Source organism: Cricetulus griseus, chromosome 7, assembly GCF_003668045.3.
Source record: "Cricetulus griseus strain 17A/GY chromosome 7, alternate assembly CriGri-PICRH-1.0, whole genome shotgun sequence".
NCBI lineage: Eukaryota > Metazoa > Chordata > Mammalia > Rodentia > Cricetidae > Cricetulus > Cricetulus griseus.
In genome coordinates this window covers 38,084,396-38,154,256 of record NC_048600.1, presented here as the reverse complement: position 1 = coordinate 38,154,256, position 69,861 = coordinate 38,084,396, and the positions used below count along the sequence as shown (strand labels likewise).

Sequence of the window (69,861 nt, the reverse complement as noted above, 5' to 3'; positions counted from 1 at the left end):
CCAAGATCCACTCAGCCCTGTGCCCCTGGTGACCCCCCTGGCCTGTGACTTCTGCCCTTGACTGACCTGTGCTCCTAGAGGATCTCTGAGTGATATTAGTAGGCAACATTCTCCACCCTGTGTCAGTCTTGACCCAAGGGAAGGAAACTACATCTTGAGCATCCAGGGGACACAAGGGAGCTGAAGTTGCCTTTGGAGCGTAAGCTGAGGAACACGGGCAACAGAGCCCCTTCATCTCATACCAGGGCCTCTGAAATGTGACTCCTCATCCTGGGAACTTCATAGTCCAGTTTTCACCCATCCACCTTCCCTCCTCTCCTGAGCAGGGCTGTTCCATTGCAGGGGACCACAGTTAGACTTCTTGTTAAAGGCAATGTGTTCATTATAAAGGCATAAGAAAAGAAGAGCAGCTTTCTGGGTCATGATGGTGTTCTTGGACTTCCCTACCCCACCCCCACCCCCACCCCCCAGAGCCTGGGCCTTTCTGTAGGGCTTACCTCAGCCAGCAACCAATGTTTATGCAGGCTCCAGCATCTCAGCTGGAGGCATGATGATCTTAGAATTGACTTGACCTGAGAGGCCCCTGAGCAGAGCCCCTCATTCTTCAGAGAGGTGGTGTTTAACAGGGAGACTGCAGCGGGGGGGGGGGGCGGGGGGGGGGGGGGGGGGGCTGGTTTGTCTTCTTCCAAGAGCCTCTGCATCCTGGTGCCCTTGTTGACTGTCTGGAGAGATGGGTACACCAGGGTTCCCAGTTCAGCCCTTTGCTCTTGAATCATCCAAAGACCTAACTTCCATGCTCCTTTAGGCATGTTCATCAATTTCCTTGCCTTGAAAATGAAAAGCACTGACATGCTTAATGGAAACAGCAGGCCCATGAATCCCAGTTCACCTCACAGCCCCGTGTGCGATCTGAGACTCGGCCACCCCTTTTCATAGCCATGTTTAAGATCATTTCCACAACCATATATTCGGTGGGGTCTGCCTCCCTCCTTTACGGTTTCAGTCACCAGTATGTTTATTTCTGCATCAATAATTTATACACTCATCCAACTTTCATGAAATATTTGTGCCATTCCAGGCCCTGTGCTGAGAGCCCGGGGAAGACAAACATGAAATGAGATTAAGTACCTGCTCCCAGGGGACTCCCACTCTCTTGGGAACCACAGACCTAATGTTGAAGTCAGAGTGTGGCAAGTGCTCTAGCAAGGGTTTCTGAATATTAGTAAGTCCAAGAAGCCTTTAAGGGAAAAAGGGGTGTTTGAGCAGAATTCTCCAGAATGAAGAGAAGTTAGTCAAGCAAAAAAAAACCAAGGAAGAGTGAAGAAAGGTTAAAGCATATGCAGAGACACATTTGTTCATAGCCTCAGGCCTTTCCCTAGGGAACCAGACCCCACCCAGAATATCCCAAGGTTCAAGGTTTTATTTGACAAACAAGGAAAGTGCAGGCCAAACCCTAATCCATCTAAGCATGCTTCTTCCTGAGAAACATAGCATCACATGCAGACACTGGTCAGGTCCTTGGCAAGTGTTCAAAGGGTTTTAAGTTAGGACACAAGTAGAAATCACTCTTTAGCAGAGGGAGTGGCTGATCTTTCATTTTCTTGCCACAGGGCTTTTTGACAGAAGAATGAAACCATTTCCAGAAAGTCATCTCCAGATGTATTGTTCACCCCTTGCTTGGAGTTGGTTCTTCTCATTTTAAACAAACAAACAAAATTTAAGCCATTTACCCACAAGTTTTTGACTCAGGCACAGTGTGTTCCTGAGACATCATCTTTGGAGGTTAGCTGGAAGAATTCCAAGGAAAAGGATTTTCCACAAAACTCAAGATGGTAGAAATCAGAAAAGGTTGCTGAAAACCCAGAAACCTGGTGGGCAGACTTCTGCCTAAGGCAGAACCCACAAAGAGGCGCTTCTGTGCAGGTCTGGTCATCATGCATTAGTATAGTAGAGTTTAGTAGATGTCTCTAGCCTGTCGTGTAAATTTTGCAGAAAACAAGGCCCAGTACTAGCAAATCTTAGCACATCTTCCCTTTTTATTATAAATGGGTTTTTTTTTATAATTTTTACTGATGCTCAGTAACCATGCAAAATTGTGCACATTAATGTACTAATTACTAGATCTGTACCTATCTATCTATATGCTCCCTGTAGAAAACTTTACCTAGCAAGCATAGCAAACTCACGAAGACCAAGTGATCTTGTTTACAGTGATTGTCAACAGTGCCAATAAGTGATGAGGAAACTAACATATCACGGTGTAACTGGTGACCATGTGCACAATTCCATGAATTAAATCTATTTCCTGTGTTAATCAGTATTCTTAAATTAAAAGAAAATGTTTATAATGGAAACATCAGAGTCAATGTGGGCTTTTTCTGGGGGTTTGCCCCACATGGGGCAATGGCAAATTAAGTAATGATTCCATCCATGTCCAGCCTGGTAAAGAAGTTAACTTACTGGTTACTGGTTACTTGTATAGCATGGGGGACTACCACAGCTGTGGCACACAAAAGCCTATAGATGACAACTCAGAAAGGCTGTGCCATCGAAGCCCGTCTCAAGAGTCTCCTCTCTTTGAGCAAGGGTTTATGTAGTCTCGGGGTACTGTGAGTCTTGCTGGTTTCTGTATTCCTTACTTTCCTTCTGTGCTCCAGGAAACTTAAGGAGAAAAGTCTATTTCAGTTTGAAGTTTAAGAAACGACACAGTCCATCCCAGTGTAGAAGGCATGGTCACTGGAGGACCGGGCACTGCTTCCTCAGTCAGGAAGCCAGGAGCAGACAGAAATGGAATGAAGTCAGAAAACCTTAGGCCACCCCAAAGACCCACTTCCTCCTGAAGATTCCACAGCTCTCCAAAATAGTGCCACCAGCTGGGAACCAAATGTTCAAACACCAAGCATGGGGGGAGGACTCACATTCATACAACTCTGACATAAGCTTCTGTGCGAGTTTCCTGGGCACCCAAGCTTCCCTGGGATCAGGCAGATGAGACGTCGAGCCTGAGTTTGATCTTTAGGACCCCACAGGGGATGCTGCAGTAACTGCAGTAGCTGAACAGATGACAGGAGAGAGCAGGGTGATGTCTCTGAGGTCAGTATTGCTGGGTCTCAGGGAGATGAGGTGAGATGACATGGGAAATCAGTCAAAGAGGCAGCCCACCTTGCATCCTTGAAGGCCCTCTGCATCACACTGAGGGGCACGTTTCCTATGAGGGTGAGGGAGCTGTTGAGAGTTTGGGACAGTAGAATCATCCAAGATGCTTTTAGAAAAACTCCTTAGTGAGTTGGGATTGGAGAAATGACTCAGAGGTTAAAAGTGTTTGCTGCTTTTGCAGAGGACCCAAATTCAGTTCCTAGCACCCATGTTGGGCAGCTCATAACCACCTGTAACTCCAACGGCAAGGGATCTGGTGCTCTTTTCTGGTCTCCATGGCTATCTCCATTCACATGCATGCACTCACATTCAGATGCACAAGTATACACATGATTTGAAATCAAATGACTCTTTAGAGAGAATTCCTGGGACTGGAGCAATGGTTCAGAGGTTAACAGCACTTGGTGCTCTTGCAGAAGACCCAGGTTTAGTTCCCAGCATTCACATGGCAGCTCACAGCCAGTAAGTCCTCAGCTGGCCTCTAAGGACACCAGGCATGCACACAATGCACAGACACACATCAGCAAAACACACACATTAAAAAAATACATTTTTTTATAAAATTCCTGGGTGCCTGAAGAATAGAGGTACAGGGATAGTCGTTAGTGACCAATGGTGTCACAATAGCCTGTGACCTACACATAGCATCCAGCATATCAGAGAAGCAACAAGGTCAGAAGGCAGCAATTTACTCATTTATTTTTGAGACAGTGACTCACAGTGTAGTCCCGGCTGGCCTATAATTGATTAAGTAGACCAGGCTGCCCTCAAACTCATATCCACCTGCCTCTGCCTCCCAAATGCTAGGACTAAAGGCACATGCCACCATGCCAGGCCCAGAAGGCACTTTTTACCTTAAAATTTACTTTTTCATTTTTATTTTTTATGTATATGGGTGTTTAACCTACATATTAGTCTTTGGGGTACTTTCATACAGTGCCCGAGAAGGCCAGAAGAGGGGGCCCAATCCCTGGAACTGGGGTTACAGACCATTGAGAGTTACCATGTGGGTGGTGGAAATTGAACCTGGGTCCTCTGGATGAGCGGCCAGTGCTCTTAAATGCTGAACTATTTCTCCAGTCCGTTTACCTTTATTATTAAATGTGTTTTTCAAACAATTATAACTAACTAATGACAATAATAGCAATAATATTCTAGTGATCATTTTGAATATCCACTATGTCAAGAATATTCTAGGTGTTTTGAAATTTCCCTAAAAAACGTATGAGGTATGTATTTTTGTGTGCCTATCTTTAGACACATGAGAGAGTCGAGGCAGGGTATCATTGTATAGAACTGCCTGGCCTACTCTAGCAATGTATCCCAGACTGGCCTTGACCTGGAGATGGATGGTTCTGCCTCCACCTCTCAAGCACTGGGATTACGGGTATATACACCATGCCTAGCATCAGGCAGCTTAGGAGCCTGGATTTGATATATAACGTATATAAAAGACAGTGTGGGAAGAAAAAACAACCACATGTGGATAAATGCATGCAGTCAACTCAGTATTGGTTGAGGGTGGACTCTCTGGCAGCCAACCTTGGAAAGTTACTGTGAGTACACAGCCTGGGCAGCTGGTCAGGTACCTTAAAAAAAATTCATGAATCCCATGGTCTCAAACATGCTGCAGAGCTGAAGACAAACTTGAACTTTAACCTTCCCCTACACCTCAAGTGCCGAGATTACAGGTGAGTACCACCATGATGATTGACTTTATATTGTGCTAGCCTAAGAGTCTGTGCTTTAGAGACAAGACTCTACCTGCTCAGGCCCAGCCCCAGGCCCAGCCCCAGCCCCAGATTCTCTCTAAAAACTCACTGTCCCTTATTCTATCCATGGTCCCTACTGGTAAGACAAAACAAGTCAGGAGAATGACCCAGCTCAACTGCTGCCCAGCTGGGTGACCCGGAGCCACCTCAGGGCTCTAAGCCTTGTTGTAAACACTACTATAAACACTTACGTTTTCCAAAGGGCTTTCCTGGGCTAAGAGTCACTATCCTAAGATTTGTCCCTGTAAGCTGGTCATTAACTGTCCCAACAAAAGATATGGCTGTTATCTTCACAAGTGAAGAAACCCAGGCTCAAGTTTGTACAAATGACCCAAACTTCCTGGTACAAAGTAACAGGGAATAGAGTGGAACTTCACTCCATGTTCTCTGAAGTGCCCCACCATGGACCGTGGCTGGTTGTGATGGTTAGCTTAGTTTTTAAAATATTTTTTTATTTTCTGTGTATGGGTGCTTTATTTATATGTATGTCTGTGCACCATGTGTGTACAGTGCCCACAGAGGCCAGAAGAGGGTGTTGTATCCCTGGGGCTGGTGTTACAGATGGTTGTGAGATGCTATGTGAATGCCAGGAACTGAACCCAGGTCCTCTGGAAGAGCAATCAATGCTCCTAACTCCTGGACCATCTCTCCAGTCCTTAGTACCTTTGTCAGTTTGACACAACCTAGAATCACCTGAGAAGAGTCTCAGTGAGGAACTGTCTACAGTGAATCAGCCTGTGGGCATGTCTGTAGGAGAGTATGTTAAATTAATCGATATGGAACAACCCAGCACACTGTTGGCAGCACCATTCCCTAGGCAGACTATCCTGGACTGTATAAAAGTAGAGACACTGAGCTGAGCAAAAGCAAACAACTGAGCATGCATCCATTCACTTTTCTCTGCTCTTAACTGTGGCTGTGATGTCATCACCTGCTTCAAGTCCCTGCCACTTTGACTTCCCACCCGCAATGATTTATATCCTGGAATGGCAAGTGAAAACAAACTCCTTCTCCCCTAAATTGCTTTTGTCAGGGCTATTTTGTCACAACAACAGAAATGAAGGTGGAACACTGACTAAAGCTTTTTTTAAAACATCATGTAAGTTGGATATGGTGTCTCACATGTGAAATCTCAACAACTCAGGAGGCTGAGACCAGAGGATTGAGAGTTTGAAGATAGCCTGAGCTACATAGCAAGATCTCATCTTAAAAACCAAGATTAGGCCGGGCGTTGGTGGCTCACACTTTTAATCCCAGCACTTGGGAGGCAGAGGCAAGAGGCTCACCTCATGTTTGAGGGCACCTTGGTCTACAGCACAAGCTCCAGGACAGCCATGGCTATAGAGGGAGACTCTGTCTCTAGAGACTCAAAACAGCAATAAAGAAACAAAACAACAAAACATTTCATCTATGTCACCAGCCAAGTGTCTCATAAGCCCAACACCACCACTGTATTTCCACAAAAGCCATGTTCCCACAAATAAATATTGTCAGTTTCCCAATGCAGGGCTGGGCCTGGCTGATGCTGGAGTATTTCAACCATTAATCAGTGAAACCCATGTTTTGTCCCTGGTGCAGGCACAAACAAGGCCAGATGGTATCAGGCCTGCCTGATGAAGTCTAATCAGGCAAGATTTTATAGTTGAATGCTGCAGGACCAAAACATGGCCACAAAACATGGCATCTGCCTGAAGCTCAGAGGGACCCTGTTGCTTTCCATTAAAGAACTTGAGAGTCCTGAAGTCATAGGATAACAATGAAATGAAAGTTCCAGACAGATTGTTGGGGTGACTTATCCCAGGCTGTCCTCCCAAAGCAGCTAAGCCCATGAACTACATTCTGGGAAGTGCATCAGATACAGCCGTCTGATGATGGTCTGGATGGGGCATAGATACCTGGCTGAAAGACAAGGTAAAGCTTGCTTTGGGAAAACAGAAAGGACAACAGCTAGCAAGGGGCTGTGCCATGCAGGTGCTACTCATTAGCAAAGAAGACACCTTGTCAGTCAGAGCAGACCTCCCCGTGGTTACAGTGTCAGCTGGACAGAATGGGACACGCCACAGACCACCCTGTCCCCAAGCATAGATGATGTAGAGTCATAGTGTGTGGAAGGGTGCCATGCCCAGATGGCTCTTAGCTGATGGGAAGGAAAGCCATGCTATGAGAAACAAACAGGATTCCATCCCAAATGCTTTTCAACAACTGTGAGCCTCTGACTGATGTGCACCCGGTGTGGGTCCAGATGGAAGCACATACTGAAATTCAGGCAGAGGGAAGCTGGGGAAATGGTTCAGCTAGTAACATGCTTGCTGAGCAAACATGAGGATCTATCTGAGTTCGATCCCCAACACACGCCTACATAAAAGCTAGGTGGGGTGACATACACCTGTAATCCCATCACAGGGGAGCGGGTGGGGGGATGGGAGGATCCCAGGGGCTCCATGGCCAGCTAACCTAGCTTAATTGGGGAACAATCTCTCTAACTCAAAGGTTGAGGTAATCACAGGTGGAAGGTGGCACCACATGCCTGCAATTCCAGCACTTGGAAGGCAGAAGCATCATTAGTTCAGGTCATTCTTGACTACATAAGAAATTTGAGGCCTGCCTGGGCTATACGAAACTCTATCTCAAAAAAATCATCATCAACATAAAAAAGATGGGGTAGCCATCCTGCAAGATGGTGACCCTCGATACCCTAATGGGAACACAAGGGGAACCTGAGCCATCACTCAGGAACTGTGCTCACACACCTGACAATTCAGCAACATGTCCTCAGTCCTCCAAAATCAGCCTGTGTCAGATCCTGAGAAAAGTTCTATTTTCGGTATTTTATTATTTTATTGTGGAATATTCTTTTACACCGTGTGACCATATGTCACTGTGATTAGTAAAAAAGCTAAACAGCCAGCAACTAGGCAGGATTTTCAGGGCAGAGAGAATGCTGGGAAGAAGGGTAGAGTCTCAGGAGTCAGGATCAAGATGCAGAGGTAGCAGGAGATAGACATGCCATACTGAGATAAGGTATCAAGCCACATGGTAGAACATAGATAGAAATATGGGTTCATTTAAGTTATAAGAGCTAGCTAAAAACAAGCCTCAGCTATTGGTCGAACATTTATAATTAATACTAATTAAGTCTTTGTGTGGTTATTTGGGAAACAGATGGCAGGACAGAAAAGTCTGCCTACATTTTATCTTACTTTGAGGCAGGGTCTCATGTAGCCCAGGCTATCCTCAAATGAAGTCTTCCTGCCTTGGTCCCAGGAGTGCCAAGATTACAGAGTGCACTACCATACTCAACCTCACCGAAACATTTTTACTTAATCTTTTAACTACAATTTTGCATATTTAATTCAGTGTGTGTCTATGGGTGTGAGTGTTTGTGTGTCACATTTAGTGCGTGGAGGTCAGAGGACAACTCGTGGGAATCAATTCTATTATCCAGGCCTCCGGGATTGAATTCTGGCCATCAGACTTGGCATCAAGCACCTTTACCTGCAGAGCCCTCTCCACAGCCCTTTACTTAATCTTTTAAATCTTTCGTTAGTTGACAGAAGCTCAGGTGCAACCAACATCTCATACAGCTATTGTTAAGACTCTTAAAGTGGGCAGTGGTGGCACATGCTTTTAATCCCAGCACCCAGGAGGGGGAAGGCAGGCAGATCTCGTGAGTGTGAGGCCAGCCTGGTCTACAGAGTGAGTTCCAGGACAGCCAGGTCTACATAGAGAAACCCTGTTGCCAAAAAACAAAACAAAACAAAACAAAACAAAACAAAAAGACACTTAAATGCCTGCCTCCATCGAAGCCTGATCCCACTCTAAGGCATGTACAATTGTCAGTTTGATTCTATTGCTGTGATAAATACCATGATCAAAAGTAACTTGAGGACAGTGTTTATTTGGCTTACATGTCCCAATCACAGTCTATCATTGAGGGAAGTCAAGGCAGGAACCTGGAGTCAGGAGCTGAAGCAGAGGCCACAGACAAACTCTGTATACTGGCTTGCTCTTCAGACTCACATCCAGCTTTCTCAGTTGAGGAGTTTCCTCTTCCAAATAACATGGTTTGTGTCAAGTTGACAAAGGAACTGCCAATACAACCCCTCCCTCTGTTTCTCTCTCCTTCCTTCATCCTTTCAAGACAAGCCCTGCTGTGTAAATCAGGCTGGCCTTGACTTTGCAGCCTCTTTAATATTTGGGTTACAGGTATGTGCCACACCTGGCTCTCCCCCCCCCCTTTTTTTGTTGTTGTAGTTGTTGTTTTTCAAAACAGAGTTTCTCTGTGTATCCAGCCTACTTCTGCCTCCTGAGCACTGGTATTAAAGGTATGGGACACCACCGCCTGGCTTCCTCTTTCATTGCCCATACATATAAATCTATATAAAGACATCCTAGGCAGGAGGATCTCTGTGAGTGACCTTGCTAGTTTTGCATTTCTGTGTGAACCCTTGTTCAATTCTTTGGATAAGATGTCAGGAACCTGGAAACACTAGACCCAGAGCCCAATCATTGACAAAAGGCTTTCTTCTTGGGCTTTCCAACTCCAGAATGCTTAAGAAACAAACGTTGAGTCACCCAGTCTTTGGCATTTGGTGTGGTAGGGTGGGGTGGCTCATTTTTGGTTCATATTTTGAGACAGGGTCTCTGGTAGCCCAGGTTGGCCTAGAACTTTGTAGCTGAGGATAGCCTTGAACTCCTGATCATACTGCTTCCCAAGGCAGGATGAGTCTCATTCTATAGCCCAGGATGGCCTTTCACTTACAACACTCCTCCTGCCTGAGCTTTCCTGGTGTTAGGATTTTAGGATTTTAGCATGTCTGGCTCTTATTTTTATTATAACCCAAAGGGGTTAGGGATCTGGCTAAGTAGTAGAGTACAAGGCCCTGGATTGGATCCCTGGCAGCACACACACACACACACACACACACACACACACACACACACACACACACACACACACTCCCCAAAAGAACTAAAACAATTATATTTTGGAATTGCTTTTCAAAGGGAGAAATCGCCAATACAGTCACGGTCTAAATCCAAAAGCCTTTTCCTCCTGTGGCCTGGAACTCATTAGACTATTTTGGTCTCAAATTCAAGAGCAACCCATCTGCCTCTGCCTCCTGGCATTAAAGGCCTACAACACCAGCCTGGTTCTTATTTTGTTTTCTAAACAACTCAAACTACTGCCCTGCTGGGGTTACATACCCCTAACCCACATCCTGTTATTAGTGGAGAGAGCTCTGATTTTAGCTGGGGTGTAAAGGGGGAGTAATACACTTGCTCCTTGTATGCCCTCTGCTGGTACCTTGTGAGTAGACCACAGAAGGGACTTAGCAGCCTTGTAGTTACATGAGCTGACTCCCCACTGCAGTCACCTGGGGAACCTGGCAATAGTAGTTAACAGGAAAGGGGATAGGTGGTTTTGAAAGTATTACCGTCATAAAACTGAGCCAACAGCAAAGTCAAGGAAAGATACTTCTTAATGGTTTGTTTGTTGTTTTGAAATACAGTCTAATTTAGACCAGACTGAACACAAACTCATTAAAAAGCCAAGGAGTCCTAATCCTCCTACCTCTCTCTACCTTCCAAGGGCTGGGATTACAGATATCTGCCAATATAATCAATTTATGTGGTGCTGGACATATTCTGCTAACAGAGCTACATCCCTACCCCCTTAAGCAGGCACTTCTAAACTGGCTTGAGGCTCTCTGGGTGCAAGCAGGCCATACCTATAGCATCCCAAGAGAATCAAATTCAATTCCCGGCTACACAGCAAATTTGAGGCTATCCTGGGCTACAAAATACAGAAGACTCTGTCTCAAACAAAACAAGATCATAGCCTTTTCAGTTTTTGTTTATTATGCAGGGAGAAAGGTGTGTGCATGGTTGTCAGAGGACAACTCAAAACAGTCAGGTCTCTCTTTACTATACAGGTCCCCCAATTCAAGCTCAGGCTGTCAGGGTTGATGGTGAGCAACTGTATCCTCTAATTCCTCTTGCCCCCCCCCACACACCCCACATTTATTATTCACATTTTGGACTCTAAAGTCAGAGGTTCTCTGGTTGGTAAAGTAGCTCCAAAATATCGAGGCTCCTACTGTCTTTCTGACATCCTGCACACATGGCTGTGTTCCCATGGCTCAGTGAGTCCACTAAGTTCCCTGGAACAGCCATCACAGTGGAAAGCATGGTGGCCAGAACTTAAAGCTATGACAGCAGCTTGCTCACATCTAGGTGGATGGGACACTGCTTGAGAAGACAATGCCAGTGCCCCAGTTGTGAGCGGGGCTGGAGGGTTTTTGTTTTTGTTTTGTTTTTTTTTTTTTTTAAAGACAGATTCTATGTAGCCCTGGTACTATGCAGACAAGACCTCAAATTTGCAGTGATCCTCCTGCCCCTGCAGGCTTCCCAAATCCTAGAATTACTGTGTAAATGTCTCAAAAAAAAAAAAAAAAGCAAACAAACAAAAAAAGAACCCTGAAACAAAAACAGGCCTAATATGGTGTTGTATGCACTTGGCAGAAACAAGTGGATGTCGGGAGGCCAGCTTGGTCTACATAGTGAGATCCTGTTTCAAAAATAAAGACAAATCTAAACAAGTCTGGCATGGTGGTACACACCTTTTTTTAATCCCAACACTCAGGAGGCAAAGGCAAGAGGATCTCCGAGAATTTGAGGCCAGCCTGGTCTACATACAGCAAGCTACAGAACAAAAATCCAGTCTAAAAAATATACTTAAAAAACTAGGTGCTGGAGATAGCTGAGCAGTTAAGAGCACTGACTGCTCTTCCCCAGGTCTGAGTTCAATTCTCAGCACACACAAGATGGCTTACAACTGTCTATACTGTGATCGGATGCTTTCTTCTGGTGTTTAGACTCTCAAGTAGCAAAGAAAAAAAAAAACCACCCATAAACATAAATACATTAATATTTTTTAAAAAGTACTTTAGATAAGAAAAAAACCACAAAACAGTAGGTGGGACATACTGGAAGTTAGGTCACTGGGAGCATGTTTTCCTGTGTCATGTCTTTACTTCCTTCCCAGTATTTTCCCAAAAGAAGCCACAGCAGGAAAACCAACAGGTGCTTGCATATTGTTTACATCAGTGTTTTTCACAATAGTCCAGGGGTGAAGACAACCCAAACACCCACTGACCTACTGAGTTGGTAAAATCCCCCCTCTCATCTGAGAGTCAAGTCCTGAATAAACTCATTTTCACTGACATGTGTAAGCAATAAGCTCTAATAGACTCAACACTGTGAAAACATTACACCAAGTAAAAGCTGCCAAACACAGGAGGACACACACAAGATGTCAGAATTACAAATTCAGAGACAGATTAGTCAGTGCCTAAAAACAAGTGAAGACAGAGAGGATGAAGGCAGGTGATGACTATGGCCCAAGTACTGAGATCCTATTTGGGACAGTCAAGCATTAATTTTGTTTATATTTTGCAACAGGGTTTCTCTGTGTAACAGCTCTGGCTGTCCTGGAGCTTGCTCTGTAGACCAGGCTGGCCCCAAGCCTGCCTCTACCTCTCCAATGGAAGCATCAGAATTAGACAACAGCGATGGCTGTACAATACTGAGGATGAGCTTTATGCCCCTGACCAATAAAAATTGTTACAATTTAAAAAAAAAAAAAAAAAGGCCCAGTGGTGGTGGCACACGCCTTTAATCCTAGCACTCGGGAGGCAGAGGCAAGAGGATCTCTGAGTTCCAGGCCAGCCTGGTCTACAGAGAAAATTCCAAAGCTACACAATGAAACCCTGTCTCCAAAAACAAACAAACAAAAATCATCACAATTTGATATGCACATTTTTAAGTTTTATTTTTTTGAGATTACAACACAATTACATCATTTTCCTCATCCCTTTCCTCTCTCCCATATGCATATGCTTCTAAATACAACCTGCTCAGTCTGTACTTGCATGTGTGTGTCTTCAGGGCCGACCATTTCTTATTGGTAACTAACTGATGTGTTCTTCCCTGAGGAGGGCTATTTCTCCTGCTTTCAGAAGTCTTGAGTTGCCTGTAGTTCTTTGTGTGGCTTGAGGCCTTCTGTTGTGTCTATCCCTGCTCCTCATACACACACTTTGGTATGTTTATTGTTATCTTTGTTCATGCTCCGTTTTAAAGCAATGAAGAATGACTAGAGGAACAGCAAGATGGTTCTGTGGCTAAAGGTGCTTGCTGCCAAGCTTGACAACCCGAACTTAATTCCCAAGGAAAAGGACTCTGAAAAGTTGTCCTCCAACCTCCACATATGCACAGCGGGCACACACAAATAAATACATGTGATTTTAAAAGAACAATTCTTCAAGAAAGGAAACTACTGGCCAGGTAGTATGTCGTACAAGGCCAGCCTGGTCTACAGAGCAAGTTCAAGGACAGCCAGGACTACACAGAGACACCCTGTCTTGGTGGGGGGGAGGGGGGAATTACTAACAACGCTTCTTCGGTGGTCAAATTACAAAAATGATGGCTGCTTTCTGCTTTCCTCTTTATACAGGCACAATTCACCTAATAAGCATGTGTGTTACCCATTATGAAAAGCAGCATACACAGTCTCCTTCAGCTGATAAGTTGCTTGGTGTCCCTCTGTCCTGATGACACTGCAAAGCTCCCCAGTTTAAGCGGCCCTGGATCTCCTGGTGGTCAGCATTCTCAGCCGGGTGCTGTCCCTACCTCAGTTGGAGTGGGCTTCAGTGCTGGCCATCTAGCTGGTGAGCACAAGGGGTGCAGGGCAGGCTAGAAGCCTTTATCGATGCTGTAAGCCTGTAATTCCACAGTCTGTGTTCCTCTGCCAACCCTCCTGCCTCTGGTTTCATAGCAGTGGGCTGCCTCTGTGACCTTGGCATAGCATTCCTCCAAGAAGTGCCTCTTCATAAAAACTTCTAGTCACTATCTGTTGGAATGTCCTATTCAGTACAATGTTCCACTAAGGGCTTTTTCCTAAAGTTGGTTAATATCTTCTTTTTTGCCCCAACACAACTTTGAACTTCTCCACCTGCCTCCATCTACATGGAGAAGTACAAACACGCACAACCATGCCTGGTTATATGCAGTTCTAGGGATTCAACCCAGGGTTTCCCTTCCTGCATGCTAGACAAGCAGTCTACCAATTGAGCTTCAGCCCCAGGCCCTGGTTATTAGCTTCTGCCTCATTAATGTTTTTGGCCTTCCTGTCTAAAATCCAAGTGTAACCAGGGCTACCAAAGGCCTAGTTGGTTTTTTTTGTTTGTTTGTTTGTTTGTTTGTTTTTTGGTTTTTCGAGACAGGGTTTCTCTGTGTAGCTTTGGAGACTATCCTGGCACTCGATCTGGAGACTAAGCTGGTCTCGAACTCACAGAGATCCACCTGCCTCTGCCTCCCGAGTGCTGGGATTAAAGGCATGCGCCACCAATGCCCAGCTTAGTTGTTTTTCTTAAGTGTGGTTGGGTTTCCAAACACTTGTGAGAAACGTTCTCTGTCCAGGATTCGGCCATAGCGCAGGGTGACATAGAAGGTCTTCTTGCTACCATATTGCTGGATTCGTACCAACAGATCCTGGGCATGTTCCTTGGATTCTGACAGGGGTATTATGTCTGACACAGCACAATACGTATCTTGTCGCCACCCAAAGAAGGACAGGTGGGCCACTCGAAGCACAGTACCTGACTCATTCACATACATGAAGCCCACCAGCCTCTGGAAGAAGTAGCTCATCCAACACAGCATGGCCAGGGTGAAGCAAGAGACTCCACTCATAAGGTAGAGTGACTTGACACTCAGGAGGCCCTGTGAGTACCAGTACAAGCCTGGGGGTAGGGCTGTCACAGTCAGAAATGTCTGGGCCAACTTCAGTCGAGATAGAAACCCAAATCTTTTGATGGCTCTGAATCGGTAGATTGTATGGAATTTCTCCGTCTCTGTGCCTGGTGGCTTCTCCTGCAAGGTGGGAGCCTTGCTAGCCACCCACCTGTTGGAATCCCCCTGCCCAGTGCAGCACCACAGCCGATGAAGAGGTCTCCCCCATGTGGCTGGCCCCTGAAATCTTGGCACAGCTCGAAGGAAGACAGACTGGAAAAGAGAGTTTCTTTCAGAATTCAACCATAATAATCACACAAGGAACAAGGCAAAGCTTCCTCCAGAAAGGCTCCAACCAACCCTAGAAAGCCATTGGGGCTTCACTTTTTGTGGAATTCTGCTCTGGATAAGTGCATACTCCTGTTTTTACAAGTAAACAAACAAACAAAGAAACCCTAATCCCAGCCAGTGAGATATCCCATAAGTAAAGGTGCTTGCCACCAAGCCAGATGACTTGAATTGCACTTCTGGAGCCAACACAGTATCGGAAGAAAAATTACTCATGCAGGGATGTCCTTGAGCCTCCACATGCCACGGCACAAGCATATGCACATTGAACACACCAGGATTTTTTTTTTTTAAATTAAAAACTAAGTCCCCTCCCCCGCAAGGGCACGGAAACTCAACAGAATGAATGGGGCCAGGTCTCTCAGGCCGGTCCTTTCCCTTAGGCAGGTCCAAGTAAACACAGGAAAGGTTTACTTTCAGACATTCAGTAAAGACCTACTGACGAGCCAGCAGTGGACTCGAACTTAGGTCCACAAGTCTGTGGGACACTTCCTCAAGGAGTAAACCAATCGGTGTCACAGTGGGAAACCCAAGCATCAAAACTTTGGGGTACTTATCACAGTACCTTTGCATTTCTCCCGACTTCTTTATACGGTAGAACTACTATCTATTAGCCTGGTTGGGAAAGGGGGAACAGCGGAGAAATGCGACACGGAGGCCTTCAAAACACTGCACAACATTTTTCTGGATGAGTAGCAAGTGAGCAAATTCTGAGCTTCAGAGTCAGAGGCGGGCTCTCACGGACACTAGCTGTGCATCCTTGTGCACCTTTCCAAAGAAAGCCTCAGAATATGCTGAGCGAGACATGGTAATCTTAGGCCCTGGACTTGATGCGCGCCCGAGGAGTCGTAGCGACTCTGACCGCCCACGTGACCCAAGGGGAACGGAGGAGGCTGGGAAATAACAGATCATAATACACTTCCCGAATCGGCGGCCCAGGCATCCTTCCTGCCAGTCCTAGGCTCGACCAGGGTCCCCTAACTGCGTACCCTCTTTCACCGCCCACTACCGGCCCTCCGTACCATGATACGGTCTCCTGCTGTGAAAAGTAAACCGACTTGTCCCCGGAAACTCGAAGAGCGCATGAGCGGAAAGTTAAAAAAAAATCCGCATGCGCAAACCAAAAACAAAGTGTTAGATCTCGGGGATTGTAGTTTAAATCTTGTGTCTATGTGAGTGTTCGGTGAGTCACTAGGGAATCATCGTTTTCCCGTCGTGCCTTGGGCTACGGGGCTCGGAATGAACCCGGAAGTTCCGGGTGGAGTTCCGGGTGCCAACAAATCTTCCGAGTGGAATCATGGCCGCGCTCTGTCTCTTCGACGTGGATGGGACCCTGACTGCCCCGCGGCAGGTAGGCGGCGCCCGGGAGGCTCGCGGCTGTGGAGCGGAGCCCGTGCAGAACCCAGACCGCGGTGACCACCGCCCGGGGACCAGGAGACGTGGGTCCTGAGCGGGGTGCGCAGGAAGACGGGGCAAAAAACGACCTCTTCCGAACAGGAAAGAGTTCGGAGTCTTAAAGTTCGGGTCTGAATTTCTTTGGGGGTCCTGGGGACTGGTGGCCCGGATTGTAACTCCAGTTTAGCCCCCCCGACCTGCTGTACCACTTTCCCAGCCCTGTCACCTTTGGCTGTGTCGTCTAGTATATCAAAGGCAGGTTTTCAGATGTCTGACCTTGAGCAAATCACTTCCTCGGAGTCCCCAGTCCACTTTAAACGGGTGTATTGCCTGTTGCATGGGGTGTGTGTGAGGATAACAGAAATTCGTGACAGTGCCGCGCCCACATCAAGCCTCAAAGAGGAGACGCTTGCACCACCCCAACCCCTTCTCTACCACAATCAGCCTTTCTGAGCCACAGTTTGAATTATCTAGTGATGGCATTCAACCACAAGTTCTCCAGAACCCTTACTCAGCTTCATTGCTCAATGCACACTTATGAGTTAAGTCGATAGTAAGGTGGGCAGGTGGCATAGGGTTTAATCCCTGCAGGAGGATTTGAGGGTTCAGAGCCTGGGCCATATAGTGAGTTTGAGGCAAACCTGGGGAACTTGCCTCAAAACAAGAGCCAATAGTAGTCTAGAGCTGGAAGCGGAAATCATATATTGTAAAGGGCTTTTGTCTTTGTAGAACATATGACCTGTAGTAACTACTCAACTTTAGTGCAAAAACAGCCATAGACCAAATGTAAACTGAGTAGCTATGTTCTAATAAATTTATTAAGAGGCCGCTTAGATGGCCCAGTGGGTAGAGTCATTAAACCCTAAGCCTTGGGACCTGAGTTCAATTCCTGGAACCCACATGGTAGAATGACAGAACCAACTCCCACAAGTTGTCTTCTTACCTCTCCTTGTACATTGTGGCACATGTACATGCGTATACATACATAATAAAAATAAAATTATTATAGAAACAAACTTGTTCAGTTGGCCCAGGAGACATAGTGGCCAGGAGTCTACATTTCTAAGCCTTTGTACAGTGTTGAACTTGCAGTTTTGCTAAGATTAAAGGTGCATGCCCCCACCACCCAGCTTCTACCATTCAAATGTAAGGAAACCGAAACCAGTGAAGCCCTGACTGCCTCTCTCTCATAGCAGCTGTAGTTAAAGATCCTGGTCCTCAGGGCACTGTTAGTTGTCCAATTTCCTTTCACTCTGCTAGGGTGGAGGCCACTCTGGGTACTAGATATGCTACTGAGAAAGTGCTTCTGTTTCCCAAGTAAATGAAGATAGATAAACATGAAATACAGAATAGCAAAAAAGCCAGGTGACCCAGAGTGTATTTCCTTGCAGACATTTGAAACAATATGCTTGCAGTGATCATAAGCAATTGTGACAATAAAAGAAAATGTAATTTGAAAGAGAATTTTTTTTATATGCTTGGTACTATAGTTCAAATATTTTGGCAGCAGATCTGTTTATCATCAGCCCTTCCCGCCTCCATCCATGTGTATTCTTAGACGTTACTAATCACAGTGCGGTCTGGAAGAGGAAGAACAGGCTATCTTTTATTGCAGTTGTTGTTATATGATGTGACCTGCATGGATCCAGTCTGGTTAGCATGAACTTCAAAGGTCTGCACATTTCCTGTTTGTGTAGAAATTTGTTGGCCTGGGTGCTTTCTTCCAAATCAAATGTCATTCCGTCCCTAAAGAGTAAGACTTAAGAAAAGTTTTCAAAAAATAAATTAATAAATAAATAAGGACACAGGCCTCCATGAATCATATTCCAACTCTGGCATCCTGAAAAAAAAAAATCTCACATAGAAAGATCATTGACAAATACAGTGAACAGAGAACCCATATCCCTGTCACTTAGGTTAAAAGCAGCTGATATTTAATCAAAATGACTTTGTGTTTCCTCTTAGTAACTTTCTAAATCACAGTCATGCTCCTTCACCATTTTGTATTTTGTTTTTGTTTGTCTGTTAAAAGACAGTCTTAGGAAATCCAACTATGTAGCCAAACCTGACCCTCAATTTCTGATCCTCCTGCCTCCATTTCCCAAGTGTTGGTATTATAGCTCTTGACACTATACCCACTTCTGACATATTAAATCATATGTATATAACATGAAACACCTTTAAACAACAAAAGATTGGGCTGGAGGGATGGTGTCATGGTTAAGAGCACTGGCTGCTCTTCCAGAGGACCCAGCATCCACATAGTGACTCACAACCATCTGTAACACCAGTTCCAAGTGATCTCTGCCCTCAGGCACTGTATGCTTGTGGCATACAAACATATATATTCAAACAAAAACAAACAAAAAAGAAAAACTAGATGTATGTATTATCATAAAAGGTTACCACAACATAAAATAGAAAAAGCAAGTCATTGCACAGGACAGAGAACACCATAAACATTCATAAGTGAGTAGACAAATGTGAATAAATATAACTAAATAGTAATTTTTCTACACACTTAGTAAAAGCACTGGGCTTGTGTAAAAACAGGAACTAAATTAGTTTGCAGTTTCAATCTGGTTATTGTCACTCAAATCATCCTATTTTCCTTCCTGACATACAGAAAATTACAAAAGAAATGGATGACTTTCTACAAAAATTGAGGCAGAAGACCAAAATTGGAGTGGTAGGTGGGTCAGATTTTGAGAAAGTGCAAGAGCAACTGGGAAATGATGGTAAGTGCTAATTACACTCTAGTACAAGATTAACTTCTCATGAGGGTACTGAGACTTGCCGCCAAGTGTCCCCTGCAGTCCCAAACCACCATCACTCACATAGCATGCTTTCTGCTTTCTCTGGGAAAACATCTTCTCTGCCCTTATTTGGCCTTTGTTTTAATCCTTTGACAGAACCCTACACTCAGGTGTAGACAGACTCACCTTGAAGTACATGTCTGTCTTCACTTGTGGAACCTTTTCTCTCCCTACTATTTTACATGTCCCTTACTTCTCTCTCACTTCAGCCCAAACCCCACCTCCTGGCTATGCTGTCCACTCAGATTTGTATATACTTATGGTCTCAGTACCTTGTCCCTGTAGCCCTGATGGAGTGTGTTCCAGGGTTTCCTAATCATGAGAGTCACTAGGATCCACATCACCAGGGTCTCCAGCACAGGACTAGGAAGCTAGAGAGCCTTTGTGATAGGGTCTCACTCTGTAGCCCAAGCTACATCTTCTCCTCCTAAGTGCTAGAGTGACAGCGTCAACCACCACACCTCGCTGGAGCATCTTCTGGTTTCTTTCCTGGAGATGATGGAACAGCAGGTCTCTAAGACCTGAACATATATATTAGCAAGTATCCCAACCCTGCTGATGGAGCACACTCTGGTATAAAGTCTTTGTTGTCTTACAGACTATGTGTTATTCCTCTCTGTTTTCCCAGGGTTTCTGGGGTAGCTGGCCCGTGAGAAATAGTGTGGAGTGCTCTTCTGTGAGCCAGATACTTGGGAGGCTGAGACACGGGAGTCACAAGTTTGATGTCAGGTGGGGTTGGAGAGATGGCTTAGCAGTTAACAGCACTTGCTGCTTTTATGAAAGTTCCCAGGACACACATGACAGATCACAACTGTCTTTAATTCCAGTCCCATAAGGTGCACATACATTCATACAGGTAAAATACTCATACATATCAAATAATTTTTTTGGTTTGTTTATTGAGACAGGGTTTTTCTGTGCCATCTTGGCTGTCCTGAAACTCACAGAGATTCACCTGCCTCTGCTTCCTGAGTGTTGGGATTATAGGCGTGCACCACCATTGACTGGCTTTTTTTTTTTTTTTTAATAAACATAAGTTTAAAATAGACAAAACTGCCCTGTTGTCCCAGAGTCATGTTAGTACTAAGGTCATGCTGGACAGGATAGTTCACTGTAAGATGTCTAGTGCCATCTCTGGCCTCTCCCCACTAGATGCCAGTAGAGTGCGTACACACAGGCACCTGCACACAGTTTTGACATCCAGGCTGTCTCTAGACATTGCCTGGTGTGTCCTGGGGGTCAAGTTCCCATGGTTGGGAACTCAGCATGTCTTATCTGAAAGTGCAAGTCTTTGGTCAGATCAGATACTGGGAATAGTCAGTCAGCTCTGCAGTCTGTAGGACATGTTCCACTTCATCATCCTCAGAGGTGTTTTCTTCAGAAATCTGTCAGCAACATTCATCTCAGGAAATCCTGCCACAGGGATGATCGACATTCCTGCCTCCAAAGTGTACTTACAGCATGCTCTGAGAGGTTTTGTATCACTGTGGCAGAGCTGGGTGTTTCATACAAGACGTATGTAATGAGTCAAAACACTCATACTAGTAGGCAGCTAAGAGCTCACCTTGTGTCAGCATACCTGTAATCTAAGCACTCAGGAGACTTGCTGAGAATTTGAGGTCATGCTGGACTATAGTGAATTCAAGGCCAGCCTGGGCTATATGCGGTCCTGTCTCAAAAACAAACAGGTGGACATAGTAACACATACTTTCAGTCCCAGCACTTTGGGAGCAAAGGCAGGCAGACCTTTTGTGGGTTATATGCTACTCTTCAAGTCTAAATGAGTATAAGAATCATCTTTTCAAGACAGCTTTTTTTTTTTTTTTGCTTTTTCAAGACAGGGTTTCTCTGTGGCTTTGGAGGCTGTCCTGGAACTAGCTCTTGTAGACTAGGATAGTCTCGAACTCACAGAGATCGCCTACCTCTGCCTCCCAAGTGCTGGGATTAAAGGCGTGCGCCACCAATGCCCAGCAAGACAGCTTTTTTAAACCTTTATAAAAAAATCATTTTGGGGTTGGGGAGATTGATTGTTCACTGGAGGTACTTGTCAACCCAAGTCCAGTACTAAACCCACATAGAAGGTGAGAAGCAATCTCACAAATTGTCTTCTGACGTACATACACACACCATGGCATGTACATACACAAATGCATACATACACACAAATTCAGCCTGGCAAACCTGATGTGGAAAGCCTGAGAGCAGAGTGTGACCATCTTTGTCCCTTTTTGCTTGCTGGTTCAGTACAGGGTTGGGAGCAGGGATGGGCCAGCATCTTACTCCCACACTGGCAGGCCGGAGTCAGGGTCTGTCTGCAGCTCATTTGTCATCCCTTAGACTTAGCATTAAAGCTGCCATCTAAATCCCCAGCCTCTTGATTGGGCTGGCACAGCCCTCGGGTGCTTAGTGAGGTCTTTGGGGGTGGGTGCTGAGGAAGAAAGAAAAAGGCTAGTTTCTATTCAATGCATCATCAGTTTTATCTTGTTTTGGTTGTAGTGGTTGAGAAATACGATTATGTATTTCCAGAGAATGGCTTGGTGGCATACAAAGATGGGAAGCTTTTGTGTAAGCAGGTAAGTTCTTAAGTATACAGCCCGTTCTGTATTACTACTGATGTGCCATATGTAAGCCAGCACGGCTGGGGCAGGAAGGTCAAAAGTTCAGGGGTTGCCTGGACTACAAAGTGAATTCAAGAACAACCTGGGCAGCTTAATGAGACACTGTCTCAAAATGTATAAAAACAATAAAGAAAAGGGGGGCACAGAACAAAACATTACATGTGATAATGATTGAATGCCTCCGGGAACACTGGGGAGCTGGGGGAGGGAGGGAGTGAATCTTCACACTGTATTCTTTGTTAAGTTTGAATGTTGCTCCACACAGCTGTTGCTTGTTCCAGATAGTGATTACATCTTTATAATGGCCTTTTAAAGCTGCTTGAGTCCAGTGTTTCTATTACAATAGCCAAAGCTAGAGCAGGTCATTCACCCAGGGGCTGTGGAAGAGAAGCTGCACTTAATACTAAGAGCAATTGCGGTAAGCTCTCTGGCCATTCTGGGAAGTGTGTAAAAGAAAATGAACCTGAATCCCTGAGTAATGAAGCTTCTGACTGAGGTGTCTGTGTTTTGCCAATTGTTTTCCACCAACAGAAAAGAGAAAAAGGTGAAAGGACAGCAAAATATGTCACTGTCCCGGCTGAGTCAGCCTCCGGCTTCTGGCAGTATTGTCGGAAGATCTGGGTTTGCAATGAAGCTGTTTTGACAGTACTTTCTATTATATCAAATAACTCATGCTTTGTTTACATAGAGTATTCAAGGTCATCTGGGGGAGGCAGTGATCCAAGACCTGATCAACTACTGTCTGAGCTACATTGCAAAAATTAAACTCCCTAAGAAAAGGTGGGTTCACTCTGAACAAAGGAGGCGCTTCTAAAATATGAAGCAGTGGGCTCTTGGGGTGGATTCATGCTTATAGCCAGAACCCAGCACTTAGTACAACTACTTAGAAGAAGTCTGTATAGCCAACCACATGAAAATGGTTGTAAAAAAGATGGCTACCCCTATGAGGGAGTGCTATCCAAACACTGAAACCTTTGCAGGCTCAGTGGTGTCATGAGAGAGAATCCTGTGAAATAGCATCTGTCTATAATCCCAGTGCTAGAGAGGCTGAGGCAGAAGGGTCACAAGTTCAGGGCCAACCTGAGAGTATAACTAGACTGTTTTCAAAAAAGGGTCGGGGAGACAGGCCAGGTATTGTGGCGCACACTTTTAATCCCAGCACTTGGGGGCAGAGGCAGGTGATCTCTGAGTTGGAGGCCAGAATGGTCTACAGAGTGAATTCTAGGACAACTAGAACTACACAGTAAGACCCTGTTTTAAACAAAATGGTGTAGGAGCAGGTATGATGAGTCACTGCTGTGTATTTTAGACTTCATAGTGAGGTTCCTGGTCCACCTGGGCTACAGAGTGAGACCTTATCTTAAAAAAAAAAAAAAAAAAAAAAAAAAAAAAAAAAAAAGGTCTCAGGAAATTGCTATAGCTAAAGTACCTGTCACACCAGCATGGGGGCCAAAGTTCAGATCCCTAGCACTCATAAAAACTGAGTATGGTCATAGCATCTGAAACTCTAGCCATGAGGGAATGGAGACAAAGTATCCTGGGAGTCTAGTCAGGCAGTGAGGTCTGGCTTCAAGGAAAGACTGTTTCAGAAGATAAGCCGGAGAACAGTGCTGACTGACAACAGTGTCAAGCGAGAACAGTATACAACTTGCACGCATAATTATATATACATATGCCTCACGGGGCACATATATCACACACACACACACACAGACACACACACACACGTACACATAATCTTATAAAAGCATCAGAAGCCCACAATCTGAAAGTGTAAGGAGGCCTCCAAGGTAAATGTCACATAAAATCAAATAGGTTTGGCCTGCAGTGCTTAAAAATCCACACTACAGGGGTTAGAGGGTTGTAGGCTCAGTGAGGAAGAGTGCTTGCTATGCAAACATGAAGGGCCAAGTTCACATCCTCAGACCTCACATTAGAATTCAACTGTGATCACATGTACACCTATAATCTGAGCTCTGTAGAGGACAGACAGGACCATTGGGACTGCTGCCCCATCATCTGGCCAGGCTCATGGGGAGAGACTGTCTCTAGAAACTAAAGCAGAGTGATAGAGCAGGGTACCTCATGACCTGGACCCATATGGTGGAAAGAAAGAAAAGACCTGACTCCCACAAGTTGTCCTCTGACCTACACACGTGCCTATCCAACCTATCCCTCACAAAATAAATTAAAAAAAAAAAAAAAACTTTTTTAGGTTGGGCATGGTGGTGCCAATCTTTAATCCCAGCACTTGGGAGGCAGAGGCAGGTGGATCTCTGCAAGTTCAAGGCCAGACTGGTCTACAAAGTGAGTTCCAGGACAGCCAGGATGCTGTTACACAGAGAAACCCTATCTCGAAAAACAAAACAAATGTATGTATTCTGAGTCTAAAACAAAAACATGATTTAAAGTTTTTAGCCATCTTCACTGGAATCACTGAAACAACCTTTGGTCTGCTTCATTTTCTGTGATCACATTAATTTAAGCCTGAGTGAGCAGTCTGCCTCTGAATAAATAGTTTTCTGAGTCATTAGTGAGTCCCCATGAACTACACAGTCTCAGAACCTGTGTCCTCCCTTAATCAGACATCAGCTGTTCAAGAGCTGACTAGCCAAACAGATGCCTCAGAAACAGATGTGAGACTCCTGCAGGAGCAAGTGCCCTTATGCTGGAATCCGTTCCCAGCTCTTTATTGCTATGAGATGCTCCTAATCAGTTGCAATAGAAACAGTGAGCCACAGGGTAATTGTTTTAATAACATGCCCTGTTTAAAGCAGTATATCAAAAACATTTTATCAAATAGTCAATGTAAAATATTATGACTAGTGAGATATGGCGCCTCAAGCCTGTAATCCCAAAACTTGTGAGATGGAGGCTGGAGGACCAGACGCTCTAGGTCATGTATCATCAGCTACATGGTGAATTCAAGGACAGCCGGACTACATAAGACCCTGTCTCAAAAAGTGGGGTGTGGGGTATTCCTCCCTTGGGATTCTTCCCCCTCTTGGGAGTTTTTAGTTTTGTTTACTTACTACATCTCTGTTTGCTTTTTTCAAAAAAGAAATAGGGCTGGGAAGGTAGGTCAGCCAGTAGAGTTCTCTCTGCTCAAGCCTGAGTACCTGAGTTTGCTCCCCAGCATGCTCAAAACAGCTGCCTCTGGTAGTGCTTGCTTACAGTCCCAGTGCTGAGGAGGTAGAACAGGGTAGATCCCTGCGGCCTGCTGATGAGGCATTGTGGTTGAATTGGTAAGCGCCAGACTCAGTGAGAGACCCTATCTCAAAACTACAAGGTGGAATCAATGAAGACCCCCACTGTGGCCCTCTGGCCACCACTTGTGCATTCACACACATTCACATGCACACCTACATACACACACATAAAGAAAAAAATTGTGAATGATGATTCCATTCCTTTTCTATGCTAAGTCTATCCAGCTTCATCTGGATTTGCCCCATTTTGAGTCTATCGTAAAGTGTGTGGTTCAAAGCTTCCATGAGAAACCTGGGTCACATACTCCTGCTGTCTAGAATGTAATGTTGCCCAAGTAAATAAGGTATTTTTTAATTTGTGGCTTTTCCTCCCCAGGGGAACTTTCATTGAATTCCGAAATGGCATGTTGAATGTGTCCCCTATTGGAAGAAGCTGCAGCCAAGAAGAACGAATTGAGTTCTATGAACTTGATAAAGTGAGTTCTCAGACATACTTGAGCAACAGCCAGTTCTTCAACACTGTGATGCAATGCACAATTAGTATCTTTTTGATTCTCTCAGAAAGAAAATATACGACAAAAATTCGTGGCAGACCTGAAGAAGGAGTTTGCAGGGAAAGGCCTCACATTCTCCATAGGTATGGTGTGTATCGGAGCTTTGGTCCCTCTGTACCTAGAGCATGTGGTGGGCCGCTGAATTATTCAGTGCTGGATAGGACGGTTGTTATTGGGGAAACCAAGTTTCCCTTATAGAGTTCTTACTCTCAGTAAGAAAATAACTTAGAGCCAGGCAGTGGTGGCGCACGCCTTTAATCCCAGCACTAGGGAGAGGCAGAGGCACGCGGATCTCTGTGAGTTTGAGGCCAGCCCGGTCTACAGAACAGGACAGGCTCCAAAGCTACACGGAGTAACCCTGTATCAAAAACAAACGAACAAAACTTAGAAACAGACTCAGGAGGGATCCTAAAGATAACAGTATTAGTTTAAGAGAAAAAGAGTATAAATTATGTAAAATACCAGTGGCCACCAGGAGAAATGATGGAGGGAAAGTTGCGCTTTAGAAGTTAGATATATGCTGGGCAGTGGTGGCGCACGCCTTTAATCCCAGCACTCGGGAGGCAGAGGCAAGCAGATCTCTGTGAGTTCGAGTCCAGGCTGGTCTACAAGAGCTAGTTCCAGGACAGCCTCCAAAGCCACAGGGAAACCTGGTCTCGATAAAACCAAAAAAAAAAAAAAAAAAAGAAGTTAGATGTAGTAGAAATGGAGAGGCTATGAAGAAAGGGCAAAGTACCCTCCAAGAGTGGACGTGACTGGTGAGCTGAGGAGCTCCAAAAGCATCCAGCCAGAGAGTGGATGGTCTTTTATAGTCCCCCCCTCCCTCTTTTTGTATACTGTGGGCTTTATTTTGATTGTGCTCTGTTTATAAGGTGATGCAAGTTAAGAAAGCTTCCAGTCTTCCTCTGCAAACTGGCTTCTTTTACTTGTTAATTAACTCTCTCTTCTCTCTCTCTCTCTTTCTCTGTCTCTCTTTTCTCTCTCTCTTTCCTTTTCTCTCTCCTCTCTCTTCTTCCCTCCCCCCTCAAGATTTTATTTATATGTGTGAGTGTTTTGCCTGTATGTATGTGTGAGCAGTGTCCAAGGAAGCCAGAAGAAGATGTGGGATCCCCTGGAACTGGAGCTACAGACAGTGTGAACCATGTGGGTGATGAGACCCAAACCTCTACAAGAGTAGCCAATGCTTTTAACTCCTGAGCCATCTCTCCAGCCACAACATGCCCCACCCCACCCCAGACAGGGTTTCTCTGTGTAAGTTTGTCTGTCTTGAACTTGCGCTATAAACCAGGCTGGCCTCAAACTCAGAGATCCACCTGCCTCTGCCTCCCAAGTACTGGGGTTAAAGGTGTATGCCACCATTGCCCAATTAAGCAACATGTTAATCCTGACATAGATTTTCAACATTCTGCTCTTCTTCCACAGTTACACACAAAGCCTATAGACTGCAGATAAGCAGCCACAGCAGGATACCCCCAAACCAGGAAGTGGTTCCATGCTGTTGGGTCTGGTTCTACCTCTGTACCCAGCAGGACTTTCTCTGCCTACTCTTCTCTCTTACACAGACTTGCTGTGTGAACAGTAAAAGCTTCACATCTTTAAATGGAAGAGAAGACTTGTTGAGCTCTAGGAGAGGTGAACTGTGAGCCTCTCAGATGAAGGAGACTAAGATTTCTTGAAATCCTGCAGTGTGTCACCATCAAGGAACCACAGAAATTAGTAGATGGTTTTTACAGAGCAAGAATCAGGCTCAGAAAGCAACAAAGAGTTGAGGCATACAAAGCCTGTGCTGACTGCCATTGAGTCAGTAGTGTCTCGTAGAGTTCTGCCTGCAGCCTGACTCCTGCCTCATCACTTGGTGGCATGTACTTATTAAGTTTTATTATATGTTTGGTTTATCAGGGCACACAGGCCACAGCACATGTGTACAGGTCAGAGGACAGTTGTGAGGAGTTGGTTCTCTCCTACCACATAAGTCCCAGGGGATTGAACTCAGGTCATCAGACATGGCAGCAATCACCTTTACCCACTGAGCCGACTCATGTATCCTTACCCATTAAATGCTCCAAACATGTTCATTTCTCCTGGCAACACTACCAGTCTTGACTTAAAGTCCTCCAGCTTTGCTAGCTTTAACACATTTGCAGGTTGTAGGGAAATTGGCCTTGCAAAGGAACCATGTGTCAGACACAATCAGGCAGATTTTAAATTATTTCTGAACTGTTAAGTGAATGCCTTTCTAATAGCTTTGAAAATGTTTTGGAGTTTTTGTTTGGTTGGTTGGTTTTTCGCTGCTATGAAAACTAGAGAGCCAACTCAGCAGTTAAGAACAGTGGCTGCTTTTCTAGAAAACACGTGTTCAATTCATAGCATCAATGTGACCGCTCAAAATGATCTGTAACTCTAGTCCTGGGATTTCTGACAGAACTTCCTCAGGAACCAGGCATGCATATGGTACCCAGACATACATGCAGGCAAAACACCCATATGAATGAATGAAGGAAGGAAGGAATAGTAAGCTGTCTTTCCTATAATGAACCTACTGCCAGTAGGATGAGCTCATACAGCCTGCTTCTGGCATTTTCCGATAGTGGTTTGGCTTAGCTAGGTTTTTTTGAAAGGTTTCATTCTGTAGCCCAGGCTTGCCTGGAATTCACATGAAGCCCAGATTGACCTCTGAACTCACCATAATCATCCTGTCTCAGCTTCCTGAATGCTAGGATAACAAGAATGCACTTACATGCCTAACTCAGGGTATGTTAAATTGCCAGACAGGCCCACTGTGATAAGGAAAGCCTTACTTTGTTTTTATATAAGCCTGCTGCATTTAAACTTTGTTTCTTCCTTGAAGAAGCATTAAGAGAGATGATCGCTTAGACCCAGGTGAAATAATTCTGGGAAAAACAGCAAACAGCCTGTCCATAAGCAGCATTAAATAAGCTGCATTATTTTCCAAAAGGTGACCCCCCCTCCCTCCACCCCCCCCAACACCACCCCAGCCCCAGGCCTGCTAGGCAAGCCCTCTAACAATTGAGCCACATACCCCAGCCCTCCTTATCTTCATTTGTAACCATTCACCATCTTGGTGTGTCCCCTCCCCATCCTGCAGGCGGCCAAATCAGCTTTGACGTCTTTCCTGATGGATGGGACAAGCGGTATTGCCTGAAACACCTAGAGCATGATGGTTACAAAACCATCTATTTCTTTGGAGACAAGACTATGCCGGTAAGTAGGAAAGTCTGCAGTTTGAGCTTGGACAGGGAAAACTACAGCAGGCTTTTTTGCTATCTTACACTCTACCTGCTGGCCCTTTTAGCCTCCCTCTCAAAGCTTTGAGGCCCTGCCCCAGTGGAAGCAAAGACTGTAGATGGTTTTCAGTCTGCCTCTTGAATGAAGTATTGCCCACTCCAAGTGCCACTAAGATCACTTGTCATCAAACCCTCTGTATTTCAATGCTAGCACTTCAGAAACAGAAGTAGGCAGATCTCTATGAGTTCAAGTCCAGCCACAATGAGACTCTGTGTAGAAAAAAAAACAAACAAAAAACAAACAAAACCTTCACCGTTATTGCTTTATTATTCTGTTCTACGCCTGCTACCATGTTCATTATAAATTGCATTCTAGGCTTACAAATATGAGAAGATAGAGAATTGATACTCAGAGTTGGTCAGGGATAATTGGAGTGAGGATCTGCCTAGGGTGTCACACAGGAAGAGGCCAGTGTTGGAGAGGGGCACAATGAAGCCATTTCTCCAGAGACACTTTGGAAACATTGTGAGGTTCTCCCTGGATGATTGCTTACTGCCACCAGCCAAGTCCTAAGAGCAGCCTCAGTACCAGCTGCTCATTGCCTATGCTTAGGCTTGAGTCTCTTTATTATGCCTGTATGCTTCCTATGTCACCTGTTGTAGGGATCCTGGTTCAGGCACAGTGACCATTCTGAACCTATTCTGAATTCTGTAGCTATGGAGTTCTGGTCCCTCTGTCAAGATCTCCAGCAGGGTCCCTGGTGACAGTGGATTATTTCACTCAGTGTAACATCTTCCGGGTTCATCCTTACAAACAGCAATAAGAATTTCCTTTATTGCCAGGCAGTGGTAGCACACACCTCCCAGCACTCAGAAGGCAGAGGCAGGTGGATCTCTGTGAGTTCCAGGACAGCCAGCCAGGGCTTTTACACAGAAAGAAAAGAAAAGCAGCATTTTCTTTGTTAAGGTGGTACTGTATGGGTATGCTGTTCATCATATCCATCCACTGGGAGACTGAATCCCATCTCAGCCACAGTGCCTCTGTGAACAATGGACCATGGCTTCACTGTGTTTGGATATTTATCTGTGACCCTGACATTGCAAACCTCCTAGAAGACACAGGAAACAGCTTCTGGACACTGTCTTAGGCTGACCTGAAAGCACGGGCACAGGAAGCCAAGTAAACAAACAGGCCTGGACCAGACAAAAACACTGCTGCTGCACAGCAAGGAAACCACAACAGGAAAAGGCACCCTGTGGCTGGGGGGTGGTGGCACACACTTGCAACCCAGTACTTGGGAGGTAGAGGCAGGTGGATCGGTTTGCTCAAGGCAAACCTGGTCTACATAGTAAGTTCCAGGCCAGCCAGGGATACATAGAGACCCTGTCTCAAAAAACAAAACAAACCCCAAAAAAAGGCAGCCTATGAAATGTGAGGGAATATTCACAAACCATATGTCTGTCTATCCAAAATATATCAGACATTACTGCAGTTCAGCAGCAAAGTAAGAACCTGATTTAATGGACCGAAGAAGATGGCTTAGTGCCTAAGAACACACTGGCTGCTTTTCCAGAGGACACAGATTCAATTTCCAGCACCCACATGGTGGCTCACAACCATATATCTCCAATTCCATGGGACTCTGATGCCCTGTTCTTCTGGCCTCTGTGGGTACTAGGCACACATTGGTGCACAAATGCACCTGCAAGCAAAACACCCATACATAGAAAATAACTAAAAAAAAAAAAAACTGAGTTAACATGTTTGAAGGTACATTGCACCAAAGAAGATACACAGTGGACTCCTGGGCATGTGGGGGTTGGCATCTGTAATCATAGATCGTGGACTGCAAGTTCAGGTCACAGTGAGAGCCACCTTCCTCCTTACTAGACTGGCCATTACTAATAGACACACACAAAAGAAGGTAGAAATGAATGACCCTTTACCTCAAAACAGTAGATGGTGCAGCCAATATGGACTACTGTTTAAAAAGAAAAAAAAAAAAAAAAGCTAAAAATAGAACCTCATATGACTCAGGAACCACACTGCTGAGTATAGATCCAAAAGAATTAAATCTGGCCCTGGGAAGAGGCCTGCTTTTTAGATGAGAGCACATTGTAGTACCATAGACTGTCTCCAGTGAGGACAAACTGATGCCGTGTCCTCAAGTGGAAGCAGTACAGGCACTAGGCTTAGTTTATCTTTTTGTTTCTGTGGTTTTTTTTTTCTCTCAATGGCCAAAGCTGGCTTCTAACTCATGGTAATCCACCTGCCTCAGCTTCTAGTGCTGGGATTACAGGTGTGAGCCACCATTTCTGGCTGTTTCTTTTTTTCTTTCTTTTTTTTTTTTTTTTCTTTTAGACAGGTTTTTTCCGTGTATTCCTGGCTGTCTGGAACTCACTTTGTAGACCAGGCTGGTCTTGGACTCAGAGATCCTCCTGCTCTGTCTCCCAAGTGCTGGGACTAAAGGCATGTGCCACCACTCCCCATTTGGGATTTTATTTATTTATTTTGGTTCCTTAGCCTTCTTAATGCTGGTTTATGACCAAATCCCTTTGTTGATTTCACACAAAACACTTTGAATATAGACCTTGAAAGTCTTGAATCTTCTTTAAAATTAAGCTAATGAAGTTATGCTCTAGATCTGGATGCTTCCTTTGTCTAACTTGGTGTCCCCTCACCCCTTTTCAGTATTAGAAGTTAAACTCAGGACCTCGCTTATGCTAGGCAAGAACTCTACCATTAAGCTACATGCCTAACCCTTTTCTTTTTATTTTGAGGAAGGGATTTATTAAGTTAATCATCCTGCCTTAGCCTCCAAGTAGCTGGGTTACAGGCCTGTGTCACCGTCCTGGGTTGGTGCCATTTCTTTTTGTTTGTTTCATTGTTTTTGAGACAGGTGTCCTGCCCAAGCTGGCCTCAAACTCCCAATGTAGCCAAAGATGACCTTCAACTCTTGATCCTCCTGCTTCCAACTCCTAAATGCTGAGGCTCCAGACATGCACCAGCACAGCCAGTTTATACAATGCTAGGGATCACACTCAGGATTCTGTGCATGTCAGGCAAGCAAACACTCTATTGAGCTGCACTTCCAGCATCCTAGGTCCCATTTCTTACAGAAGGGGAAGAGATCTATTAAGGCCCACTACTATGTGCTGGGCCAGGACAGCATACTAGGCTAGTGATACATGAGCCATGAGTAAATTCACCAAGGAGAGGGCAGAAGCAGAGTTTATTAGGCATGTTGCAGGCAAGACAGTAGAGAGACTGCAGAGGCGTTCCAAGCGGCAGACGGTCTTTCAGTGTCACAGTGCCCTGGTTGTTTAGGTCTTATCAGGTAGGACAGCTGTGTGGGTTTGTTTCTTTGGGGGACTGGTTATCTGAATTGGACGTCATGAGTTGCTGGGGGATCAGCCTCCAGATGATGTCTGCACCTGCTTAAATACCTGGAGTTTTTCACGACAGCAGAAAACTCTGACCTGGTAATAGTGCTACTCCAAGGCAGCTGTGACATTGCTCCAAGCCAGCCATGTCTGAAGCAAAGCAACTTTATCCTGAGGTTAAAATAACACAGCACAGCCATCCTCCAGAATGTTCCCATAACAGACTTCTCTGTGGTAATGACCCCCACCCGACCCTGTGTGGTATGGGAGCACCATCCAGAAGCCTTGCTGTGACTTTGCAGAATAGAATGTGGCTGTTGAAAGCCAGAGAGCTTGCAGCTCTGTTTAACTCTTGCATTACCATGCATCATTTACATTTTCTTGTTTATTATTTTAAATGAAAACAGGTATGGTGGAATATTTCTATAATCCCAACAACTGAGAGGCAGAGGCAGGAGGATTACTTGTTCAAGGTCAACCTGAGTTACGTAATGGGACCCTGTTTCAAATTCCTCATCCCCCACACCAAAAAAAACCCAGGAAGCTTTTCTATCGTGGTTTTGCTGTTTTCTGGCTGAGCTTTGTCAGTGAAAAGCTACTTCCTGCCCAAAGGGACAGAATTGCCCAGTAGATTCCCCGATGCAGCAGCACAGCCTCTGCCATCAGGATCTGCTGTGACACATAGGTGGCCTCTGAGAGCAAAATGAAAAAGATTCTGCCCTTCCCTAAAGGTTCCTTAGCTCCCAAGTCCAGTGTTCCCAAAGGTCAGCTGACCCAGCTTAAATAAAGTCACATCCCTGATTTCAGTGGCTCTCCAGGGGTACCAGACAAATTCCTAGTCACTTAGGCCAGAGGGCTGCACCTCACAGGCTTCTTGTGGACAGACAGCACTCTGAAGGCATTTACAGGCATTCTGACAGCAAGGAACATTAGCCACCTATGTGTTTGCCTGTGTGTTCCTGTTCTGAGTAACTTAGCTGTGAGTCCATGTGAGCAAGCTAGGATGTGGGGCTGGACACTGGACTGGCACTTAAGGTGCCATCCATTCACTATGGAAGTTAATCCCCTCTGTGATGCACCCATCTGTGGAGTTTTTTTGTTAGCAAAGAACACAACAGTAGAATATTGTACTGTGGTTTTTGCTAATGATGGAAAAGTAGTCTTTCTCCATATCAGTTCATAAGTGCATAAAGCAGTCTGAAAAGATTCAACATGCAGGCAAAACACCAATATGTATTTTTAAAAATGTAATCCTAGACTCCCTTTCGTTAGTCAGGCCCTGAGACCTCCCAGGGCCTTCTTTCATCTTCATATGGCTCCTTTAGAAGGGGAACTTCATCCCCATTGAGGTTCCCAGAGACAGGCTTGTGAGTCTCACTGCTGTGGCAAGTGGTGGGGCCATTTCGGGTCTGGCTGGCTTACCACCATCCCCCCTCTTGACCACCCTGAGCTGATTTTCAAGGCAGATGGGTCTCCCCAGATTTCAGGAGGTTGAAATGTTGCACCACTCACTGAATGGGGGCCTTTGCAGGCTACAGGTGGGGGGTTGGGTACAGACAGCAGGTTCACTCTTATGTCCAGCATGTTGAATCTGTACCACTTGTGTGTCTGAAGAGGGTGTCAGGTCCCCTGCAACTGGTTTCACAGGCAGCTGTGAGCCACCATGTGGATGCTGGGAGTCAAACCTGGGTCCCTGAGAAGAGAATCCAGTGTTCTTAACTGCTAAGCCCTCTCCAGCCCCAGGGCATGCATCTTTTTTGCAGAGCCTGCTCACAGCCCAACTCAACCTCCAGCTTTGTAAGAGTGCTGCAGAAAGGTTTAGTTGTGACTGAGATTGAGGAGTCAGGGCCTGCAGAAAATCCAAGAGAGGGGTTACCTAGCCACTGGCACCTTCTGAACTCACATCTTACTGTCCTCAGCCATGCTTTGGATGAGAGCTTGGCCTTTGTCATCCCGGACTGAGTCATGCCCTCAAGGGCCAGTGATAGCATCCAATGTGTGTTTTTCTCTCCGCCCAGTTCTTTTGGGAGTCCTTTACCAAGGGGAAACCTGGATGAATCCATTCTCTCCATAGTCCTGAACTAACTGGAGTTTTAACCAGGTACGAGGTTCTCAGACTAGCTTCAGGCATTTCCTGGGTCCCTGCCTGCCTCCCTGAACACCAGAGTACATAACCTACTAGTCTTGAGACTAGTTCTTCAGGGTGTAAACATCCCTGCCTACTATCTGGGCTGTGGTTCTTCTGTTCAGGGAGACACAGCTTTGACCTCTGGTATGCACTTGACTTCTTGGGGTCACAGAATCTGTGTCTCATAGTCATGCCAAGGCTGGCCCATAGCTGTCTCCTGCTCCACTGGCTAGAGAAGCGGTACAGTGGTCAAGTTTCAAGCCATCCACAGATCTGACCTTCACTCTAGGGCCTTCAACCCAGCCCATATTGCACCCCACATACTAATTCTAGATGGGGAGAACTGGGACTCACCTTAGGTATACACTCAAAACCTCAGGACTCTAGGCCTGGGACTGCCTCCCGCAGGCCTTTTATTTTGATTGGTTGGTTGCTTTTTTTTTTTTGAGATAGGATTTCTGTATGTTGCCCTGGCTGTCCTGGAACTCTCTGTAGATCAGGCTGGCCTCAAACGCAGAGATCCTCCTGCCTCTGCCTCCTGAATGCTGGGATTAAAGGCGTGTGCCACCATCGCCACCTCATCTGGGGTGGGCAGACCATATTTGTTTTTGGGTTTTGGAGGGTTTGCTGTTGTTTTCATTGTCAGATTCCCTGACCTCCAGGCAGTGCTCCTCTATTTGAAAGCAGTCCCTTTCACCTCTATACTCACCTCACCTAAAAATGGGTAATGAAATTTATCATGGAGTCGATACAATGGGAGTGTGGACTGAAGTGTACAGAGAATCAGCTGTGCTGTGGGTGACTGTCCATGCAGCAGCTCTGGACCTTTCTTCTGAAAGGAGGCCCATAGGCTGCAGAGAGTATTGGCATTGTCTGCACACAGAGGGTCACCAGTACTCATCAGTCCCAGCCTCCCTTTCCATCCTCAGACCATGGGCCTTTTAAGGATTTAAATATTAGCAGGTTTACGTCCAGATGCCTTGGGGATAGGGCTGCCCATTTCCAGGGATATCCATCCTTCTTTGGAAGTTTTTATTCTGGGAGCTTGGGGTGGCTGAGCCCTGTCCTAGCAGGATCAGGAATATATGCATATCTAGCCTTTGTACTCTCTAGTTCCCAGCCCCACCTGATTCTAGGGGGCAGCCTCTGCTGACAGCTCAGGCCTGGTTCTGCTTCTGATGACCTCAGACCCACTGTTCCATGCTCTGTACATGCTGGGCTTTGTTTTTGACACGGGGTCTCACTCTGTAGACCAGGATGGCCTTTAATTCATGATGATCTACCTGCCTCTGCCTCCCAAGTGCTGGGATTAGAGGTGGCCCAGTTTTGAATTTCCACACCTGACATTATGTAGGGTAGAGTTCCTCAAACAGCTCACCATCAGAGTTCACAGGTGCCACTCGCTTCCTGTCTCAACAAAGCAGGACCATGGAGACTGCTATGTGGGTCAGTGACGAATGTAGCAGCTGGCATAGGACCAGTCTAAGCCTTTTGCTTCTGGAGTTTGTCTTCTAAGGTAGTGGCTTCTGTCAGGAGTCTCCTAATTGTTCTCTCTGCCCCCATTCCCCCACTCCCAGCCATTTGTAACCAGTTTTATGGCAAAAGTCCACCTCTAGGCAACTGATGTGAATTTAGGCTTAAAGGACAGATGGGGAGAGGAGGAGGTCTGCAAAAGGAAGGAAGGTGTGATCCATCATGTTCAGTTCTGTCAGGTGGGGGAGTAAACTGGTCCTCAGGAGGAATGCTCAGACACAGTCTTTGGGGTGGTTCTGCCTGGAAAGTTTGCTGTTCCTGGAATAGCAGAAGCAGCTCCCAAGTACCTGTGGTCCACTCTCCAGAGAGATCCTATCCTTATAAGAGTCCCATTATGTTTGTGACTTCTGGGCCAACCCCTCCATCTCTGCCTGCTGCAGGACTCTCTCAGACTGCTATTTTGTAGCCCTACCCTGCCACCTTTCTTCCCATCTGCTGTCAGGTAGTCACTGGAGGGGCATTTAAATTTCATTAAAGTCAGGGATGGTGGCCTGTGCCTGTAATCCCAGCCAAAGGAGGCCAAAGCCAGGGATCTTGAATTTAAGGCCAGCCTGAGCTATGTAGCCTAACTTCCTCAAAATGGTGATGATGGTAATGATGATGTAGCTATATAGCCTAACTTCCTCAAAATGATGGTGATAATTAAACTCAAAGCTGACAGCTCATAGTCACATATTTGCCACACAAGTGAGAAACCTTTTCAGATACCCAGAACTTGTATAAAAAGCCAGGCATAGTGGTGTATGCTTATGATCCCAGCACTGGGAGGCAGAGACAAATGGATCCTAGCACTCCCTGGCCAAATGGTCCAGCCAAATCACTGAAGTCCAGGTTCAGTGAATATTCTGTCTCAAATGAGATGGAGAGCAACTGAGAAAGATACCCAATCAACCTGTACCCTACACATGCACACCTACAGGTAGGAACATGTATACCTACCTGTGAAATGTTAATTTCACAGGGTGTGAGCAGCCCCACTCTAGGCAGCCTGCCCCTCCAACATTCCTGTGACTTTCGAGAGACATTTGGGCACAAAGACAAACTGATAGCTGTGATTGTCATTTGCTGTACTTTTTCACTAGAAAAACAAGCCATAGCCAGATCCTCACAAAGGCATCTGATGCCTTTCATGAGCATAATTACCTTTTCTGAGTTCGATTTCGGTTCATGAGAAGGTTAAACTCCTGCTCAGTGTGACAAAAATGTCATTCCTTTCTTGGAAACTAAGGGAAAATTAACTGAAGAAACCTCCCTAAGCTAGGAACATCAGGGTTGCAACAGCCAGGGACCAGGACAAACCGTAGCCTACTGCTTCTGTTGTGTCTTTGCAGGGTGGCAATGACCATGAGATCTTCACAGACCCCAGAACTGTGGGCTACACGGTGACAGCACCCGAGGACACACGCAGGATCTGTGAGGAGCTCTTCCATTAACACCAGAGGAATGGGCCTGGCCAACAAGACTGAAAGGTCCCTCAGGGTCCGGGGTCACTTAGGGCCAGAGCCGGAGTCCCTCCTCATGTGTATATGTCCCTAGCCTCCAGCCAGGTTGTTCTCATGGGTCCAAACACACAGGGACTAGCGGTCACCTCACTGGGCATGCCAACAGGCCATGCCTCCACCTCCATCTAGCACCACCGGCAGCCCCAAGGGAAAAGAAAGAACTTAATCAGAAATGGCTGTGGCTGGATGTGGTGGATCATGTCTGGAATCTGTACTCAGGAAGCTGAGGCAGGAGCATTGCCAACCAGTCAGAAGACAGCCAGAGGTACAGAATGAGACCCTGTCTCAAACAGAATGGTGGCTCTGGGGTTGGGGGCATTACCCAAAGAACACTTGGCCTAGTATGGATGAGGCTCTCCATTGATTTAAGTACCTCAGAAACAGAAGTATTCCACCATTCCCTTCCTTCAGCCTATGGTCTAAGAACTGGCTGACAGGATCCATGGCTGGTCTTTGAAATGTCCCCATATGATGATACAAAAAAAAAAAAAAAAACAGTATGCCTGGGCCCCTTCCCCTTTGTGGACCGTTTTCTGGCAGTGGTGGGTTGGGGGAGGCTTTATTTGGAGCCATGGTCTCACTGTGTAGCCCTGGGCCAGCCTGACTTTGAGCTCCATCTTATGCCTGTGCCTTACAGATGCAGGTTACATGCACCAATACACCTGCCAAGGTTTCACAGAGACTTGACAATTGTCAGTGTGCAGGGAGACCTGATGGTTGTCAGTGTGCACACCCATCTCACCATCAAAAGGGGGACCTGATGATGAAAAAACATAAGCTATGCACAGTTGCCCACCTGGGACGAAACTGAAGGCTTCTGTGATATATTCCCAGTCTGCGGTGGAGGCTGGGGCATGAACTAAGGCCAGTGTTCTACCAAAGGGCTGATGTTTCTGTTTTCAAGCCAGCTTCCTGTCTATGAGCCAGAGACCACAGCTTGGCCTGCCTGACAGATAGCTGGCCAAGTGACAACTGATCCTAGTTTGCACCTCTACTGGCCTGGCTGGCTCTATTTACTACATTTTACAGCAGGACTGCTGCCTTGTCACCAGCAGGAGGGGGGATAGAGGACCCAGCAAAGCAAAGCCCTGTCTGCAGTCCTTCCCTCCAAGCTACCTGACCCAGGTAATAGCCAGATGACCACATAGGAGCTGCCACTCCTTCAGCCTCTTCCTGGAGAGTGCACAGGCCTCGTCCAAAACCTCAGGGAGTGCCTTCTAAGAAAGTCCCCAGGCCACTTTCCAGTGCCTAGTAAACGGTTCTGCAGCCCAGCTCCTTGTTGGGAACTGCTGCTGCTACCCTTTCCTGCCTCCAGCCACCATGTATTCCCACAGCCCTGCCCTTGGCTACCCACACTGGCATCTGCTACTGACCCCTTCACCTCTGTCCACCCCCACAGGACAGTGCCAGGATCTCCACCCAGAGGCAAACGTTCTTGGATTTTACGGCAGTGCTGTGATCACTTGCCCAGGGAAACACATTAAAGGGACTGCACCTTCCTTGCCTCTTGTTCTGGTCACTTTAATCCTGGGTGTCAGATGGGTTCTTCAGAGAGCTCCACCTTGGGTCCTGAAAACCTCTTCTGCTCTACTCTAGTGACACTGGAGCCCTAGCTGTCCTGGCTGCTGTAGGTCCCAGCTGGCCAGAGGCTGTGTTTTGCCTGCAGGTCCCGTGCTGCCCTCAGGTGGGGACCCAAAGCTGCCAGGTGGACTTCAGGCCTTGTCAGTTCCTACAGTGGCTGTCACCCCCCTCACACACACACACACACACACACACACAGTCATCATTCAGTCTTCCCACCTAATAAAGGGCCTCTGCTCTCCAGGCATCACCTGGCTGTAAAAAAACGATAGTGGCTAAGTCACACATGTATGGCTTTGCTGGTGGAGCAGGGCCTGCAGTATGATGAGTGGCTGCCCAGGATGAAGGACTAGTTCTGCTAGACAGATGTAGCTCAAGGCAAGCCCTGACCTCAGTTTCTCATCTGTTAAGTGGGCAGACCTACCAAGTAGGGATTGCAAAGAACTCAGGAAAGCAGGAGTTGGGTAGACAGCATCACAAGAAGCAGAGGCTGCACCTACGCATCCTAGGGCTGCTCAGAAAGGTTCACTTCTGCATGAGCTGCCTGTTGAGAACTCAAGGTCACTAACTTTTAGGAAGCCTCCAGAAAGCCTGGGCTAAGAGGAAGTTTACCAAAACGTTTGCTTTAGTTCCTGTGTAGGGGCGATGTGTGACCCTAGAAGGTATCCCCAACCGTGTCTGGGTGGGAAGACAGGCACTGAGGAGCAAATTCAAATATGTTCGTTCCTCAGCACAGTCTACGCACATGCAGCACATAATCGTTTCCTCTTCCCAGGCTAGGTACACCTACCACAGCACACCAGTCAGCTTGGAGAAACCCAGGCTGGTTTATTGTAGTCACTTCATCTTGTTTGTCCTCTCCCTGAACAGGCTTGATAGGCTACTTATTCCCCCAACCACTGGGAGGATCACCAACTCATCAAAATTCCCATCTTGGTTCCATACATCAATTCCCATCTCTTGGTAAAGCCACCCCACCCTGGTCTGTCATTACCCTATCATCAACCTGCTACTCCTCCCCTACCCTCCAAGTCAGGTGGCTTCACTGTTGTCCTTCTGAGCCACAGGACCTATATGACAGGCAGCCTGTCTGCATCTCTGGTTCTCCACATGGTCCCTGGGTAGCCTCAAGGCTCCCTTCAAACACCTCAACAGGAACCTCAAGACCTTTCTCTCACATTTACATAACATCCCAAATGCCACCACTGCACATTTACCTACAACCCACCGCATAAACAAGCCCCATTCCCCTTGCACGTTCACACAGGCTCATGTGCACACATAGCCTCATCTTGTTGCACAAAACAAACTTTATTGTGAAAGAGTTGGCTGATGGGGCCAAACGTCTAGATTTGGGAATCTGTTCTTCCCTGCCCAGTCACTAGCACTGGGTCCCTCCTGATATTCCAAATCTGAAGAGAGGGGGTCTTTTCCAACACCAATAACCTGCATTCCAGAATAGTCTAGAGGCTGAAGTGATGTGGCCATACAGGAAAAGCCCTTTACAAAGGATTCTGTATGGCAAAAGAATCCAGAGGCCATCCTGCCAGCAGAACTGGGCTGCCAGCTCAGTGGCGGACAGGGCCCACTAGCAGGCCAACCATGTGTCACCCAAAGCCTCACCACACCAGAGTGAAAACAAAGCTGTACTGATAGCTAGGGACAATGGGGTGACAGAGAAGGGTGTCAATCTCAGGGAGCCTTCCTGGGTCCTAGCAAAGTGGCTTTGGAAGTCTGTTCCTTGGCCAGCAGAGGCTCTGGGCGGTCAGCCAAGCCTGGAGGGGTAAAAGCCACCTTTGACCTAGTAGAAAAAAACCATCTGCTAGTAGCCCAATAACAAAGAAAATTATCAAACTGGGTGGTGGAGGTGAGCCAGCTGCACAAGACCATCACACATTTAGCCGCTTCTTTCTGTTTGTGCAAATGCATGAGGACAACCTGTTTTCAGTCTTTGGTGCTAGCCACCTCTTCAAAAGAAATAATGGAGTCTCTCACTGACCTCCAACTCACCAAATAGGCTAGGCTGGCTAGCCTGCAAACCCCAGGCATCTGCCTGGCCTAGCCTCCCCAGTTCTTGACTACCTAAGTATGCACACCACATCTGGCTTTTTCTGGGAACTAAACTGGAATCCTCCAGACACTTTGCCCTCTGAACTGTGTTCCTCATCAGTCAAAGCTCCAGTCTTTGTCCCCTTAGAATGAACACACACCCATCCAGAATTAAGACACACTGAGGTCAACAGTGTTCTCCATATAAAAGAAACCTCTGGTCTGGATCACTGGAGCCCTAAGTCACCCCTGCAGTATTGGTACCCCTATTCTGACAAGAAATCTCAACTTGATTTCAAAAACCCATTACCCAACTACTTCTATTTTTAAATCACAACTAAAGCCAAAGCCAACCACCAAAAACAAGTCTAAGGAGCAGTTCATTTGAAACACCTACAAATCTACAGTGCTGTGGGCAAGGCAAACAGAGGGCTGTGAGGGAGAGTTTGAGCTATTTAATAAACAAAATCAGCCAAGTATGAAGGCACGCCTGTGACCCTAAGCCAAGGCATGAAGGGTGCTAAGAGTTAAAGCAAGATCCTGTCTCAAAAAAAAAAAAAAAAAAAAACAGTGACAGGCAGAGGCTTCAGTGCAGTACCTGCCAGCATTTCCAAGGCCCTGGGCTCCCTCCAGCACTGGGGAAGGGGGAAAAATTGCTTAGGCATTTGTCAGAGCTGTCTTAAAGAAGCCTTGCTTCCCCATCAAAGGTATATTTCTCCAACTCCTAACCTGACAAGGCCATCAGAGTCAAAGTTGTGGGGTTTATGCTAGCAGTGGAACCCAGAGCCCTACACATGCCGGGCAAGTGCACTACCACTGAGCTACATCTCCAGCCCTTGTTTTTTTGTTTTGAGACATGATCATAGCCTAGGCTGGCCTAGAACTCTAGTTCAACCCAAGTGCAGAGATTACAAGGCATGCACCACCAGCCTGGTTCTGTCTTTAAATAAAGCACCACTTTCCCCTCTGTAGCTCTTCCTGCAGAAGCCTCTTCCTCACCCCCACAGCTCTCTTCGGCATTGGCCTAATGATAGGCTTAATGCCACAGGGAGGGAACCTTATACCTGGAAGTAGAAAAGACCAGCATTCCCAGGGGTGGGGTCAGTGCTGAGCCCCCAACTACTGTGCTAGAGAGGGAGCTCCTAAGGGATGCAGTCTTTCCCACAAGATGGAGACATACCTGTTGCAAAGGCACCAAGAGGCAAAGTCCTCTGGAAGGCTCCCTACATACATAAGCCAGCTTCCCTAGAACTAGCCAGGCTGACAAGCATAAGATGGGTCTGACCTGGTCCCAAGTTAAGCGGGGCATTGGGTCATAGAAAGTGTGATAGGGCCCATGGTGACATCCCTCAGGGTGCCAAATAGATTGGGGAGGGGAGGTTGTCTTTAGTTCCAGGAGTCCTTTTGGGTTTGGTTGACCGGGCGGGGCATTTGGGAAAATAGCACGTTTCGCCTACCCACCCACCTGGGCTAGGGCTGTACCCTCTCCACTCAGCCACCGCAGGTCCCTCTCCTTTTCAAATGCTTTTAATGTTTTCAGACAGTGAGAGCTTGTTGCAATGGCTAGAGGCTGTGCTGGTGGCTGAGAGCACCCCCCTGCCTGCCCACAACTCCCTTCCAGGAAATGCTTGAAAGGGGCCATGCCCGCCTTGAGGCCCCATCTTGTATGGTAGAATGTTATATCGAGGGTGTCCTGCTCCTCCCCCATAGTCTCCCTCAAGCCCAGGAGAAGGGGGGTTCTGGCAGGTCCCTAGGAACTGATGACATGCCCGGACCAGGTCTCATGCTTGGTGCCTGGTGCCAGGTGAGTGATGACCACCTCTACAGCCTGCAGTTTCTCATTCTTGGGCGGGATAGAGCACATCTTATAGGTGACCTCGTCGCCTTCCACTGGAACATACTCCCCTTCCACACTGCAGGAGAGAAAGAGCGGTCATCAGGACTGAGGCGATGGCTCAGTCTAGAGCGTCTGCCTTGCAAGCATGAGTACCGGAGTTTGGATCACCAGCACCCCGGTAAAAAAAAAAAAAAAAAAAAAAAAAAAAAAAGCAGCTACAACTTCTATCACAGCAGAGGGGTGCGATACAACCCTTTTTCTCAAACTGTGGAAAAGGCTCTGCCTCTTATTGGCTGAATGAGATTGAATGTGTGTCCAGGGTGTCCGTCACTGGTAGAGCACTTGCCTAGCATGTGCCCCAAAGTTCAAACTGAGTCCCCAATTCAGCCAAAATGAAGTCAGGGTGGGCAAGGTGCTTGGGCCAAAGAAGAAAGTCTGGATAGAGGTTCTAGTTGGGGGTTCTTAGGAAACCAAAAAGCTATTCAGAAGCCAAACAGGGAAGGTGAGCTGGGGGGTTTTGTGGCCTACACCCTGGAGTCCTGTGGGCTTCCAGACAGGAAGGAAGAGCCTCAGTGAGCAAGTGGCAGGAGAAAGGGCCCAGCCCTGAGCTTCCTTCCTGGATCAGAAGAAACAGCCCCCAGTCTCACTAGGCTACTCCCCTGAGGAGGCCAACACATTCTCCCATCCCAGAGATACTTTCCCCACAGGCCAGGCACAGGACATTCACCCACTTACAAATACCAGGCCCAGCTGTCTTCACCCTACCCCAGCATCTGTGGTAGACATACACCCAAGATCGCACACAATTCATAGACACACCCAGTCACTGTCACACACAAACTGCTGTGCAGCCTCACACACTCCATATATACCCTCCTGCCCAACACCTTTCCATCACACTGTCCTATACAGCATAGGGCCAGGACCACACCCCCTGTACCCCCAGCCCAGACCTCCAGATATGCTACAGTGAACTCACTCAGAGATGTGCAGGAAGATGTCAGGGCCACCATCAGCCGGGGTGATGAAGCCGTGGCCCTTGGACCGGCAGAAGCATTTACAGACTCCTTTGTAGACAGGGCCCTGTGAAGCCCGCACCGTCCTGACAGACAGGGAGATGTGAGGAGACACCCATCAGTCCTTTGCAACCACCACCCACTCCCCTGGATCTACTCTCCCAGCTTTGCCTCAGGGAGGCCTCGCTAGGGCCACCATGTATAGTCACATAGGCTTTGTGTACAACCCTAACTGTTGAAATGTCTGGATAACCTTGATACATTTTCTCAGGCTTGTCTGTCCATCTGGAAACAGGAAGCTTCAAAAACTGTTAGTAACAGCTCTAGCACCCACTCACAGAGCCTAAAATCTACATCTGCTAGTGGCTGCTACCCAGACATTGTCCCTGCCATACAACTGAGGAAGTCAAGGCCTCCTGGAGAAGAGGCCTCTGTGGCTAAAGCCCAGCAGCTTATCACTTGGGGGGAGGAGGGATGCAGGCTCCCATGGGTGCTGAGGATAGCACTTGAATTTGGAGGCCCCTTCGAGTTTCCTCACTAGCACTTCTCCAGGACTCTCCAGGAGATACCCGGAGAATGGATCCTGCCTGCTCTGGTAGCTGCCCCCATTATGGGAACTGTGTGTTGCCAGCCTGAGACTTACGCTGAGAAGGTCCTTGTCCTGCGGGTGGGCAGAGGGCTAGGGACCACGTTGCCTCGCAGCGGGGATGGAGAACGATCCCGGGCCCGAGGAGTGTCCAATAGCCCGACAGAAGACTGATGCGTTGGGGGCTGTGGCGGCGGCGGGGGAGGTTCAGATGACATAGCTGACCTACAGAGAGAAGGGGGCTCTCAGGGACCTGCCTCAGGCCTAGACAGGCAGTCACTCCTGGAGGCTCACTTTAGGTCACCTTGTCTGTAGCCACATCTTGGCTCAGGTGTCTGCTCAGGTGCCAGCACTGGGCTCCCATAGCAACTATAGGCCTCTCTCCATCTCCACTGTTTAAGAAAATGCCAGGTCATGTGCTAGACTGATAGCCCAGTCAGTGAAATACTTGTCACACAAGCAGGAGAACCTGGGCTTGATCCCCACAATCCATGTAGAATAGAAAAGCCTGGTATGGGGTGGGAGAGATGGCTCAGCTGTTAAGCATGCTTACTGCTCTTGAAGAGGACCCGAGTTCAGTTCCATGTCAGACAGTTTACAACCACCTGTAATTCCAGCTCCAGAGGATCTAATGCCCTTTCTAGTCTGCATCTGCAGTCACGTGCACAAACCCACACAGAGGCCACACACATACATAGGTAAACAAATTTTTGTTTTTTGTTTTTGTTTGTCAAGATAAGGTTTCTCTGTGTAGCTTTGGCTGTCCTGGAACTCACTCCAGACCACGCTGATCTCAAACTACCACCTGTCTCTGCCTTCCAACTGCTGGGATGAAAGGCCTGTCCCCACCATGGCCCATCAAATAAATCAGAACGTAAGACTGTGGTGGGCACTTGTAATCCCAGCACTGGGAAGACAGAGGCAGGTGGATCCCTAGGGCTGGTTGGCCAGCTAGCCTAGCCTAATCAGGGAGCCCCACTTTCCAGTGAGAGACTTTGTCCCAAAAAACACCTGGAAGAGTAACAGTGGATGTTATTCTCTGGCCACACACACACACATACTGGGTGGGTTGGATATATGCCAGTTAACTCCCTATGGTAACCCGTCTATGTCCCCAACACAGACCTTACCATGCTTAGGACACTCAGTAAATATTGTGAGAGGAGGTGGTGCCATTAGAAGGACCTCAATGCCAAAAGCACAGGTCAATACCTCCTATTCCCTTCCCAACTATGCCCCCTACCCTGCAAGCAACCTCCCTCAGGAGACTGCAGAGCACACCTAGGGTAGTTCACAGCCCAATGTGGCACCCTGGGGATAGGAGCTCATGGCCAGGTGGGTTACCACTAAAAAAAGGTCCCCAGAAAAGGAACACTCCCAGAAAATGCATATCTAGGCCCAGGTACTACTCATGAGATCCAATTCTCTCAGTGACCCCCTCGGAGGCACAGAATTCAGGCAAAAGTTGAAGGCAGTGGCTCTTATAGGCCGACCCATACCCAGGGGACTGCTGTGAGTTCAAGGCAGTATGGACTACATCAAGACCAACATTAAAAGGGGGGAGGGCCGAAGAAATGGCTCAGTGGTTAAGGGCACTGGCGGCTCTTCCAAAGGTCCCGAGTTCAATTCCCAGCAACCACATGGTGGCCCACAACCATCTGTAATGAGATCTGATTCCCTCTTCTGATGTGCATGAAGACAGATCACTCATATACATTAAATATTAAAAGAAGAAGATGGGCAGCATGGCCATTGTACACAGGTAGCCCCAGGACAGAGCAAGCCCAGCCAGCCTTGGCTCAAGGTCAAGAACTGCCATCCTTAGGTAAGTTTTCTCCCCTTTCTAGACTCGGAGTCAAACTCAAGGGTATCCCTTGACATCTTCTCAGGGATGGAGATAGTAACAGAAAAGCCAATGGGACATGGACAGGCCTGAGCAGATTTGTGTGGCCCTGTGATTGGTCTGTCAAATATAAAGGAGCTGTCTTCAAAGCAGCCCAGCTACAGTTTGATTTTTTTGTTTTGTTTTGTTTTTAGGGTCTCCAATAGCCCACACAGGCCTCAACCTCCAGTGCTAGGATTACAGCTGTGTACTACCATGCCCAATTTATGTGGTGCTGTGGATTGAACCCAGGGCTCTGTGCACTCTAGGCAAGCACTCCACCAGCTGAGCTACATCTCCAGCCTCCTCAGCTCTAGGTACCTTGGGCCCCAGCTCATGGTCAGACTCTTCCCATTTATAGTAACTCCATGGCCCCAGGGCTGCGTTTTCACTGGCAGTATCCAAAAAAAGGCCCTCTTGCTTCAGCTCCAACCCTCCACCTTGGAGTCCTGGGGTTCAGGGGAAGGAGGTATGCAAGGCAAGGGTGCCTCTTTCCCCAAAGACTCAGACTTTTCCATATGCCCTGCCCCTCTCTGGGGACTCAGTCCTGCCTGGCTGGAAAGATGTCACTGGCCAGCCTTCCAGAGAAGTGACACTGTTACCTACTGACCTCTTCTTGGCTGTGGCCCCAGCCAGGCAGGACCACAAGTTCAGAGAAGCCCCCACCTTGAAGAGGTCCTGGCTGCTGGCCTGCTGGTCAGGTCTCCAGCGCAGGTCATAGAGTGCTAGAATGTTCCAATACCAGGAATTCTGCAAAGAAAGCTGGCCCAGAGAGGGAGAGGGGGGGCCCCACCCAGGCCTCCCAGGACAGCAGTGGGGGATGACCATGGGGGTCTGATGACATCAGCATGAGGAGGAGAGCTGCCCTTCTCCCTTCTAACCAGTCTCCCTGCCTCTCTCCTCCCCTCCTCCACCACAGTCAAAGACACTAGAGTTCAAATCTTCCCACCTGCCAACTGAGTGATCATTAGTGACTCAGCCTCTCAGGGCCTCAGTTTTTGTATCTGAGAAATGGGAGTTGTTCCAGCTTCACACAAATCATGACATCGCAATGAAATAATACATATAAGCACTGAGGGTACAGCTCTGCCCAGAACAAGCAGGTAACAAGTACAGGCTACAGGCATTGCTGTAAACTGCAATCACCAAGTCACTCAACAAACATATCTAACACCTGCTACAGGAGACACAGGGCAGAACCTGGAACCAGAGGAGGCGATGGGACCACAGACTGCCAAAAGGCCTGCTAACAAAAGGGATGAAAAGTAAGGGGGTGGGAGTGCAAGATGGACCAGGAATATGAAAAACAGACATCTGAAAAACAGTGGGAGAAGCTAGGGGCTTGTGCTTGCCTATAACATGAGCACTTTGGAGGCTAAGGCAAAAGGATCCTCTGGACCAGCCTAGGCGAGAGACTGAGAGATCTGGACTAGCCTAGGCTACAGAGACCATCTCAAGAAAAGAGAGACAGAGGGAGGCTGTTCTGGGTACAGACAGTAGGGAGTGGGGTGGCCTGCTGTAGTTCCAGGCCAAGGAGGCGTGGGAGTGGGGCAGGAGCAGGAAGTATGGTTCAGAGGGCAGGGCCAGATCAGGAAGCAAGTTGCATCACCATAGCTGTCATCATCATGTCTTCCCTGCTTTGCACTTTCTGCCTATGTGCTCAGACACCATTATCACACCCGCCTCTCCAGGCTGATGATAAAAGACCCAAAGGGGTCTTCCTCACTCTTCACTCAAGTCCCTTCACACCTCAAATCCAGCTTCTTCCTGGGAAATGCCTTGGGACATCACACTGAGCACAATACAAGGGTTCCTCAACATCCCAGCCCAAGGCCTGGCACAGGCCAGGGTCTCGGGCACCCTTGGTGTGTTCTGAGTGCCACACTCACTGTAACTACACAGTGGAAGAAACTGAAACACAGAAATGAAGAGACTGAGGTGGGGTGGGAGCTGGGAGAGCGCCCTGGGAGACCCACAAGGCTATTCCACTACCTAAACCAAACACTCAGGAACCTGAAAGGAAGCTGGGCTAGTCAGAGCCAGCCCACCCAGCTGGCTCAGGAAGGGGCCAAAGTCCAGCTGGGGTGGGGTAGGTGTATCCAGGAGGCTTCTCTAGCCCTGCACACACAGCAGGACACAGCCTACAGCAGCAGTCTGTAGCTTATAGCTTCCAACATGTACTTCCACTCGCTTCCGGCTCCCACTGCTATCCCTAGCTTAGGATACCTTTCTGACCTCTGTCTGCTCTCTTAGCAATACCAAGTGTGGCCCTGGAAAAGGCATGGCCCACTCTACATGATGCCCTACTTGGAGATGGAGGTGGGCCTGAAGCTCTTGCCTGCAGGGGCCCCGGGCTAGGCCCCGGTGAGCCTCTACCCGAGACAAATTCTGACAAAATGCAATGGCCAAGATGTTGTCATGACTGCCAAACTAGGTACACACATGTGTTTATCTGTGTGTGACTATGTAATGTATAATGTGTACACGTATGTGTATATGGGGCATGTTTATGAACATGAACACATATCTGCCTATGAGTATATCCTCAAGTGGCTGTATGTATGTGGGGAATTGGGGCAGGGTACACACATCTATGTGTGCACAAACTCTGGATGGGTGAACAGTGCCTCTAACACCTGGGCTCCCTCTGTTTTCCCTTTTTTGAGACAAAGTCTCATATAGCCAGGCTGGATGCAGTCCAGAGCCTCCAGAATCCTAGGCAAGCACTCTACCAACTGAACAGCATCCTCAGTTGTGGGCATCACAGCCAGCACCACCCTCAGGTACCAACAGAAAGTCAGAGCCTTCTAACCCTCAGTGGAGGTGAGGGTGGGGATAACACCTGGCAGGATAAGACTCAAAGCCCTCTGCCAGACAAGCCCAGCCCAGGGAGAGGCCCAGGGCCTGGGGGTAGAATGCCACACCCACCCTGACTGTCCACCAGGGAGAGCAAGACAGCCTCTTATCCTGAGAAATGTGGCAAAGGGGGCCTCTAGCTGAAAATAGATGGGGAATTTTCCATAGGCCTTATAGCAAGTCCTGGAAGATTCTGGGAGCGCAACTGGACATCAAGCTGGCCTCCTCAGCCTCTCCACAGCCCATCCCCAAATCTAGTCCCTGTACTTACTTGCCAGGCCCAGCACCTTCTGTGCTCTTGGCCTTAAAAGTCCCCAGCTTCCAACATGTACTTCCACTCGCTTTTCCGTTTTTTTTTTTTTTTGGGGGGGGGGACGGAGTCTAACACTTCATAGCCCAGGTTGTCCTCAAATTCATGGCACTCCTCCTACCTCAGCCTCCCTGGTACTAGGATTATAGGCATGTTGTGAGCCATCACACCCAGCTGGGAAAATCCTCTTGAGCTAGGGAGCCAGGTGCTGAGCCCAGCTCTTTAGAGAAAGGGAGTGTGATTTATGGCTCCTCAAAGGCAGGAAAATGGGGAGTCAAGGAACAATAGCTTGGGTAAGCTGAAGGCCTCATTCTTGGGTGAAGCCTGTTCTGCATACTGGGGTGTCTAGAATCTTGTGTAGGTTTGTAGCCAGGGAAGGACTGGCTGGGACTCTGCACTGGGACATTTTACAACCAGGAGACTAGCCACTGCTGGCAGGGAGGTGGGTTAAAGACTCGGGTCACTCAGGCAAAGGGACAGAACAGGCCACTAGAACTTCAGAGACCCTGCCGTGGAGGGGGAAGTCAGTGCTTTTTTCTGATGTCCCCTTTCTGCTAGCCTCACTTCACCATCTCCCTGCCCCATGGGAAAACTGACCATAGATTCAGCAGCTGGGGCTTCTCACATGTCAGTGCCCCCCAGGAATCTCTGGCCAATGTCCAAAAGCAAACTCAAGCTCCACAAATGTGGGCGGAGTTACCATGGCTTTGCTTAGTCAGTTAGTTGGGGATGGACGGTTGGTTGCCTTTCTGGTGCTGGGAAACTAGATCTCTGCTAGCACTAAGCTGCTCCCCCAGCCCCAGAGACTGCCTTTCTAAGGGGCTCCCAGAGAAACGGCTGCCACGAAACTACCCAGCTCCCAGGAGGCAGGCCCTCTGGGGGAGGGGACACACATGGACAGAGGCATTCACCCAGCACATGCCAGGGCTCCAGGAGATTGTAAGGTTCATCTTCACCCCCATCCCCACCAGACCGAAGTCTAACAGAAAAGAGCCCATAGCTGAGGACAGGGAAGGACTGACCAGCTGAACTAGACACAGGGATCCAGGAAGGCACAGAGCAGAGAAGGAGCCTGAGACTCCCCGTTGCCAGCCGTGCTGGCTAGCCACATGCTGCTCCATTGTTCTGGGAAGAGTGAATTCTGTGTGAGAAGGGAGGGATACCAGGGGCGGGGCCATGAAACAGAGAAGAGCAAGCAGCCGGAGATGAAGAGAGACTACCCGGGTCCCTCCAGCAGCACAATTGGGGAATTCCGCCCTTGTCCTCGAGTGCCAGGAAGCTGGAAGCTCCAGGAACCAAAAACAGTCCTTCCAAATGTCACCTCCAGAACTCCCCCAGGAATACCCATTCACAGGACAGAGGCCACCACTGCCCTAGGTCTCTACTTGAGAGTCCAAGGCCAAGTGGACCCTGTTCTCCACCAAGCCTATTCCTGAATTCCTCCTCCTAACATTCTGCTCCATCCTCCCAGTTGTGTGTCCCCCACCACTCCCAGCCTGACTCTCCCATCCTCTCATAGACCCATTAGTTCCCTGCCTCGGTTTGGACAGGGACTGAGCAGCATCCAGTAGCTCAAAGCTGTAGACAGTGCCAGCCACAATGCAGAGCAGGTAAGCTTAATCAATAATAGTGGCCCCCATGGTGTGCATGGTCCCACAGCTGCCAGATATGGGGCACAAACCAAATTCTTGCCCTAGCACTCAGTAGGACAAAGAAAGCAAATTCCCCCTAACCCCAGACTGGGCCTAACAGCTTACTCAGATCCCAACACAGCAAAGATTATGTTCTCACACTGGGGGATCAGACAAGCAGAGGGTGTAAGGGCACATGGTGGCATTCAAGTTGCCACCCAAGAGGAGATGTTGGAGGGCTGCCAGATTCTGAGGAGCCCCATCCCAGAGCAGGGGATGGCTGAGCTGAGGCTTAAAGGACCACTTAGGGACAGTGCACAGAGTCACAAAGCATCTAGAGAGAGGGTCCTGTTGAAAAGTTTGAGTCTGACAGGACAAAGAATGGGAACATGGGACAATTTTAAACAGATTTGTGGATTATTTTTAAACACTGTTTTTGTTTAACTGGTTTGGTGTTTTGAGGGAGGGTCTTGCTATATGGACAGTTCTTTCTGCCTTAGTCTCCCAAATGCTAGGAATGAATTACAGGTGTAAGCATTTATAGCTGGCCTTGAACTCGTTGAGGAGCCAAGGATAACCCTGAACTCCTGAATCCTACTTTTCCACCTCCCTGGTGTGGTACTGCAAACATAACCCATCACTACCGATTCTTTTTCACACTCTCCCTCTGGCTTCAGCTTGGAGAACAAACTAAAGGCAGCAAGACTTGGCCATGGGCAAAGGATAGCAGAATAGCCAGGAGGAATAAAAAGTAGCTCCTATTTCTCCGGGCACTTGGGCTAGCCAGCTCCTTCTATTCCCATACACACCCTTTCTGGAGGCTCCCGGAATACATAAAAAAAAAATAGTCTTCTATTTTGCAAAGAGGCACCTCCACCTCTCAGAACGCAGACCCTGCAGGAGAGAGCTGATCTACAGTTCATCCCGCACAGACCTAAATTGCAACCCCAGAAAAGCTGTGGGCTCACAGCCTTGCTTTTTAAATAAAAATCAAAACCTAGCCTCGTATTTCCGGCCTGTAAGGGCCGCCGCCAGCGAGGGTGAAGTTTTCCTCTGCTCCCTAGCCCCCGCCCCCCATCCCGGCGCAAACATCGAGCGAGCGCGCCCAGCAGCTCTTCCACCCCAGAAGAAGCCAACCGCGAGGGGCCAGGGAGGCTCCCCCTCTCCCGTCCTGGCTACTGTCCCGCCGCCCAGCAAGCAGCTGGCCAGGCCCGGCCCTTCGGGGACCGCTCCGCCTCCAGCTATCAGTGAGTCCCCAGCACCTCCAGCCCGCCAGAAAGCACAGGGGAGGGAGCGCCGCCCACGCACAAAACAGGTGGCCTAGCGGTACCACCCGAAGTCCCGCAGGGATATCTCCTACCGCGGTCACACCTACCCGCGTCCCCTTAGGGAGGGTGAGTAATCCGCGCTCCCCAAACTGGCCTGGGCGACTGGGGCAGATCCTGGGAGGGACCCAGCGCTGAGCTGGAGAGCCGTAAGGTCCCGCAGTGGGGGAACAGGAGAGCAGAGCAAACCTCGGCCCCTTCCCCGCAGCTCCCGGGGATCCCGTGCTCCACCACGCCCTTCCCTTGAGTCCCGGGAACAGCCGCTTACCTGGCGACACGTTCGACTCGTCCAGCAGCTGGGCTCAGACTACAAGAAGAGAGCTGGGCGGGGGCGTGGCCTCCGGGCTGGGCGGGATATGTGACCACGCCCCCCGTGGCTCCTGGCCAATGGACGCGCGGCCCGGAACGCGGGACTGGGCCAGCTGGGAGGGAGACCAGCCCGGCGCAGCTGCTGCGGCGGGACCTTTGTGTTGACGCCCTGTGGGCGCGAGCAAGAGATGCGTGCCGGAGACTCAGCCTAGGGGTAGGAGGTGTCCTCCCCACGCGGGGCTGCGGACGCCCAATGTCCGAAAGTAGCACAATCGGGTCTCCGCGTACCGTGCCTGTCCCTCCCCAGCACAAGCCAGCCCTACCTGCCCTTGACTCGAGATAAGCGGAGCGCCTGGGTTTTTGTAGGAACTAGGAGATAAAATGAAAGGCTAGAGACAGAAAGAAACATCAAATCAAGGGAAGGGAAGCTGTTGTTGTGTTCTTTTTCTATTGGCTAATTCATTCTCGGTTGACTGATTTTTGAGGCAGGCTGATGGCCTCAGTCTCCCTAATGGATTTGGAGTGGGGTGCCGGCACTAACCCCAGCTGTTTTTAGTTTTCTTTTCTATTGAGTTTCACTTCACACCTTTTATCTGTGGAGGTAAAGGGTGTTGCTTCCAATTTGCAGAAGAGGAAACAGGCACAGAGACGTTCTGTGATCTATCTCCACAGCCAAAATGGAGAGCAGGCTCTCCTCCTGACCTAGGGTCAGATTCATATTTGCAAGGCATGGGAGAGAGGTGCCCTATAGGTGTGGTGGTCAGAAGGCTCCAGGAGTCCAGGTGAGATTTTGTCCCTGCTGGCATGCTGAACCATCCAGAAAACTAACAAAGCCAATGGCTCAGATCAGAAGGGCTCTGGCTCTCATCTGGCGGTGGGACTAGAAAATGGTACAGTCACCTTGGAAGAAGAAAAGGCAGATCTAATAGTTAAAACCCATGCCATTCCCAGGCATGTGCCCAAGAGAACTAAAGTCACACAAACTTAGCCATACACAGCTGTGTCAGTTTTTGTTATTTATTTTTGAGGCAGAGTCTTGTGTAGCCCAGTATGACAATTATGGTTGTCACCTTTACTGGATCTGCAATCACCTGACAAGCCTTTAGGCACATTTTTCTTGTTTAGGGAAATTGAAGTGAGAAGAGCCACCCCAGCTGTAGGCAGCAGCAGTAAAACCTTTTGCTTTGCCAGCTTGCTTTCCTGTCTCAATGGTAATTGCATCTACTCTGTTGCTGTTGCTGCTACCACCTCCTTCATTGACATCAGAACCTAGCATCTTCCACCTTACAATCTGGACCAAAGACCAGGCTCTCCTGAAACCCTCGAAATGTTGAATGCCAGGGTTGGTGTTCTGGTCTTCCTCTATTATCCTCCACCTTATTGTTTGCAGCAGGATCTCTCATTAATCCAGAATCTTGCCATTTCAGCAAGGCTAACTGGCCAGCAAGCTCTTGAGATTCACTTGTCTCAACCCCAGTACTGGGCTTGCAGTTATGTACAGCCACATCTGGCTATTATGTGGATACTGAGGATCCCACCCAGATCCTGTTACCTGCACTAAGCCATTTCTCCCCAGCCCTGTGATATTCTGGTCCATGTCACTTTATGTCAGGCTCTGTACCTGACATTGGAGATACGAAATGAGCACCCAGCTTGTGTCCATCCCAGAGGCCAGAGACTTGGATAAACACTAGGCAGGAGGTCCTGCAGAACACTAGACACTGTCATGGGGACATCCAAGGGGAACTTGACCTAAACTCATTTCTCCTTCCTCCCATCTTTCTCTCCTGTTTCCCTTTCTCACATGCTCATGGTTCAGCACTACCCTCTAGGGGATGTTTGAGGCACACAAAGTGTTGGGTGGGGGCTCTTCCCCCTAAGGAGCTCTTGTTCCTGAGAACCAGGGCCAGGGATGTGGAGCAGGCTCAGGGCCTACAGATGAGGCTTCCAACACTACACCCATACTTCTATCTGTGGAACTAAGGACGTGTACGGCGCCAGACCCTAACTCTACCTAACTGGAAACCCAACCAGTTTTTATTTCTAATTCTGAAATTGAGGTTCAAAAGTCTGTGGATTTTCCAGGGAGGCTGGGGCCAGCTGGGCTGGGCTGGCTCAGAACCACACTAGGTCCATGGTGTGGGATACCATTACCCAGGATTCACACCTGCCCCCGCCCAGTCCTCTGAACCCAGGCACCCAATTCAGAAACATGAAACCACTGCCAATATTCACACTTTTTTTCTTTATTTTTATTAGACGGAGTCTCACGGTCCATACTATCTTCAAACTCTCTATGTAGCTGAGGGTAAACTAGAATTTCTAATCCTCCTAACCTAGAACTCAAAACAATCTTCCTGCCTCAGAATCCTGATTCCTGATATTGCAGGCAAGCATATGCCACCATGCCTTGGTTCCCCAAATTCTTATTCTGTTATTTGTGTGTGTGTGTGTGGTGTGTGTGTGTGTGTGTGTGTGTGTGTACTTGACACAAGCTAGAATCATCAGAGAAGGAGCCTTAGTTGAGGAAATGCCTCAGTGAGATCCAGCTGTAAGGCATTTTCTCTATTAGTGACTAATGGGGGAGGGCCCAGACCATGGTGTGTGGTGCGATCCCTGGGCTGGTGGTCCTGGGTTCTCTAAGAAGGCAGGCTGAGCAAGCCATGGGAAACAATCCAGGAAGCAGCATCCTCCATGGTTTCTGCAGCAGTTCCTGCCACCAGGATCCTGCCCTATTTAAGTTCCTGTCCTGACTTGCTTTGGTGATAAACAGAAATGTGGAAGTGTAAGCTGAATAAACCCTTTCCTCCCTGACTTGCTTTTTGGTCATGGTGTTTTGTCACAGCAGCAGAAACCCTAAAACAAGTTGGTACCAGCATAAACATGCTATTGATATGACAAACCTGACCATATTTTTGGGAGGGTTGTGGAAGGACTTAGAGACTTTGGATTAGAAAAGCCATTGAGTGTCAAGAGCTCTGTGGGGTTGTGTGTGTGGGAGCTTGGAAGATAAGAACGTTGAGAGCAGTGCAGAGGATGGAGCCCTAGCTTGTGAAGTTTAAGAGGGAAGTTTAAAGATCATCAGCAGGGTAGTGGTGGCACATACTTTAATCCCAGCACTCGGGAGGCAGTGGCAGGCTGATCTTAGTGAGTTGTTCAAGGCCAGCCTGAGCTACAAGGTGAGTTCCAGGACAGCCAGGACTGTTACACAGAGAAACCCTGTCTTGAAAAACCATTAGAAAGAAAGAAAGAAAGAAAGAAAGAAAGAAAGAAAGAAAGAAAGAAAGAAAGAAAGAAAGAAAAAGAAAGAAAGAAAGAAAAAGAAAGAAAGAAAAGAAAAGAAAGAAAGAAAGAAAGATATAGATAGATAGATAGATAGATAGAGATAGATAGATAGATAGATAGATAGATAGATTATCAGGACCATTTGTTATTTTGAGTTAAGATCCTGTGGTTCTGGTTAGCTGGGGTTGAATAACCAGCTCTGATTAATGAGATACCAGAACTACTAAAGCAAAATTGCTTTGCTGGGATACTTGATGCTGGTCAGCTGGAGCTAAGAAATGAGTGGTGATTGAGAAGTGCAGGAAGCAGGCTTGTGTCACTCTCCAGTTCCATTCTACGTACACAGCTTGTCCTCTAAGCTCGGGCTGGCTCCTCTCTACCACTGCTGCTGTTCTTGGGAGTCATCCCATGGAACTGGCATCTCTAAAATGCTAGCGTCTTCTGCTGCAACTGGGCTGCACTTTCACCAATAACCTCTCCTAGGCTCTCCTCATCATGCCAAGCCTCAAATTCTCCGCTTGACCCCTTCAGTCCTGGCCTTCAGCTGCTACTGAGGCTGTACCTTCACCAATGGCCACTGCTGGATCTCACAGTGCCAAGCCTCAGCTACTTTCCATGACCCCTCAAGCCTTCAAAACAAGTACCACCTGGATGATGGCTTACACATTACCAAGCCTGACTGCCAGCAAGAGGTGCAACTTTGGCAGCCTCTGGAACACAGCTTCTCTGTACTTTCAGCAAACACTTCCCAGAAGATGGTGAATGGATCCCAGCCATTGGATGGTTGGAATTTGGTTTTGCTTTGATTTGATTAACTGTGCCCTGTTTTTTCCCTCTTGAAGTAAATATAGAGTCCACAGTTAAGAGCCTTGGGATTTTAATAGACTTTGGATTTTAAAAGAGATTGGCTATTTTAAAGGGACTGAAATTTCAATGTGTTTGAATTTGTAAAAGACTGTGGGACTTTTAAAGTTATTTATGTTTTTAATGTGAGATCCCGAGGATGATTAAGAAAGGGAGGGTTGTGGCTTAATTGTGATTTGTGTGTCAAGCTCACAAATGGTTGATTGTACTGGCTAGTTTTATGTGTCAACTTGACACAAGCTAGAGTCATCAGAGAGGAAGGGGCCTCGGTTGAGGAAATGCCTCCCTGAGATCCAGCTATAAGGCATTTTCACAATTGGTGATCAGTGGGGGAGGGCACAGACCCTGGTGGGTCATTCCATCCTGAGGCTGGTAATCCTGGGTTTTATAAGAAAGTAGGCTAAACCAGGCAGTGGTGGAGCAAGGCTTTAATCCCAACACTCGGGAGACAGAGGCAGGCAGAGCTCTGTGGTTCCAGGCCAGCCTGGTCTACAGAGCTAGAGCTTGTTCCAAAACAGCCAGGGATATGCAGAGAAATTCTGTCTTGAAAAGGAGGAGGAGGAGGAAGAGGAGGAGGAGGAGGAGGAGGAGGAGGAGGAGGAGGAGGAGAAGGAGAAGGAGAAGGAGAAGGAGAAGGAGAAGGAGAAGGAGAAGGAGAAGGCGAAGAAGAAGGCAACAAGCTGAGCAGCAAGCCAGGGGAAGCAAGCCAATAAGCAGCACCCATCCATGGCTTCTACATCAGCTCCCACCTCCAGGTTCCTCCCCTGTTTGAGTTCTTGTCCTGACTTCCTTCAATGGCAAACAGTGATGTGGAGGTGTAAGCTGAATAAACACTTTCATCCCCGACTTGCTTTTTGGTCATGGCGTTTCATCACAATAGAGACCCTAAGACAGTGTGTGTGTGTGTGTGTACACGCACGAAAGTGCGCACGCGAGTGCAGGCATGAGAGACAGAGAGAGAGAGAGAGAGAGAGAGAGAGAGAGAGAGAGAGAGAGAGATCTGGAGGCCAGAGAACAACTTTCACCTTTATATAGGTTCCAGTGAACTATATCTAGGTGAACTCAGCTCACCAGGTTTGCATGGCAAGCAAACTTATGAACTGAACCATCTCACTGATCCTCTTTTTTTTTTTTTTTTTTTTTTTTGAGACAGGGTCTCATGTAGCCCAGGCTGTCCTTGATCTTGTTATGTAGCCAAGGATGACTTCACGCCTCCCACGTATGTCAGAATCACAGGCGTATGCCACCATACCTGAGTCTCTGATTATTTTAAAGAGACATCTCCTGAAGTCTCACAATCAGGGTAAGGAGGTCCAGTCCAGTTGAGTAAAAGCAGGAGCATGGAGCACTGGGGAGCACTGGTAGGTGGGGAATCTGGTTACATGAGGCTCTTCATTTCCAAGGGGAGCATTGTGAACTGCACCTACCTTAGTAAGGGGCTCACACTGTGAAAATGCCCGTGTGTAGACAGAATGTTGACACATAACCAGCCTGCTTCCCGGAAAGTAGAAGATGATGACTTGCTTTTTATTACATTTTTGTGTGCTCTGTGTATGGGCACATGTAGCCAAGGATTGAACTCAAGTTGTCAAGCTTGACAGCAAGCACCTTCACGGGCTAAATCTGTTGACCCCTACTGCTTTTTTAGTTACATTTTGACCCAGTCCTCACTGTGGCCCTAGGATGAGCTGTGGCCCTTGGATGAGCTGTGTAACCCAGGCTACACAATGACTCAAACAGAAAACAACTGGAATGAACTTGAGCCAAGTGGTATAATGGGGGACCTGTCCCTGTCTACAGAGGGTATGACAGTCCCTCATGAGCTGAAATTCTGATGGTACAAGTGAGCTGTGGCACCTCTCCTAGGGATGCATCCTAAAGAACCGGACGGCACCCACAAAGATGCCTGCACACCCACTCTTATTGATACACCATGTACAATAATCAGGTTGTGGAATCAGCCCAGATACTTAGAGACAGATGAACGGGTGAAGAAATGGCATGCTTATGCATGGTGGTGTTTACTCACTGGTAAAGATGAACGAAGTAACATCTTTGAAGGAAAACAGATGGAAGGGGATATTATTAAGTGAAACAAATTAAACCAGATGCAACGAGACATGGATCACATACATTCCCTTACGGGAGAGAGAGAGAGAGAGAGAGAGAGAGAGAGAGAGATAGGCAGATATGATATGTGGAGGCTTATACCTGCAACCTCAGCAGTTGAGAAGCTGAGATAGGAGGCTCAAGATTAGTTCAAGTCCAGCCTGAGCTGGGCTATTCAGCAAGTTCCAAATTAGCCTGTGCTAAAATGAGTCCCTGCTTCAAAACAAAACCAATATATACATATAGCATTAACACTATGTGTGCATACATATGTATGCATAATATAAAAGGGGGAACAACAGGAGGATAAATAAGAGAAGATACTGGGAGGATGGATATCCTCCAAGTTCATTATATACATCATGTAGGGGTCATTAGTTTATACAATTAACATATGTTAATAAAAACAGCAAAGCCTAGAGAAATGGCTCAGTGATTAAAGCACTCGCCACATAAGCAGCAAGAGCAAGAACCAGAGTTCAAATCCCCAGAAGCCAGGTGGTGGCTTGAACAAGAATGGCACACAATTATGTTTGAATACTTGGTCCCTAGGTGGTGGCATTGTTTGGAAAGGGGTAGAAGCTGTGGGCTTATTGGAGGAGATGTGTCACTGAGAGCAGGGTTTGAGGTTTCAAAAGCCCACACCATTCCCAGTCATTTCTCTCTCTGCCTTGTGCTGTGGATCAAGATGTGAGCTCTCAGCCACTGCTTCAGCACCATGTGCCTGCCTGCTGCCATGCTCCCCACCTTGATGGTCATGGACTCTACCCCTCTGGAACCATGAGCCTCAATTGAAACATTTTCTTCTTTTCTTTTTTTTTCAAAGTTTTTATTTATTTATTATATATACAATTACTGCATACATGCTTGCACACCAGAAGAGAGCACCAGATCTCATTATAGATGGTTGTGAGCCACCATGTGGTTGCTGGGAATTGAACTCAGGACCTCTGGAAGAACAGACAGTGCTCTTAACCTCTGAGCCATCTCCCCATCCTGAAACATTTTTTTAAGAAGTTGTTTTGGGGGGTGGAGTGATGGCCCAGTGGTTAAGAGCACTGACTGCTCTTCCAAAGGACCCAGGTTCAATTCCCAGCACCCACATGGCAGCTTACACTATCTGTAACTCCAGTTCCAGGAGATCCGATGCTGTCATACAGACATACATGCAGATAAAACACCAATGCACAAGAAATTAAAAAAAAAAAAAAGAAAAGAAAAAACGTTGCTTTGGAGCCAAGCAATGCTGGCCTACACCTTTAATCCCAGCACCTAGAGGGTAGAGGCAGGTGGATCTCTGTGAGTTTAAGACCAGCCTGGTCTACAGGAGCCAGGGCTATACAAAAATCTGTCTCAAACAAACAAAAAAAAATTGCTTTGGTCATGGTATTTTGTCATGGCAATAGAAAGGCAACTAAGACACCATGTAAATGCCAGTGTGGCATGACAGCCTGCGTATAATTCCAGCACTCAGGAGAAGATGGGTTTCAGGAGATGACTAGCTGGACTACCCTTATTAGTGGGTTAATAGTCCATCAGAGAGACCTGACATCAGTGAATAAAATCCAGAGGGATCAACCAAGACTCCTAATGTCAACCTTGGGTCTCAACAGGAAAATATGCGCTTATAGGTGAACACACACAGGTTAAAAGGCACACACACAGTATAAACACATACACATGACAACATATCCAGCCAAAAGCAAATATGAGGGCCATTACATTTTCATGCTACTCCTGGCAGGATGTGTTACCAAACCCATTTTTCAGGGGATAAAACTGAGGCTCAGAAATTAAGATACTCAGCAGGGGTCACAATGGCACTTTTACCACCTTCTCCCTCTAGGCCTGGCCCTACCTTATTTTGGGAGAGAAGAGATTTAAACAACAGGAGCTGGAAATGTTGCTCAGTAGTAGAGTACTTAGCTAGAATGTATGATTGATATGGCCCCTTGTAATCTCAGCACTTGGGAGGTAGATACAGCAGCATCATGAATTCAAGGTCATTCTCAGCTGCAAAGCAAACTTGAAGCCAGTAGGAACTAGTTGAAACCTGTCTAAAAACAAAACAACAAACCAGTCATCCAGAAGGTCTGGGCCCCAGATATCCTCAAGAGGAGTTCTGAAGAGCCTAGCCAAGCCTGTGCAAGCTCTCACCTGAGATCCAGCTCGTGATGCTGGGCTGGCTTCTGGTCCCCTCTTATGACTCCTTATTTCTCCCAGCCCTGGCCTAGGAGTTTCTAGATGAGGGAGTTACCACCACAGTTGGGAGCCCTAGGTTGATTTGTGGCAAGCTGGTGCTTCCTCCTGGTGGTGAGGGTTAGAATTGTTAGGGCTCATCATCTTGTTGCCTTCTTCCCTCCCTTCACACTTAAGACTTCCCAGTTCATACTCCTCTTACGAGACTCAAAACTGTGTTAGAAGGAACGAGGCCCTTAAAATCTTTGTGCTAGGGATGTAACTCTGTCAGTAGTGTGCTCACATAGCATTCATGATGCCCTAGGTTACATCCCCAGCACGGCACAACACTGCACAAAACCACGAGTGGTGACACTCTTTGCACTCAGAAGGGTGGAGGCAGGAGGACCAAAACTTCAAGGGCATCCTTGGCTACACAGTGAGTTTGAGGCCAGGCTGAGATCTACGAGACTCCGAGTCAAAAACAATATCCTTAGAGAAGGAAGCCCCTAAGTCTACCCCAAGAGGTGACATTCCAACAGATACAAGAACCCTAGATGGGGGTACTGTGATGAGTGGAGCATGCATCTCATTCATTCATTCATTCATTCATTCATTCATTCATTCACATTCGACTTACATCAACCAGTCATCCTTCACCCACTAGGCTTACATGCACAAGTTAACAGAGCAGAAACCAAATGCTCTCCCCAACTTATCCCCAAAGCCCCACAAAAACAAGTTTAGGTTGACCTAACCTGGGACAGCACTCAATCTTGACCCAACCAATCATGTGATAGAGTAAAAAATGTAATTCAGCACTCCAAAGCTGAGACAGGAGGATTGCCAAAAATTTGAGGGATCCTGGGCTCCACAATAAGACTTTGTTTAAAACAAAACAAACAAATGAAAAGGTAATATAAACTTGGCATCCTACTTGTTTTATTTGCTGTTGTTCCCATTGTTAGGAGTTGTTTTTATCATTTATTTGTTTAAATTTTTAATTTTTGGGGGAGGGGGGTTTCCAAGACAGGGTTCTCTGTAGGTTTGGAGACTGTCCTCTTTGAAGACCAGGGTGGCCTAGAACTCTTAGAGATCTGCGTGCCTCTGCCTCTCGAGTGCTGGGATTAAAGGCATGTGCCACCACCGCCCAGTTGAAGTTTTAATTTTTTATTGTCATAAAATACTCAGAGACTTGGGCCTGGGGGTGTAGCTCATTTGGCAGAGGGCTTGCCTAGTGTGATGGTTAGCATTGTCAATGTGACATGATCTAGAATCTTCCAGTAGAAAGGTCTCTGGGCATGCCTGTGGGGGAGTCTCTTGATTTCCTTGGTAGGGGTGGAAAGACTGGCCCACAGTGGTGGCACCATTCCCTGGCAGGGTCCTGGACTGTAGACATAAGAGACTTGAGCATCAAGGTGCAGGCATGACTCTCTGTTTCTCTTTGGGGACTTGATGTGACCTGCTGCTTCAAGCCACCTTGATTTCTCTGCCACGATGGACTATCCCTTGAACTGTGAGCTAACACAGAGCCTTTCTCCTTTCAATGGCTTTCCTCAGGGTGTTTAATCACAGCTACATAAGTAGAGCTGAGACACCCAGTGTGCACAGGACCCTGGGTTCCATTCTCAGGGTTACACAAAACCAGTTGTGGTGGTCTACACCCATGATCCCAGCACTCCAGAGGTGGAGGCAGGAGGATCAACAGCTCATTGCCATTTTCAACAACTTAACATGTTTGAGCCTTGTCTAACAAGAGCATGAACTTCAAATGCCCATTTACCTTGTACATGAACTTTAAATTTGAAATACTCAGATGTACAGAGATATTGAAATAAATGTTCAGGAGTAGTTCGCACGCCTACCACCTCAGTTCCACCCTCATCAGCACTTGGTTGTTCGGCTGTCTCCAAGCACCTGATAGGACTAGTTCCACGACACCCCCCCTCCAAATTTTTGGATGCTGATGCTGAAGTCCCTTATAGCAAAAGATAGCCAGACATGGGTCAACTATCCATGCTGGAGATGTGGCTCAGTGGGTAGAGTGCTTGCCTAGCATGCACAAAGCCCTGGGGTGGATCCACGGCACTGAGAAGGCTGGGTGTGGCACCACCTTGACATCATCACCTAGAATTACTGGGGAGAAGGGCTTCCCAACAGTAATTCTGCACTTAGGAACTGGGACAGGAAGATTGAGTTCTTGGCCAACCTAGGCTATATAGCAAGTTCAAGGCCCTGTCTCACAAACAAACAAAACCCTTACAAGGTTGCTATTATTTTATCCTTTCTACAGATGCAAGGTAAGGGACAGAGGTAAAGAGAGGTAGACTTTCCCTGAGTTCCTGGAGCTAAATCAGCAGGAGAGGTTGACTGGGTTCAGGGAAGACACATGCAGGTTTGCATGTGTGTATTTGTGGACACTGTGACCATACAGTGTCCTGTATCCCAGACTGGCCTTGAACTCACTATGTAGTTGAAGATGACCTTGGACCCCTGACCCCCTGCCTCCGCCTCTCTGGTGGTGGTTTATAGATACATGTTACCACATACAGCTTATACAGTGCTGAGGATTGAACCTGGATTGTGTGCATGCTTGGCAAGCACTCTGCAAACTGAGCCACTGTTTTACACCTGGTTTTTGGTTTGGTTTTTGTTGTTGTTGTTTTGAGACAGAATTTTTCTATGTAGCCCAGGCTGGCCTGAACCCACTACATAAACCCAACCGAGCTTGGCTTTGAACTCGTATTTACTGTCTCTACCTCTTGAGCACTGGGCTTATAGGTGTATGTATGTATGTATTGGTGACAACATGTAGCCCCTTTTCCCCACCTTTTCCTTTCTTTTTTTTTGTGACAAGAACTCAATACATACCCCCAGAATGTCTTTGAATTTTCCATCTTCCTGCCTCAGTCTCCTAAGTGCTGGGCTCACAGGCCTGTGATACTAGGCCCAGTTCCATGTTTACCTGCATTCTAATAGAAAGGACACTGATGGTATTGGATGCCCTCTACCAGAACTCACAGGACTCAGGGTCTTAGTTGATTTCCTGATCCAGCTCACAAAGCTTCAACCTGCTGTGGGGAGTATGGAAGGTTCCTTTAAGCTGAGCCATGAGCAGGCACCCTCTCCAGCAGGTAGGTAATAGAGACAAAATCCCCTGGCCTATGCATCAAAAACATCACAATGGCTGTGGCAGCTGTAAGAGGCCTACTTCTCCCCAGTGACACCTCTCCAAGGGAACTTCTGGAACCAAGAGCCTGTCCACTCAGAACCTGGTACCCAAGGACGCTCCTTGAGGAGTACTTCTAAAACAGGACTATCATGGCACCAAAATGGGACCATGCCCATGGTGAGGGACCTCACTTGGGAGCTAGAAAACGGCTTGGGGAGCAAGAGAAGGGAGAGACTATTTGCTGATCTGGTAGCTGATCCCATCTACTCCCCTAAGTCTCACTGACCTGTACTACCCAGGTGACGCAGTAGGGATAGTTGTTGGGTTAGACCTCCAGCACCCCTCTCTCTCTCTCTCCCTCCCTTCCTCCCTCCCTCCCCCATGAAGCATCACATGGAATCTACCAAGGGATACTAATGGCTCCCACATCAATAAAGCCTGTGGGTGGCATAGCCAGGGTAGGGGCCAGGGTGTGGAGCTGCCCATGTGCTGAGATGGCCTGGGATGGTGTCTGACCCCATCTGAACAGTTTTCTCATTGGAATTCCTACCAACTCCATGTAAATGGTCAAGAGGATCCAGGGTGTATTGGTGCACACCTTTCAACACAGCACGAAGGAGGCAGAGGCAGGAGGATCTCCAGTCTACATACTGAGCTACAGGACTGCATAGAGAGACCCTATCCTACATAAAACAAAATAAAATAAGGATCCAGGGTTTATTCAGCTGGGCACTGACCTGGCTTGAGACTCTAGTTGGTACTGGTCATGGGCTTCATTTCTGACCTTTGGTTTCTCTTCTGGAAAAAAAAAAAAAAAAAAAAAAAAAAAAAAAAAAAAAAAAAAAAAAAAAAAAAAAAAAAAAAAAAGCCTGACAACTAGCTCCAGACAGAGCTTCTGGGCCAACAAAGCTGAGACATCTCTTGTCCCCAAAGTGGAGACAGTAGGGCCACATGGTCAAGGGCTACCTGCTCTCCTTAGTCCTAGTCTGGGAGGAGACAGTAAAGGAACCTGTGAAAGGAAGCTACGGAAGGAGGCTCTGAGGGGAAGCTCTGAGCAGAGTGGCCACAGAGATCCACCTCCAGCTACTAGCTCTTTTCGTGAAGGGGCCAGGCCATTGGTGATGGAGCCCAGGGCCCCAGCAGGCACCTGCAAGGTTGTACATAAAAATTCAGTGAGGACCTTACTGCCCATCTGTACATATTAAGTCATGGCGGCTCATTCTGGGTGTGATAACATACCTGGAGCACTGAGCCAGGTGGATTGCTACAAGCTCCAGGCCAGCCTGAATGAGATCTAAACTCAAAAAAAAAAAAAAAAAAAAAAAAAAAAAAAAAAAAAAAAAAAAAGATGAACTCAATTGGTAGAGTGCTTGCTTAGCATGCAAGAAGCCCTGGGCCTGGGTTTGATCTTCAGTACTGTATAAACTGGACATGGAGGTGCAGGCCTATAATAGGTAGAGGCAGAAGGGTCAGATGTTCCCAGTGAGCCTGGGAAACACAGACCTTAACTCAACTTAGTCCCTGCCACAAAAAGCATCGGATGGAGCTCAAATATCCTGACTTCAGAGCCCCTGCTAAGGTTAGTTCCCTTGCATCTGATCAGAAACCTACCTGGTCTCCAATGATAACTTACTGAGTCACCTCAGGCAAGGTATTGAACCTTTCTGAACCTCATCTCTCCCACCTGCAAAATCTGAATGATGCTTCATTGGTGAAAGGGAATATGATGAAACATGTTACCTGTTTGGCGTGGCCAATAGTAAATGTCCCTGAGCTATGTCACATCCCAGACCTCTAGCACTTCTCCTATGGACAAGGAGGGCATATGTGGAGTCAGAAGTGTCTAAGTTCAAATCACACACACACACCTTGTCTGTATAACTGTGGGCAACTGTGCTCTTGGCAGCAGTGGCGGCCATGTGGTGTCTCCATGCTGGCACATCTGAGCCCTGGGGCCTTGCTTCTTCTCTTTCAGACTCTCGGTATTCTAAGAATCCACCTCCTTATCCCCCCCCTCAGACAAGAGGAGAGAGGTTATCCCACGTATACCCTGTGTACATCCAAGTGCCACCAGTGGTCCAGACCAGTAAGTGTAGCAGCTGTCTCTCCTCCTTGGCTTGGGCTCCTGCTCCCAGAAGGCCACTTACTAAGCTCAGTACAGATGGCAGCTTCTCTGGTGAGCCCTCCTCCCACAGCCGAGAACCCTGAAGTCCCAAAGCTGGCTGGGCCTCACACTATTCACATGGGGTTGGTGCATTGCCAAGGGCTTCTGAGGCATCCTTTTCTATTGTGAAATTCTTGGGGATGGGTAGGTGCTCATGTTATATTTATGAAATGAATCATATTGTAAGTGCTAGTCCACAGATGGGGTGACTTCCGAGTCCCTAAGTTGAACCAGGGCTTTGAGATGCTAGTGTCCCAAGGAAATCCCAGGCACTCAAGATTGACACATTAGACTGTATCAGTCAGCTTCACCATGCTATAACAAACCTGAGGTCATCCAAACCTGACCCCGGGAGCCCATTCAGATCACCAAAGCATGCAGTAAGTTTCTGATACTGGTTTGCACTTCATTTTGTTGTCTTGTTATTACGGTAGTGGTTAAGGGACATGCTAGGCAAGTGCTCCACCACTGGGTTACATACCCAGCTCCTTGTAGAATTATTTTTACTGTTTTGTTTTTTTTTTTAAAAGATTTAAAGATTTATTTTATTTTATGTGTATGAGTGTTTTGCCTGCATGTAGGCCTGGTGTACAAGAGCTAGAGAGGGGCTGCAGAGATGGCTCAGCAATTAAGAGCATTGGCTGCCCTTCCAGAGGACTCAGGTTCAAGGAAGGAAAGACAATGGGCTGGCTGAATCTGGTAGGTTATGCTAGGAACTCCCCAAGCGGGAGGGACCATGCTTAGAAGACCTCCACAGTTCCTAGGACTGATCATATGGCTGATGGGCAGGTACATGGTGGCTTTGGGTGCGTAGGTTAGCACAAGGAAGATGAGTCATGATATAAGAGGGGTGTCCAGACAGGGGGTGCTGGAGACAGGAGGAAGAGGCTCTGATCTGACCCATCTCCCTCCCCTACCCTCAAGACTTGTTCACTGGCTTGCCGAGGATGACAACTTCCATGCCAATGCAGACCATATGTCCCTACTGTGGGAACCGCATCATCACAGTGACAACTCCTGTCCCAGGCTTGCTCACCTGGCTGCTATGCAGTGGCCTCTTTGTATTTGGGTAAGCAGAGGGGACCTGGTAGGGAGGGGATGGGACTGAGATGCAGCTGGAGACAGCTAGAGAACTAAGGACAGAGGGAGGTCCCAGCATGGGTCAGAAGGAGATAGCCTGCTTGAATGGCAGAGGATGGGAGTGGGGATGGACAATGCCTGCCTGCTGGGCAAGTGGTCAGAGGTTGCCATCACCACTGCTGTCAAGAAAGCTTGGCTCTCAGCCCTGCTCTGCAGAACCACCCCAAGGAACTGAGATCCACCCAGAGGTGTGATGAGGGTGCAGGCCAGCACAAGGACTGCTCAGGGGTGATGAGGGTACAGGCCAGCTCAGGCAATCTGCTCAGGTGGGCACACACTGCTTCTGAGGCTGCAGGTGCTTCCTGGGCTGCTGCTTCCTCCCATTCTGTGTGCGGAGTTTCATGGATGTGCAACACTCCTGTCCCGTGTGCCACCAGGAGCTCTTCTACCACCACCGCCTGTGATCTGCACTATAAACAGCAATGAAGCAACATCAGTGTGTATGTGTGCCCCTGCATACCCATCCCACAGGGGGATGGGGTGAGCCAGTGATAACATCCTCCACCTCCTCTGTCTGTCCATGGCTGATGGACGGCACCTGTGTATGTCGGGGTCCCAGCATGAGTTGGTTGGTATCTTCTTGGGGAGGGGTGGAACGCATGCCCACCTATCTCCAGGTTCAGCCTCCTCTGACTACAGATGCCACAGTCCACCAGCCACTTCTTCCCTTGCCCCTTCCCCTCAGCCCCAGCTTCTACCTCTTTGGGGAAACCTGTTACCCACACCCTCACATGTCTAACCCCCCAAGCCCACATCCAGGTTCACACCTGCTGCCCCTTTCCCTAGGGACACGTGTGCTCCATCACTATGTGTAATACTAAGAGAGCCTTATCCTTTCTTCCCTACCTGCCTTGGGCCTGCAGTCTGGATCATCTGTGCCCCATAGGCTGCAGATATCCTCTGGCCACCTCCTAGTAGCTTTCCTCAATTTGCTCAAGGCCCCTTCCCCCATTTCTCTAGGCTTCCATCTTTCCCTCCAGTATCCCACAACCTTCTACCCTGGATGCCTGAGGCAAAACCAGCATGCTGGGCTGGGGAGATGGCCCCGTAAGTAAAAAGATTTGCCTCACAAATATGAGGACCAGAGTTTAGACCCACCAGAACTCACATGAGTGTTGGATGGGCAGGGTGGCCCACCTGTAATCCCAGTCTCAGAAGTCACAAGCAGAGGAATCCCAGAGCAAGCTGGCTATTTAGACTAGCCTCATCAGAAAGCTCTGGGTTTGACTGAGAGACCTTGCCTAAATAAGTGAAGCAGAGGTTTGAAGATGCCCCCTCCAATCAACCTTGGGTCTCCATATTCATGTGCACACATGTGCACCCGGGTATGTGCAAGCACACATACAAAAATGGGAATGGAGACCCTCAGTGAGTCCCTGCAGGAGTAGATGCATGGGGAGGGCATGGCCATCTCCTCTCTCCCAGACACCTTGGATGCAGCCCTTGGTTCTTGTCCTTTCCACTCACTCAAAATCTGTTCCCCTCCATCTTGTGTCCTACTTGGCTCTCGGTCCTACTGCCCCTTCCATTTCTCACCAGCCAGCAGCCTGTGGCTAACCCAGATTGGGTGATGGAGTTAACATCGACAAGAATTCACCACTTATTTGGGAGGCTGAGTCAGGAGGATTGCTAGTCTTAATTACATAGTAAATGTCTGTCTCTTAAAAAAAAAAAATCTGTTGCTGTAATGGTGCTGTCAACTTGACAAAATCCAGAATTGTTTGGGAGATGAGCCTTGCCTGTGGGGAGAATTATGGTTATATTTATGGAGGTGGGAGGGCTTGCCCTCTGTGGGTGGCACCATTCCCTGGCTGGGATCCTGGATTGGTAAAGTGGAGACAGGGAACTGGGCTGCAGCACACTTTTCATCATTCTCTGCTTCCTGATTGTGGGTGTAACCAGTTCGCTCAAGCTGCCGCTGCCTTCACTTCCCCACCGTGAACTGTGTGCTAAAACAAACCCTTCTCCATTACATTCTTGTGTTTTTATCACAGCAACAGGAAAAGAAACTCCAACATCCTTATACCAGACATCTGGTAGAACTCAAAAATTACCCTCTCTCTCGATGAGTTCACTTGAGGCCATCTGTGGCTCCATCCAGGCAGCACCATCCCT

At 47.6% G+C, this 69,861-nt stretch overlaps 4 protein-coding genes across 5 annotated transcripts; 2 read left to right on the top strand and 2 right to left on the bottom strand.

Moving 5' to 3' along the window:
* Positions 1 to 12,750: 12,750 nt before the first annotated feature.
* Positions 12,751 to 16,241, bottom strand: Tmem186 (transmembrane protein 186). Its single transcript, XM_027423923.2, has 2 exons — positions 16,091 to 16,241; positions 12,751 to 14,993 (listed from the first exon to the last, which is right to left on the bottom strand). Exons 1-2 carry the CDS (start codon positions 16,151 to 16,153, stop codon positions 14,346 to 14,348), a joined length of 711 nt encoding a protein of 236 aa, XP_027279724.1. The 5' UTR covers positions 16,154 to 16,241; the 3' UTR covers positions 12,751 to 14,345.
* Positions 16,242 to 16,263: 22 nt separating this feature from the next.
* Pmm2 (phosphomannomutase 2) lies at positions 16,264 to 38,951 on the top strand. Its single transcript, XM_027423921.2, has 8 exons — positions 16,264 to 16,419; positions 19,090 to 19,201; positions 21,776 to 21,852; positions 22,586 to 22,677; positions 25,483 to 25,582; positions 25,668 to 25,743; positions 28,767 to 28,882; positions 37,282 to 38,951. Exons 1-8 carry the CDS (start codon positions 16,366 to 16,368, stop codon positions 37,381 to 37,383), a joined length of 729 nt encoding a protein of 242 aa, XP_027279722.1. The 5' UTR covers positions 16,264 to 16,365; the 3' UTR covers positions 37,384 to 38,951.
* A 1,372-nt stretch (positions 38,952 to 40,323) lies between these two features.
* On the bottom strand, positions 40,324 to 52,937 carry Carhsp1 (calcium regulated heat stable protein 1). Of its 2 annotated transcripts, none has more exons than XM_027423924.2 (4): positions 52,794 to 52,937; positions 44,579 to 44,746; positions 43,899 to 44,021; positions 40,324 to 42,995 (listed from the first exon to the last, which is right to left on the bottom strand). In XM_027423924.2, the coding sequence occupies exons 2-4, from the start codon at positions 44,737 to 44,739 to the stop codon at positions 42,833 to 42,835; spliced, it is 447 nt and encodes a 148-aa protein (XP_027279725.1). In that variant the 5' UTR covers positions 44,740 to 44,746; positions 52,794 to 52,937; the 3' UTR covers positions 40,324 to 42,832. The 2 variants fall into 2 exon arrangements, with proteins under 2 accessions (XP_027279725.1, XP_027279726.1); XM_027423925.2 differs by lacking the exon at positions 52,794 to 52,937 and adding an exon at positions 52,576 to 52,725.
* An 11,418-nt stretch (positions 52,938 to 64,355) lies between these two features.
* On the top strand, positions 64,356 to 69,362 carry Litafd (LITAF domain containing). The gene is made up of 4 exons (XM_027423954.2): positions 64,356 to 64,404; positions 66,418 to 66,528; positions 67,531 to 67,675; positions 68,042 to 69,362. Exons 1-4 carry the CDS (start codon positions 64,356 to 64,358, stop codon positions 68,148 to 68,150), a joined length of 414 nt encoding a protein of 137 aa, XP_027279755.2. The 3' UTR covers positions 68,151 to 69,362.
* The last annotated feature ends 499 nt before the right edge of the window (positions 69,363 to 69,861 follow it).

Bases quoted from the DNA above. Each gene is read 5' to 3' on its own strand.
- Carhsp1 (XM_027423924.2), bottom strand. From the start codon at position 44,739: ATGTCATCTGAACCTCCCCCGCCGCCGCCACAGCCCCCAACGCATCAG. The intron at 44,022-44,578 runs GTAAGTCTCAGG...CCTGTCTGTCAG, and splicing joins AGGACAAGGACCTTCTCAGC to GACGGTGCGGGCTTCACAGG. The intron at 42,996-43,898 runs GTGAGTTCACTG...TCTCTCCTGCAG, and splicing joins ATCTTCCTGCACATCTCTGA to TGTGGAAGGGGAGTATGTTC.
- Tmem186 (XM_027423923.2), bottom strand. From the start codon at position 16,153: ATGCGCTCTTCGAGTTTCCGGGGACAAGTCGGTTTACTTTTCACAGCA. The intron at 14,994-16,090 runs GTACGGAGGGCC...TCTCTTTTCCAG, and splicing joins CAGCAGGAGACCGTATCATG to TCTGTCTTCCTTCGAGCTGT.
- Litafd (XM_027423954.2), top strand. From the start codon at position 64,356: ATGGAAGGTTCCTTTAAGCTGAGCCATGAGCAGGCACCCTCTCCAGCA. The intron at 64,405-66,417 runs GTAGGTAATAGA...CTTCTCTTTCAG, and splicing joins GCAGGCACCCTCTCCAGCAG to ACTCTCGGTATTCTAAGAAT. The intron at 67,676-68,041 runs GTAAGCAGAGGG...CTGAGGCTGCAG, and splicing joins AGTGGCCTCTTTGTATTTGG to GTGCTTCCTGGGCTGCTGCT.
- Pmm2 (XM_027423921.2), top strand. From the start codon at position 16,366: ATGGCCGCGCTCTGTCTCTTCGACGTGGATGGGACCCTGACTGCCCCG. The intron at 19,202-21,775 runs GTAAGTGCTAAT...TTTTGGTTGTAG, and splicing joins AGAGCAACTGGGAAATGATG to TGGTTGAGAAATACGATTAT. The intron at 22,678-25,482 runs GTGGGTTCACTC...TTTCCTCCCCAG, and splicing joins ATTAAACTCCCTAAGAAAAG to GGGAACTTTCATTGAATTCC.